General features: G+C 31.9%; 5 protein-coding genes and 3 non-coding genes across 10 annotated transcripts; 6 read left to right on the top strand and 2 right to left on the bottom strand.

The window, feature by feature from the left end:
- Window positions 1-457: 457 nt before the first annotated feature.
- LOC100803867 (U-box domain-containing protein 52) lies at window positions 458-5,063 on the top strand. The gene is made up of 10 exons (XM_041016080.1): window positions 458-733; window positions 1,182-1,281; window positions 1,399-1,520; window positions 1,860-2,062; window positions 2,151-2,220; window positions 2,328-2,625; window positions 3,017-3,118; window positions 3,385-3,813; window positions 4,147-4,902; window positions 4,998-5,063. Exons 1-10 carry the CDS (start codon window positions 528-530, stop codon window positions 5,061-5,063), a joined length of 2,352 nt encoding a protein of 783 aa, XP_040872014.1. The 5' UTR covers window positions 458-527.
- A 3,079-nt stretch (window positions 5,064-8,142) lies between these two features.
- Window positions 8,143-15,539, bottom strand: LOC100777108 (RNA-binding protein 208). The gene is made up of 13 exons (XM_014776231.2): window positions 15,379-15,539; window positions 15,066-15,210; window positions 14,092-14,153; window positions 13,725-13,827; window positions 12,485-12,561; window positions 12,112-12,173; window positions 11,907-11,994; window positions 11,611-11,686; window positions 11,220-11,250; window positions 11,002-11,124; window positions 10,162-10,247; window positions 9,007-9,180; window positions 8,143-8,774 (listed from the first exon to the last, which is right to left on the bottom strand). The coding sequence occupies exons 2-13, from the start codon at window positions 15,174-15,176 to the stop codon at window positions 8,460-8,462; spliced, it is 1,308 nt and encodes a 435-aa protein (XP_014631717.1). The 5' UTR covers window positions 15,177-15,210; window positions 15,379-15,539; the 3' UTR covers window positions 8,143-8,459.
- A 2,602-nt stretch (window positions 15,540-18,141) lies between these two features.
- LOC100777622 (putative UDP-sugar transporter DDB_G0278631-like) lies at window positions 18,142-21,769 on the top strand. Of its 3 annotated transcripts, none has more exons than NM_001254115.3 (8): window positions 18,166-18,392; window positions 18,521-18,619; window positions 18,831-18,936; window positions 19,035-19,280; window positions 19,601-19,711; window positions 19,810-19,968; window positions 20,787-20,930; window positions 21,155-21,769. In NM_001254115.3, exons 2-8 carry the CDS (start codon window positions 18,579-18,581, stop codon window positions 21,317-21,319), a joined length of 972 nt encoding a protein of 323 aa, NP_001241044.1. In that variant the 5' UTR covers window positions 18,166-18,392; window positions 18,521-18,578; the 3' UTR covers window positions 21,320-21,769. The 3 variants fall into 3 exon arrangements, with proteins under 3 accessions (XP_014631632.1, NP_001241044.1, NP_001401398.1); NM_001414469.1 differs by having other exon boundaries at window positions 18,167-18,392; window positions 18,478-18,619; XM_014776146.3 differs by having other exon boundaries at window positions 18,142-18,619; window positions 21,155-21,537.
- An 8,881-nt stretch (window positions 21,770-30,650) lies between these two features.
- Window positions 30,651-34,176, top strand: LOC100776577 (probable xyloglucan glycosyltransferase 5). Its single transcript, XM_003526411.5, has 5 exons — window positions 30,651-31,803; window positions 32,260-32,568; window positions 32,669-32,959; window positions 33,106-33,219; window positions 33,335-34,176. The coding sequence occupies exons 1-5, from the start codon at window positions 31,078-31,080 to the stop codon at window positions 33,974-33,976; spliced, it is 2,082 nt and encodes a 693-aa protein (XP_003526459.1). The 5' UTR covers window positions 30,651-31,077; the 3' UTR covers window positions 33,977-34,176.
- A 783-nt stretch (window positions 34,177-34,959) lies between these two features.
- Window positions 34,960-40,083, bottom strand: LOC100803334 (probable cyclic nucleotide-gated ion channel 14). The gene is made up of 7 exons (XM_006581348.4): window positions 39,477-40,083; window positions 38,826-39,378; window positions 38,304-38,516; window positions 37,913-38,214; window positions 37,547-37,658; window positions 36,507-36,743; window positions 34,960-36,212 (listed from the first exon to the last, which is right to left on the bottom strand). Exons 1-7 carry the CDS (start codon window positions 39,503-39,505, stop codon window positions 35,478-35,480), a joined length of 2,181 nt encoding a protein of 726 aa, XP_006581411.1. The 5' UTR covers window positions 39,506-40,083; the 3' UTR covers window positions 34,960-35,477.
- Window positions 40,084-45,173: 5,090 nt separating this feature from the next.
- Window positions 45,174-45,292, top strand: LOC113001986 (U5 spliceosomal RNA). Its single transcript, XR_003267517.1, has one exon. It is a non-coding gene; the product is annotated as a U5 spliceosomal RNA (small nuclear RNA).
- A 1,064-nt stretch (window positions 45,293-46,356) lies between these two features.
- LOC113002061 (U2 spliceosomal RNA) lies at window positions 46,357-46,552 on the top strand. The gene has a single exon (XR_003267589.1). It is a non-coding gene; the product is annotated as a U2 spliceosomal RNA (small nuclear RNA).
- Window positions 46,553-48,540: 1,988 nt separating this feature from the next.
- On the top strand, window positions 48,541-48,658 carry LOC113001997 (U5 spliceosomal RNA). Its single transcript, XR_003267528.1, has one exon. It is a non-coding gene; the product is annotated as a U5 spliceosomal RNA (small nuclear RNA).
- The last annotated feature ends 8,580 nt before the right edge of the window (window positions 48,659-57,238 follow it).

The following is a 57,238-nucleotide window of genomic DNA, read 5'->3' as shown; positions in this document are numbered from 1 at the left end:
GGACGAAGTCAAAGATGGCGAGCAAATTTTGGTTATTCTCTCATGGAAGTAAACAAGATTATAGAATAGAACAATCTGTGAGGTTGTTACATTCGGGAAAAAAAGAAGCTTAAAATAGTTAAAAATAAATCCAAAATTGGCTGCTACTTACATACAGGAGATGGTTGGTTGTTTACTATTTTTTTTTTCTTCTCGTTTGAGGTTTTGAACATCAAAAGAAACAGGAACAACAAGCTAACAAAGTATACAAATTAAAGACATGTATCAAGTCTTATGTTGAGGGAGGGACAAAGAACATTCAAAAGTATATCCTATATTTTTCTTAACGAAGGTCTTTGATTCATCAAAGCAACTTGAGGGCGCCACTTAACCAACAACAGATTGGGAAACATAAAAAGGCAAAAAAAAAAGGAACTTTTGATGGTTTCTTTCAAAGGAAGAGAAGATAAGACTTTTTGGTCTTCGGGGTCCCTTTAGTTTGGTTTTTGTTCATAAGATTGCATTGGAACAAAAAGGCAAAGAGAGTAATGTGGTTGCCAAAGCATCACTCAGAGAAGAAGGATGGTGTGAATGGATTAGTCGCAGTGGCAATTGATAAAGAAAAAGGGAGTCAAAATGCACTAAAATGGGCAGTTGACAATCTCCTCACAAAAAGTGCAACTGTAATTCTCATCCATGTCAAGCTTCTTGCACCTATTCTATCTCCATCACCTTCTCTTTTTACCCCAAGTAAGTACCATACCTTATACATAAAGTCATACACTCTTTATGCCATATGAAATTGGCATTAATGATAGCATCAAATATCATGCCTCCTCACAACATTTGTGTATGCTTTTTCCCCCTCTATACCTTTTTAAATAATGTTTTATGGACACTAAATGCTAGTTTACACCACGAGAGAAAGAAACAGAAGAGGGAGGAGAGATAATGTGATAGGTGTGATATGATGTGACAAGAAAATAGAGATGGAGAAAAATGAGAGATGTTGTCCATGTATCATTGCTGTATTGTTTAGGCGATTTTGACAAGAAAAAGGAAAAAAAAAAAAAGTGCTCTCCTTGAGTGATGATACTTGATGATTTCTCATTTCATTGGTTGCGTTGGCAGGGATAAGTGCTCTCCTTGAGTGATGATACTTGATGATTTCTCATTTCATTGGTTGCGTTGGCAGGGATAAGTGCTCTCCTTGGTGATGATACTTCACTGGTATCTAAAGAACCCGAAGGCAATAACAAAAACGTTTTCCTCCCATATCGTGTCTTCTGTACACGGAAAGATGTGAGTTGTTTTTTTCCTTTCAAGACGCACGTTTGTGAAAGTGAAAACAAATATTTTGGCAATGGTTTTCATCTTAGAATTCTTATCATCTCTTTGGTTATGTTTCTTGGACCATAGATACAATGCACGGACGTTCTACTAGAAGATTCAGATATATCAAAAGCACTAATTGAATATGCTTCCCAGGCGGGAATTGAGCATCTGGTTCTTGGCTCTTCAACAAAAACTAGCTTGCTCAAGTATGCAACTCTCTTTCTAAGTCGCATTGTCATCTTGCAAATTTTACATCAAGCTTCTACTCCTCTACCTTCCATTCTGATAAAACAAGCAATAGTCAATATGTAGGTTTAAGGTATGCATAATTTGGAAAATGGTCATTATAAACATAAAGCCTTAAAGTACTAATTAGTTTATCATGTTCCACATGATATGTACAACAGCTCAAAGACTTATCCTGTCATAGCTTATGGTCACTTGCCATTATGAATGTATTATTAAACATAAATAGAAGCCTGAATCTCTGGCTTGGATGTGTCAGTATGTATTCCATTTCTTAAAGAATATATTTTTCTCATCAGAAGATTCAAGGTATCAGATACTCCAGGAGCAGTTTCAAAAGGGGCACCAGATTTCTGTACAGTCTATGTTATTGCAAAAGGAAAGATTCAAACAATGCGATCTGCTTCTCGTCCTGCACCGGCCATTGTCCCTAACCTGCTCAGTCAAGCTAGTGTCAGGAAAGATTCAGACCCAAATGTTCTATTAGCTCAAAGCATAAAAGGTTAGATTCATCCCTTAAAGAATCTCACATCTATATGTATATTCATATTATCAATATGCTGCTAACTTAAAAATGTGGTTTTTATTAGAACAAGAAACACGTCATTCCTTTGATGCTGCACTACCGCGTAGATCGCAGGATGAATCAGAAACATTCAGGTCAGTGACATTACATAATACTTAGCAAATGTCTTGTTAGCACCAACTAGTTCTTTGCATGGCTAAATTTGTTTTAACATCTGAAAACTAAATGCTACTGGAAACAGGTCACCATTCACTAGGAAAGGTTACAGTGGAAGACAATATGGGAACACTCCCAAGCCAGATATGGACATATCTTTTCCAAGTACCGGAAGGAAAAGCATAGAAAACTTTTTCCCTTCATTGAACTCAGATACAGGAATGTCCAACCCTCGACTATCATTGGGCTCAGACATAGATGGAAGCTTCAGCTTTGAGTCAATGCATCATGGAAGGAAGTCTATGGAAACTGGCACTCCTCCTGAATTCTCATCCCTCTCATTTGAGAGTGACAGGCATTCATCTTCTACATCACAAGCCGTGGTAAGGAAAGTTGACAGTCCCTATATGGATCTGTTTGGTTTGAGAAAATATATTTTGTTTTCACAAGTAAATAAAAAATCTCATCTTGTTTTCACTTTGTTTTATAGTGAAAACACAATTTTTGTTTTTATTGTACAAAGCGTTGAAAATGGAAACAAAGTAAAAAATAAGGTTACATATTGTAATTTGTAATTATTTATAAAAACAGCTAAGGTTTGCTCATACAAACATATCCTTCATTTGTATTTTTTGCACTGCCTGTGCACGTGTTAGTAGTTCCTGCACTAATAAGGAGTCCAAGAGAATTACATAATTTAGTAACATTTTCTCAAAAAAATGAAGATTTTCTAGAATTTTATTTTTTAAATTCTTGAAGTTGCTGCAATTATAGGATGACATGGAGGCTGAAATGAGGAGATTGAAGTTGGAACTGAAGCAAACCATGGAATTGTATAACACTGCCTGTAAAGAAGCATTCACAGCACAGCAGAAGGTATGAACTAATATATATCTAGTTTGTGTTTAGAGTTTAATTTCGATGTACTGGTAGTTTAAAGATTTTTACAATGTTAACAATTAGAAATCACTTCATATATGACTTCTTCTAACATAATTATTGTTGAAGTCAACACTTACCATACATGACAATTTATAACCATGTAAAAAATCTTTACATTGTGAGTACATTTTAATTGAATTCTTATGCTTATCTCTAGAAAAGTTCAATAATGTGTGAGACATGGTATGCATGCATGACAGGCAGTGGAACTTAAGAAGTGGAAACTAGAGGAAGAGAGGAGACTGGAAGAGGCAAGGCTTGCTGAGGAAACAGCACTGGCAGTTGCCGAAAAGGAGAGAGCAAAGTCTAAAGCAGCCATTGAGGCTGCTGAAGCTCAAAAGAGGATTGCACAACTGGAAGCACAGAAGAGACTCACTGCAGAAATGAAAGCACTTAGAGAATCAGAAGAGAAAAAAAAAGTGCTTGATGCTTTAGTAAATGTAGATATCAGGTATAGAAGGTACACAATCGAGGAGATTGAAGCTGCAACAGATTTTTTTGCAGAATCCCTGAAAATTGGAGAAGGGGGATATGGTCCAGTTTTTAAGTGCCTTTTGGATCACACACCTGTTGCAGTCAAGGTTCTACGCCCTGATGCACAACAAGGAAGATCACAGTTTCAACGAGAGGTAAGCATAGAAACAAAACACTACATTTAAACACCACAAATTCAACTCAATGAATGGAAATTTTGGTTTTCATAAGAGGTTTTATTTGGTTACAGAAAATGTTCTTTATTTTCATTTTTGTAATGCATCACTTGGTTTTCATTTTCAAAGATTTGTATAGAAAATATATTTAATGAGTTTATTTAAAATGCACTATAGTGTAAAAAAAATTGCACCAACAATCAATCAAAAATCATCCTCTACATGACTTTTAAGACAATTTTTATAAAAGTCGATAAACTTATCATATATGACACGATTTGTGATTAGATGATATTGTAATGCACATCACAGGTTGAGGTGTTGAGCTGCATACGGCATCCAAACATGGTTCTCCTCCTAGGAGCGTGTCCAGAATACGGGTGTCTAGTGTATGAGTACATGGCAAATGGAAGCTTGGACGATTGCCTCTTTCGACAAGGCAGCACTCCCCCACTTCCTTGGCAGCTAAGGTTCAAAATAGCAGCTGAGATAGGGACAGGCTTGCTGTTCCTGCACCAGACAAAACCAGAACCTCTGGTGCACAGAGACTTGAAACCAGGCAACATCTTGCTAAACAGAAACTACGTGGCCAAAATCAGCGACGTAGGTTTGGCGAGGCTAGTTCCACCGTCTGTGGCGGACAGTGTCACGCAATATCACATGACATCCACAGCAGGAACCTTCTGCTACATAGATCCTGAGTACCAGCAGACAGGTATGCTAGGGGTGAAGTCAGACATATACTCCCTTGGGATAATTTTTTTGCAAATTTTGACAGCAAAATCACCAATGGGTTTGACACATCATGTTGAAAGGGCCATAGAGAAAGGCACTTTTGCTGAGATGTTGGATCCATCAGTGGTTGATTGGCCAATGGAGGATGCCATGAAGCTTGCTAAGATGGGACTGCAGTGTGCCGAATTAAGGCGCAAAGACAGACCTGATCTTGGCAAGGTTATCCTACCAGAACTCAACAGGCTAAGAGACCTTGCTGAAGATAATAATCTCATTTCAGTTTTGGATAACTCTATGGATGCCCCTCTTGCGAAACAAGTTTCTGTGCATTTGGTAAGTTTCTATCATGTTGAAAAGTTATTTCTTGTGATGAGCTTGTTATATAATATACTGTTATTAACATGAATATTGTGCATGGCTTTTTTCAGGATGGAGGGGGTCCATCATTTACTCAGTCGAGGGAAATTAGAGCAAACAATTCAGTCAGTTTCTGACTAGTCAAGACAAGATCCAATTGAACCAAACAAGAAAGTATGTTCAATGGATTAAGTGTAAATTACTTAGGTGGATTGATGTTATAGCATGCTTGCATAAAAAAAAAGTGTAGCCTTTTTTGAGCTAGAGTTTCACCGTGCAAAAAAATAGGGCCAATGCCTCCTATTAGGCTAATAGATTATCACAATCTTTAACAAAAAGACAATTCGTGTATAGATGTAACTAAATTGTTTTACTAAATTTATTTTATTCCTCAAACAAAATAAGATAAAAAAGTTATCATGTAACTTAAATATTTGTCTTGTTTTGTTCTTTTTGTATTGTACTTAGTGTATTAAAAACATTATATATTTAAAGAAAATGATACGTCACTCATAACATGAGAAACACTCTCTACGTCTATGTCTAAATTAATTTATTTTAAAGAAAGAATAACTTTTTAAAAATCTTTTAAAACATATATTCTTAAAAATAGAGTGTATTTGATAAAACTAACTTATAAACTAATTAAAAGTCAAAGTTAATTGGAAGTTTATAAGCTATAAATTAGGGATTGAAAGCTTATAAAGTAGTCAATTAGCCAATTGAATTGAAAGTAGGAGTGTGAAAAAAAAAAGTAAATTGATCCAAAACAACCGAACCTAATTATAAAATTCAATCTATTTCAAGGAAAAAAATGAATTGAACTGCTTTATAAAAACGACTCAGTTATCCTAAACATTTCTATCAGACAATTTGGTTCAATTCTTTGAAAAACGAAATCATATGAATATTAAATGGATAACAGAATTTAATTCAATCAAAAACCTAAAAAATGAATTGTTTAAAAAAGAATTTCACTTCTTTATAAAAACATTTCGGTAAACTGAACTGTTTTTATAAATTGGTAGGCTTGTTTTATTTTCTTTCAAAAATTCAAATCTTGGACGGTATAAAATGATATATCTTATGCTCAACTCTCTTTCATGTTTCCGCATCAGGTAAAAACAACAGAGTTCCATTTTCAGCCGATTATAAAATAATCTGTTTGGTTTTTTTATTCAATCATTTTTAACTTATGCAGTAGAAACCTTGGGCGTGTCCTAGATTCCATTCCAGGAGGCAAACAGAGTGTATAATTACTACTTACTTCAAACTCGTACATCTTCATCCAAGACAGCTTCATTATTTAAATGTTAAGGCGATTTCTTGATTTAAATATTAAAAATTAACAGCGCGTATTACATTATATTCAATTATTTATATCTTTCACTTTATATCTTTTTATATACACGCATTTAAAAAAACATGTTAAAAAATTAAAGTGACATTTTTTGTTATCTATTTTATTAAGAAAGTACTTTTTTTTATTAAAATAACATAAACAGACAGGCCTTATATGGCTATGATATTAATCAGTCTCTTTGTAATACAATCAGTTTTGTCAATCTAAGAGGAGAAGCTTAACTTTATACCAGGTGAAAATTAATCAAGACTGGTATTCTAAAATCATGTAATAGTTTCTCAAACGGTAAGACAGCAGGATGCTGTGTTGTTACCTCGTCTCCGCTACTCCCCTAGTTAAAAATATAATTATTTATCAGCTGAATTATAATTTTGTTCTCTTTAATTTTTTAAATTTATGATTTTAATCTCTTTAATTTTTAATTGTAACATTTGTTTCTCTTAATTTTATAAATTTTTTATTTTAATCTCCCTAATAGATTATTAACTAATAATTATGACTATTAGAGATATTAAATTAATTATAAATTAAAATAAAATTATTAATTATTAAAAAAAATTTAATAAAAAATTATTAATCATGTTATTGTTGGTGGAGTCGCATGTGACCGTGAAGATAGAAGAGATGTTTGCAGATAAGAGGAGAAACATAGTGTCATGAAAAATTAAGATTAATAATTTTTTATTCAATTTGTCAATAATTAATGATTTTTGATTAATTTATAAATAACTAAATAACTCAATTAATCATAATTATTTGCTAATAATTTATCAAGAAGATAAAAATCACCCATTTATGATACTAGCGAACCAAATATTATAATTAAAATCCAAGTGGACCACAATCATGATTTTGAAAAACTAGACAAAAAGTGTAATTTAGTCTTATTCATATTGTTAAAAAAATTTACTATTTTTTTTAGAAAAAAAAAATAACTTGGCAATTCAACAAAAAAAAAAACATAACTAGCAACACATAAAAACACCTAAAATCTGTCAAAGATTAATTATTCAATTATATATAATAATTATCTCAAATAATTTTGATGCATCATATAAAGTCAAAGTGAAATAGGTCATGCAAGAATGATAAATCAAGAGACATGAAAGTTTAAGCTATGGGGTGTTCACAGAATTAGATCAAGTTTTTCTAAAATTCTTATCCAATATGATCAAGTTTATTGGGTTAAACCAGATTTATGCGAAAAAAATCTACATATCCGAACCAACTCAATCCAACCATAAATGAATTAGGTCAAGTTACACAAATCGGGTCTCAATATTTTTAACATATTTTATTTTTTTCAAATTAAACTTTTTTTTATAAATATATAAGGACTAAATACACAAAAAAGATCAAATTATGATAATATTTTAATAATAGAATTAATAATTTTAATACTATTAGGATATTCTATTTTATATAAAAAAATATTGTATTAACATCAAAAAATATAAACAAAATCAAAATAAAAATAAGAACATCTTTATAAAGAAAAAAATGAGTAATTTAATTTTATAACTTAATAAATCATATAAGCTAAAAATTAATATGTTTTGTATTTAATAATAAATATAATTATATGATATAAATTGGATCAGATTAAAATAATAAAACTCATTATCCAATCCGGACACTTAATTCTACCAAATATAATTCAGTCAGGTCGGATTCAGTTGACCCGAATCCGTTAACACCCAAGCTAAACGTTTGACAGGAGCCAGAATTAAGACGACGTTTATTTTTCCAAAAAACGACCACTGCTACTGATTACTGATATAACGCAGTAGCGCGTCATGGAGCAGATATTCTGCCTTTCACGGCACGAGCGGAAAACAAGAGGCATAGAATTATTAACATGAACTTGAGTCGATACTTATATAAATATAATACACAACAACATTGATGAAAACTACCCGATCATAAAATTCGCTTCTCTTTCTAGCAAAACATAGAACCTTTTTTCGAGCCATAAAATCCTCGTTAGATCAAACAATACAAAATACAACACGACGACGTAAAAACTAAAATAAATATCAAGCCACAACACCTAAAAAAAAAACCCAGTATGAAAAGGACATGCTGTGGGGAAGCAAAGAGAAATGTGATGCACATCAAAGCCCCCCCCAGAAGATAACAATGCAACTGTGAATCTGCACTGGCCAATGTGTTAACGATAGTACATAAGCTGCTGTCTCGATGAATTACCGGTATATCCATCATACATGGCTTGAGATGCCCCAGAGTTTATGCCCATGGAAGCAGGAGCTAGGCCATGTTGTCCAGTCATTTGCAGAAGAGCTTGACCTGAAAGACCAGATACAGCAGCCTGACTCAAGGCCAGTTGGCGCTGATAAGCCAACAACTCAGCAGGAGAATACCCTTGGTTCATCCCTGCAGTGGGAAGTATTTGATATGGTTGAGCAGGAGGAGGTAGTGGGTTTGAAGCTGTTCCAGGTGGAGTTGGTTTACTACCCCACGAACACTGCACAAATCAAGTAAAATAACTTTTATTCATTGAAATCTTATGAGTAAATACCTCTAGCCTTAAAAAAATAAGCAGTAGTAGCAAGAACATGCATTTAATTGTGTTATGATGCTTAAGTTAGAGGTGCATCACATCCATGGAATTGCATTTAAACTTCAAGTTTCAGAAGCACTTTTAACTTCCCAACAAGGTAAGTGCAAGTATACATGCAAAATGAAAGAATTCTCACCTTCATATTCTTCCCACGTACAAGTCTTCCATTAGCCATCTGAATGGCCAGAGCAGCTTCGTCATGAGTGTTGTATCTGATAAATCCAAAACCCTTATCCCTCTGAACTCGAACCTCCTCAATCACCCCAGCCCCCAGTGCGTGGAACTGACAATGAAGTTCAGCTTGTGTTACCTGTGACCCCAAACCACAAGTAGAGAGAAGACAAGTTACTTATCAAGAAGCATGTGAACTAAACAGATCATAATTTGTCAGAAATTCCAAGACTGAGATTCAGATCAGACCAATATGATGCCATACTGTCACAGATTTGGCACACATTCATCAATAAGTAGATGATAGGAAGGAGCCTTAAAATGCTATGGAAGCCACATACATCAAACACACTGCAAAATGCAGTCCAATACAGCTGCAGTTGCCCACAAATCAGCAGGATGATTTATTTTTTCTTCATCGAGGCCAGGTCCAAAACAAGACTTAAGAGTAAAAGAGATTGAAGTTTGGAAATAAACAATGATAACTGCTCATCAGAAGCGAAGACACTTATTCTTTTGGTTACAGGATCCCAATATCAAATGAAGGGAAAGGGAAGGGTAGGTAAGGGAGAAACTGACACTCAGGTGCCTCCAAAGAAATCTAAGTCATTATTGGCAGGCAGATTCAAAAACACTTTTGAACAGTTAAAGAAATATCATATCACATGACAAATGGGTCAACACCAACAACAAAATTTGCTCAAATTTTGAATACACTAATTTAAGTTCAAGTCAAATATAATGCTTGACAGAGCCAAGGCATGACTGTCCCTAACCAAATGTAACTAGGTAGGTATTCATGCAGTTGGAAATATTGAAATAGAAAACTATTTTACACATGTTATGCAAATTTTCTGGCACTTTAGTTTCATTATTGTTAAGTTGAAAGTAATGTAACAAAACCAGAAATACAAGGATGATTCAGATGTTGAAAAATATGCACACCTCAGTAATTTGTCCAAAATTTATGTTTAAAGCCAATTCTACTAAACCAAATCAATCCCCTAATACTTAAATATTTGTTTTCCATATTTGTGAATAAAGAATGAAATTATAGTTTTGTTCTTACTATGTACAAATAAAAAACACAATATTTCATTCTTGAATACACACAACTTACATCATGAGGAAGGTTGCCAACATAAACTGTGGTGTATGAAGGATTGTTTTCAGGAGCATCCTCATTGTTATTATCTTGACCTCCATCTGTAAAAAAAAAAAAGGGAATTAAAATTATCAGTCAATGTCAGCATTCCTAAAATTTCCAGCCTGTTTACAGAAGCGCATAGGAAACCGAAGCAAATGGAGTTACAGAAGTGCTTAGGAAACAGAAGCAAGCAGAGAAGCAAATGAAGTTACAGAAGTGCATAGGAAACAGAAGAGCACACAAAGTCATAGAGCTTAATGAGATCCCAAATACGAAATTACAGTCACTGTAATCATTAAATTACTCTATAAACAAAAATACAGAAAACTATCCCAAAGAAGTAGTGAACAACACACATTGTCAACAAATATTAGAATATGTAAACACAATACTTATCCCATTCAAACTAAAAAAAGCACCTTAGCTATTCTGTTGTACCCATACCCTCTAAACATGTTATGATAGAAGTATAGAAGTAAATAATACAACAACCACAGTATGCATCAGAACCGGTGTCTAACAAATCAAGCAATTAGAAACCCAGCGCCATTTACTAGAAGGTAAGGCTTGTGTCTGGCAAATCAGAACCACCAATATATGCATGTTATCCTAAATAATAAGTGTGGTTGGTTACTCCATTATACATTTTCAATCGGTATGATATCATTCAACATAATGAATGCCAAATACCAGCCAATAAAATAGCCTGGATCTAGAGAAGAAAACAAATTTAAACTAGAACCTTCATCTATATTTTCATGGTTTAGCAAATATTGGCTCAGGCTCTTAGCTATTTAGAAAGGTACATGATACCTGAAGATCCATTTGTAAGCATAACAGCATTTTGGCTGTCATTGTTCTTCTCTTCATTGGAGCTGCCACCAGCACCCTTAGTTGCCCAGTTGCATCGTATTTGCCTATTTCCCAGCCACTTACCTATATGATGCAGGAAATGCCACAAGTTGGTATGAACAAAAAACATGACACAGAAGCAGGGTACAAATGGCACAAAATTACATAACATGTTTTACCTGTCATATCATTTATGGCACTTTGGGCATCCTGCATATCAATTGTATTAAGGCATATTATTTCATCAATTCAGCACATAATTAGCGTAGCTACACCAATGACCAACCTAGCATCTAACAAAAAAGCAGTAAAAACAATTTGTATAGCATTTGATATGAAAGATTTGTATTGTGGGAATCATTGAGTATTCTGATCCCGTTTAATTTGGAAAAGAAGCAATTCAATGGTTCTTTATAACACTAAATGAATATGTAGTTAACTTATTTTGGGGGGAAATTGCTTTCTTTTTTTGCGGCTTACTAAGAAAGCTTGATTCCCCCCCCCCCCCCTTTCAGGATGGTTCATTGATCCATCTCTTCAGTATGTTCCATAGCACAGAATAAGCAATACCTGATGATCACGGAAAGAAACAAAACCATATCCTTTTGACCGACCAGTTTTGTGATCCCACATAACCCTTGCATCACTGCAAATAATGAGAGAAGTTGAAAAGTAAATTCCTGAAACCAAAACATCTTTCAAGGCTGAGTAACTTGTTGAAAAGTTCCCCCCACATCAACTATCTTCAACTTGTCACCGCTAACAAGGACTACAACAGTCACCATCAAAAAAGAATATATCTTGCGCTGGTGACCAAAAAAATCATGACAAAGAAAAAAAAAACAAAAAAGCAATGAGGAACTCACGAACAACTAGGATAGACTGAGAAGCAAGCAAATAAAGTTGCATCAGTAACCTCTGGACTCAAATCACCGACAAATATATTGAAGTGCCCTGATGATTTTAAACTAAAATTAAAGGAATATACAATTGAAAATAAAAAAGAAAAAGAATGCCCCCAAGAAGCAAAATATTGAAACCAACAATAAATGGACTGTGCTTAAAATTAACCTGTCGTATCCTCCCTACTGCTATTGGCATATGCCCAATTCACCTTAAGTGCTTGACCATAACTGCAAACAGAAATAGAAAATAAAAAATAAAAAAAATCAATGCAAAGTAGCTACATGTGAAGGTAAACTCTCAAAAACTTGTCATGACTCACGATTTGCCTAATTAAAACATACATCTGTAGATCCATTACAATAATATGTACAATGCAAAGTATGTGATAAGTCTATCAGTAAAAAAGAATATAGAAGTGAAAATGATAATTATTCTTCTATCTCCAGAAAATCCAGATGGAAAATGCCTTCCCAGTTCACATCCTACATGCAGATTTACTGAAGAACCTGAATAAACATGTATTGAACAAAATGCTTACAGTTGCCGTCCATGCAATGTCATTATTGCAAGGGCTGCAGATGCTCGATCGTGGTAGTCCACAAAACCATACGAGGACTGTAACAGTAATTTTGCAGTAAGAAAAGGGGCAAAAAAATAAGCAGAAATCAAGTTTATAGTAGATAGCACAGACAGTAGGCAACTAGACATAATAAGGACTGGGAAAAGAATATAGTATGCAGATGCTAAACTAAGGTAGCATTTAATTTTTTACTCAAAAGTTACTTTAGAATTAAAGTTATAAATATGAGCTTTAAATTTAAAGTTGAAGTTAAATTGTTTGGTAATTCTATCTTTTAAGCTTAAATTACTTTAGTTCAAATTTGCTCGGTAGTATGTTATTGGATCTTGGGATTTGAAATAAAGAAGGAAAAGTAGAAATAGAAGACAAAAGCTCCTAAAACTAGTGTTTTTAAAATAAATAAAAAAATTGTGTGTTTTCTCTATTAAATAAGATACTTTTGAAAAACTCCTTTAGAAAAAAAAAACTGTTTGGCCTAGCTTCTCCTTTTAAAGAGAAGAGTAACCCAAAATAAGTTGGACCAAAAACTACATAAAAGCCACAATCAGAGAAATTTCACTGTGCACCCCCCACAGCAGAACTGACTGGCATCTATTGACAAAAAAACACACAGGCAGGATCTATAGCAATCTATCTTAGCTGATGCATTTACTCTCTCACACAAAAGCTCTCAGCTTTCACCATAAACAATTACAAGTTAGAGAAGTCATTTACTCTTCCAAGATTGGTAAGAAATTATGATAGGCAAGATGTCAAAATTTAAGGCGTCACCAAGATGGTATTACCACCCCATTCCTCACAGCAAGAGGATTCTAAAGAAGGGAGACGATGAAAACTCTAATTCTCTGTTAGTAAAGGCCGCCATATCATTCAAACAAATTTTGTACTGATATGCACCTTCTCAGAATATGGTGCATATCAACTCAGAACTCCTTGAAAACATATCACTTTTGTAGATTGATCAAAGACTCCTAAAAGAGTTCCCTGAGAAATTCAGAGTAAAGTAGCTCTAAAATCTAAATTCTAATGCAAACCAGATTTTAAAAAAAAAATACTCATCAGTAAGAAAAAATAACAGAATTGTTTTAGTTTTAAGACAAGGCCTGTTAAAAGAGGCCATTTATGAACAAAGTAATAATAATAGTAACAGCATTAATGATCATCAACAAAGAACATATAGTTGAATACTGAATCAAACCTTTTCTTTTCTTATGAGCTTGCAGCCAGCAAGAGGACCAGCACTCTGAAAAACTTCTGCAAGAAGTTTATCGGTGACATTTACATGAATATTTCCTACATAACTGAAAGAACATAGCTTCAGATCAATAAGGTGTCAAAGAGGAAAGCTATACGACTTCTAGTACAGATTTAATACCACATTGAACTTCAGTAGCATCAAACTTATCTCTCAGAAATTCAGATTAGTTAAAAACACCATTGTGCAAAAGAAATTTGTATCAAAAGTTGTTAGGAATTAGGTTAAAATGGAAAGCTTTCATACTTGGGCACAAACATGAAACTAGGGACAAACAACATCTAAAATCCGAAAGAAATCCAACACTCACACACTACGGCATGCAGACGTATCAAAACCAGGAGGCAAATTTCCACTTGGAACAGGCTCCATCTGCACAATTTTAAAAACAACAAAGAATAAACAAAATGGAGAAAAGGAAAGAAGTTCCAAGCAACTATAGAAAGAAACCTTAAATAGAATCAGAGAGAAAAGAATTTATAATATTTAGAGACAGTATAAAACTGAGCTATTTCTCGTAATCAACCAATTGCATAAAACAATTTTAGTGCATATCATCATCAAAAACAATTTTTTAACAGTTCAACCATTAAATGAGACAACCATCCTATGCGTTATGGGTCCACAAGTTAAAAATTCTTGGCATATCTTCGTAGACTTTGACTGATTAAAGACATTTTGGCAATCATTATACTGGCGCACATTAATGACCTAAAAGTTCGGAACCAAAAATAATTGCAAATCACAAATACATACATATAATACACTAGTACATATAATACACTAGTCAGTAACAGAAGCAACAATTATATCAAATTGACAATTCACGAGACCTTAAATGACAACAATAAACCGCAGCAGAAGCAATTTCATTGATGGAAAAAGAAAACTAGATGGATATGCACCAAATAAAGTTGATACAAACAACACGATAATCATAAATTATTCATGTAAGAGAGTAAGGAAACAGTAACACTATAGATATAAAATGTATTGATCTTTCAAAAAAAAGATATCAAATGTATTGTACGAGGATTTGAATTGTGAAATGGCCTCAAATAAACTTATTGAGAAATCGGAAACAAATAAAAAAAAACGACACGGATACCCTAATTACGCGAATTGCATGTTTTGTTTTCATTGAGAAGCCCTATTTTCTTCTTATAAGGAAATGGAACAACGCAACGCAAATGCAATTGGTCGCCGATGCACAAATTCGAAAGGGAAATGCAGCGTCGAAAGCGTTAATTGAAAAAAAAGGGAATGAATTTGAGGTTGATTAACCTGAGACATAGCAGCGGCGAGCATGCCAGGGTGGTACATCTGCTGCTGTTGAAGCAAAGCTTGCTGCATGAGGGCTTGTTGTTGTTGCTGCAACTTAAGCCTCTGTTGCATATTCCTCTCTTAATCCCGCGATTCAGAGAGATTCCTGATATAACAAAAAAAAAAAATAATTATCGCGATTATTTCGTAATTGAAACAAATCGAGCGAGAAAATAATTATAATAATGATGATGATAATGGTGAAATCGGTGATTGAAATCTGGAGCGCATGCGAAATAGATTGAAAAGGGGAATGGATTTGATTTTTGCAGACCGTGTTCGGAGACAGAAGAAGACGAGACAAGGCGGTGAATGACGAATGCTGTGTTGTGTTTGGTTTTGGTTTTGGATTTTGCAGTCTCGAACGATTCTCAATCAATCCTCCCACCTCATTCTGCCAATCTCATGCCCTTCCACTGTGTTTTATTTAACCCGGATCGCGTCACCAAATCGGGTAAACCCGTTTTACTTTTACCGGCTCTTTATCACACCTAACGGTACTGGTATGTATCATGAAACTAAATTAATGATGATGTCATCATACATCATGTATGGCACTGTCATGCACCATCAACAAAAGATGACATCATATGTCATGCAAGTATAATAACATTAACAAAATCACCACTAATGTAACACTAATTTATATGAAATATTTTTCCTATTTAGTTAAATGAAATAACAAGTTTAAGTTAACTAAATATATTTTCTTATTACTTATAAGTCAAACATATCCATCAAGACCGATGTGGATTGCGTCTTATCAAAATCAAAGATTTAATCATGTGCTGAAATATAAATAATAATTTGAGCAAATAACATTGATACTCTCTAAAATTTTGTCCATTTACACAAAATATCTCTATTTTTTTATCTTTACCGTGGCCTTTCTTACATGAATACACTGTAATATTTATAAAACCTTAAGGGAGATGTATAACATAAAAAGGAGTGTCGATGTAATAGTATTTGTAAACAAGTGAGGAAGGTTTGTATAGGGAGAAAAAAAAATTGAGTATACTTATGTGTAATTTGACATAACCTCAGAGAGTATCGATATAATTTGCTCAAATATTTTAAAAACATATGCTCAAAACGTAATCGTCTTTTTACTAAACAAACCATTACATATATTAGTATACTGTGAATTTGACAAATGTTAGTCAAATATATTTTATTATTGTTTTGAAGTGGACACTTAGAAGTTAGAAAGGTCTAGTCCTAAGTAGGGTGACAAAAAAAATGGAACCGAATCCAACCATTCTAAAACCAAACCAAATAAAGTCATAAAAGACCAAATTGTTTGAGAAAAAATTGAACCAAACTATTTTTGTAAAATGTTTTGGTTAATTGGTTCAAACTAAATTATTCTTATGAAGTGGTTTGGTTTAATTTATTGAAAGAAAAAACAAACAAACCATGCTTGGGGTGTAAAAAGAAAATCGAAATGAAACATGCAAAATTAATCATTTAAGAAAAAACAAAACTGGACAATTTTTGTAAAACAATTTGGTTCGAATTAAAAAAACTAAACGTGGATAATTCTACTCCTTATGTTAAGACTACAAATTATAAACATGCTATTTCAACATATATATACTTAACATGACCACAAGATAATCACACCCAAACACCTTAAATATTTTAAGTTTTTAAAAATAGACTAAAGAAACATTGACTCTATCATAACTTATCTGCTTAACAAATCTTTCCATTTAAACATGTAACCAAAACTAGTCTAATCACATTCAGGAGGTAATTAATGTCTTCTTGAGAATGTTTAAACACTCTACTTATCACATTATTTATCACTCCATACCATCTAATAGTAACAACAATAATTTCCAAGGTTATTATTGGTGTTTCACGCTACTTTAGTAGGCTTCTCCATGAATGCCTTAAACCTTTATTCAATAAATTTTTGACCTTTTTTCTTTGTATTATTTGTAAATTTTTAGTATAATAGTAGCAATTAGCATAAATTCAATCTCTTTTACCTTCAACTATCGAGATTCCTCTCATTTCTAGACCTCACAATTTCATTTATCACAACTATGCTTAGTTATAGACTTATCGTTAAAACTTAAAAGTAATAGAGAAACCATAGTAGTTCAAATATTAATTTGTCATTTGAGTCATCTTGTTTAAATTTTCGTGATTAATATGTATAATTTTCTAATATTTTATTCATATTTAATATCTTAACTTTTAAAATTATGAGAATAAAGTTGTTTTAATAATTTTTTATTTTATTTTTAAAATCTTCAAGCTCTCTGATCATCACAATAAACTGTCATAAAAGAATGTATAAATAGACTTACTTTGTTAATTTTTCTATAAATGAATATGTTAAAACATACCTACTTATTTTTTTTTAATTTGAATACATTAACAAATTAGATCCTAAATGCATATTAAAATAATTCTGAGTTACTGTATAATTCATTAATGTATTAAACTAAAAAAACGCATCTTAACAAATATACATATGCGTCTGTTTTAAAATAATTTTTTAAATAGATTTTAAAATAATTTACCTTCAAAAAATAAATTTTAAAATGTTAATTGAAACAAAATATATGTAGTAAGATATTGCATTTTAATCATATTTTATCCAATTCATAAGACATGGATGGAAGATGAAGTTCATTAAATATGTAATCATGAGTTGAGTGACTCATTTAATAATAAAAAAAAGCATTTCTTAAAAGAAGAATTTTAATATAGGGTGTCTTTGACTGTTTTTATTTTTGAAAACTCTTTTCATTTTTTAAAATATTATAATTCTAAAAATATGTTTAGTTTTCAACTGAAAACGAGAATGTATTATTTACTGGTTATTTTCTGTTTTCATTTTCACTGAAAATATTTTTAAAAATCTAACTAAACATATTTTTATCACTATTTTCTATTTTTAATAAAAATGAAAACAAGAAACCAAACAATTCCTAGAAAAATTAGTTCATAATTTCCACTTAGGAATATCCTAATGTGAATATGAAGTTATATTTTGATTGGATGTTATTGGTTGGGGATTGGAGCGAAAAAGGCGGCAAATGGTAATGAGGTTGGTGCGTGCGAAGTGAGTGACGCGAGTCTCCATCGTGCTCGGATTTTAGGGAACTTCCAACTTGGGGAGTGAGATGCCGATACCAAGCCAGCTGTTTCACTCTTTTCTCTCTTTCCCTTTCTATTATCTCTCCAACTTCACTCCTTTTATTCCCTTATCACTTCTTAGTTCTTTCCTTATCCTTTCGCTATCCAGACATGTAATCTCTCCTTTACCAAGTAAATCCATCCTTCTTCCATTCATTTCTCATCCCTTTGTTCTACATTTAATCACCTCATTTACTAATTTTTCTTTCTTTCTTAGACCTTTGCTCGATCTGATTTTGAAAGCTTGACTTTGGGTTTAGGTTTTGTTTTACTATTTGATCGGATCGGATCGGATCTTGCTTTCGCCATTAATTACTCATGGAGATCCGTGCCGATGCAGATACCAGCTCCTTTTCAAGGTTTTTCATATGCTTCTCTCTTTACTTGCTTTTCACTTAATCCGATTTTTTCATTCTCAATATCTCTAGTCGTAGTGAACCGTGAACGTGTCTGTTACAAACAGAAATAATATTTATTGTTCAACATTCAATCGCTAGAAATTACGAATTATTAATTCAAGGCTAGCTAAGCTATGAATATGATGACCGTGATTATTCTGTTTTCGCATAGTTTGTTCGCAGCTGTGTCATATGGATTTACATCAATGGCCATGGTTTTTATCAACAAGGCTGTTCTTATGCAGTATGCATATTCAATGACTCTCCTCACTCTGCAGGTATTGTTGCCAATCAAAGAATACACATAACCTCGCCCCTTTGGTTATTCTGATTATTGTTTATGGATGTTAAGTAACGGCATCTGTCTTTTTTTTAGCAATTGGTTACCACCTTGCTTATTCACTTTGGTAGAAAGACGGGATACACGAAAGCAAGAGAACTGGATATGACAACGGCCAAGCGACTGCTCCCGCTCTCTATTTTCTATAATGCCAATGTTGCTTTTGCTTTGGCAAGTTTGAAAGGAGTCAATATCCCTATGTATATTGCAATCAAGAGGCTTACGCCACTTGCTGTACTCGTTGCTGGGTGTTTCTCTGGAAAAGGAAAACCTACAACTCAGGTACAGGCTGTTATAATTTTCTTATTCAGTTATTTTTATCGTTAATGTCAAGTTTTTGTTTATTCTATCACCTTATCAAGATAGTTTATGTAAGGTGCACAGCGATCAAATGGGGTTCTTAGAAAAGAATTTGTAGCATTTAAAGAGGGAGAAAAGCCACTGGTAACAGAATTTAAATGATAATTGAAATAGTTGTTGCCTTTTGCATAGGAGTCATTTGATTAGCCTGGGGTGCTAATTATAATGATTGGTAGCATTTTATTCTTTTCCTTTCTGGAGCTGAGACATCTTTATATACATAATTTTCTTTCAAATTTCAGGTGGCTCTTTCAGTGATATTGACTGCTGCTGGAGTTCTCATTGCTGCCCTTGGAGATTTTTCCTTTGACCTTTTTGGGTATAGCATGGCCTTTGTTTCTGTTTTTTTCCAGGTGATATGCTGATATATCATAGTTCTTAATCTTATAATGGAGTAATGGACACAGTAATTGTGCATGGTTTGCTCATAGTGCTGCTTACTCATACGCAGACCATGTACCTTGTGCTGGTGGAAAAATCTGGTGCTGAGGATGGGCTTTCATCCTTGGAAATCATGTTCTATAACAGCTTTTTATCTCTTCCATTTTTGATGTTTCTCATCGTAGCCACTGGGGAATTCCCAAATTCTTTATCCGTATTATTTGCAAAGGTCAGAATCTTAACCTGGTTCTTGGTATTGGAATGGATTCATGATTACACTACCATGAATTGGATTTTTGGACATTTTAAATCTTTTGTCCTTTTATATACTCTTATCAAATAAATTCAATTGTCTCAAGGAACTGCTAAAAGCCTCAGTGATAGTGTAGTTAATCCCAAACAGCAAATATGTTAGTTATGTACTCATTCATTTCCTTATGATTGTTATTCTCTTCTTCTAACTGATATTGTCTGCTAAGTAGTTTTGTGCAAATTTTCTATGTATTGGTCCATTGTAAAATATTAATCAGAATCTAGCAGATTCATTTCTTGCAAAACAATCATGACCTGGGGGATTTGTAGATAACTTTGAGATTGTTAGGATTGGGCATGTAACAAAAAATCAAGGAAAAAGAGCGTGGGGGTTGTACTTGTGAGGCTGAGATCACTTGATGTGTGGTAGAAAAGAAGACAAGGCAGCAGCTTTTGATTTTGGCATGATCTGGGTCTGTTTCACATTCATAAAACACTTGTCCTTTCATAATATACCAGATGCAATTATAAATTAAATTAATAGATTACTTGATTCAGTTTCTTTAATTCTCCTAAATTAAAGTGCTGGCAAAGTGTATTTCTTAGCGATCATTTTGTGAGAATAATTCAAGGATCATAAAACTTCCTTGTGATGGTTGACAACTGGAGCCAAAGCTTGCAACATATTTCGGAAAAGCTAAAAATTTGCATGTATTTGATGATATGGCATAGCTGGGTCATATTTTATTTAGTGATAAATTGATGTCGAAGCTAATATTTTGCTTTCCTTTACAGAGTTATTCTTTCTCATTTTTGGTGATCCTGATTCTTTCATTGGTGATGGGCATCATTCTCAACTTCACCATGTTCTTGTGTACAATTGTTAATTCAGCCTTAACTACAACTATTGTTGGCGTTCTCAAAGGGGTTGTTTCCACGGTAAGCTAGGAGTGATCCTGTGTTTGCCATAGAAAATTTGTCAGAGCATAAAAACTTGAATTTGAAATTGTTGTCCTGGCCCGGAATATTCATAGTCATACATATCTATGCATCTTGTCTTAGTACTTACTAGTTAGTAATTTATTTGACTTGCATGCCCTTTATGTTCATTTATATCTAGTTTTAACTGCAAGCATTAAATCTGTTGCTTGTTGTTTCTTCAGACCTTTGGTTTCTTCTTACTGGGTGGTGTTCAAGTCCATGCTTTGAATGTGAGTGGATTGGTTATCAATACAGCTGGTGGTGTGTGGTATTCATATGCTAAATATCACCAGAGAAAAAGTAAGGCGGTGAAGCTAGTACCAGATGTGGAGGCTCATCGTAAATAGAAGTGGCATCGATAAGTTGTGGTGAAAACTAACGGTTTCATGAATGTTTCTTTACTTTGATTTACTACGATTGTAAACACTGGTAGTTTAGTTTTTTTGGTTTTCTTTTCCTTATAATTTTATAGTAATTGCAGGCTCACATAGTCTGAGTCTAAGATGTAGTAATACTGACATGATATTCGGAATTGAGTAAAATAATTGAACTCTTGTGATTCCAATGCGTACCAGAATATTGTAGGGTGTCTTTTTTATTTTATGCACTGTTCTCTCAACACAGAAATTGAGGTCAACTATGCTGGGCCTTGTATTTGTGGTATAATGTACATGCGTGTCCTGGCTTGCTTCTTCGATTCAATTTTGACTATTATCAGTAATTGTTTTGGTCTGTATTCTTTAATGACGTTTAAATGTCTATCTATAAGCACTTCAAACAGGAAACTTTCTTTCATTGAATTATACTGTGCTTTCACTATTTATGTTTAAGGAGAAATTTCTATAATTCGATTATATTTTTAATATTATTTAAAATTTTATATATTTCCTTTAATTATAATAAACATAAAAATTCTGACAACTAAATTTTATATATTGCATAATTACAAAACCACATTCCAACTTTCCTACCATTTTACTTTTTTACTTGATTTTAATTCTAATTTTCTAATTGATGTAATGTATTCTACCAAACTATTGGAGATATTATTTACAATGTGTCTTTCTATTAAAATACTTGAAGCTCCTTTTAATTATAAAAAAAATGTTTAAATAAAATAAATTTTTCGTACAAATTAAGCAAATAAAAAAGTTAAATTTTACAAGTATTAAGAACCCCTTCTGTAAAATAAAAAAAAAAAAAAAACTAATATTAAGAACCATTCTGTATAAAAAAAAAGTATTAAGAACCCAAAACATTTGTAAAATAGAGAAAATGAATACATACCAAATAAAAAACATTTAAAGAGAAGAAATAGTGCCTGATACAGTTAACTGATAAAATTACATCATGAATAGAATACTTTATTAATTACATACAATCTGTCAAAAAAATTAATTACATACAATTTGACTGTGCAAAAAGCATAATTATGACAAAAAAAAAAGGAACTTCGTCCATTACTTTGCTAACTAACATTTGATTTGATAGGAGGTGAAATTGAGAGAGAAAAAATAGAAAAAATATTAATCTAAGTGACTTATTAGTGAAATTTTGTATTGTTTGGATTGGTGGACTTAAGACGAAATGCTATAAAGTGATTTATTTTCATTTGTCTGGTTATATAAAAGTAGAGAGAAAAAAATGAAAAATATTATTAAAGGGCAGTTTGATCAATATAATGAAATTTGATTTTAAACCAAATAAATTTTGAATTTTAAATGTAATTTTAATTTAATAATGTAAGGAACATACAAAATAATTAATAGATATTTAGTTATCTTATATTTAATTAATTTTTTTATATTAAAATATCTTAAAATAACTATTTAAAAAATTAATTATTTCAAACAAATTATTTTCATATATGCCCAGCATTCTCCTTAGCACTTTGTCCATGTCCATCTGATAGAAACAAATTATTTTTTTAGTATAATTATGGGTGTCAAACATTTTCTGCTTATATTTTTTTTTATAATGATTGCATTAAGATTTAAACTTAGGGTCTTATGCATATTATTTTACATCTTCCACCATTAGGCTGACCTTAATGGTTTTCTGTCCATGTTATAGAAGTAAAACGAGTATATGAAAGTAAAAATTTAGTAACAAGCACAACAATTTGGCACGGTAAATAAATTTGAACCCATGAATACCTCTTTAACTTTGATCTAATTTTAACAAGAAAAACCTACTTAGGATTAGGGTTGGATTTTCCTAACTAAAAAAAGTGGGGTCAAAATTGAGTACGTAACTCCCTGCCTTGCCTCTGAACCCCCACCCCGTTGCACTTGTTGATACATTTTTTTATATTTTTATAATTATTAAAAATATTAATTAATTAATTAATTTAAAAAATAAATTTAAAATTTTGTTTGACTTAAAATATAATTTAATTATGAAATTTTATATTTAAATAATAAATTTAAAATTATATATTTGACTAAACAATACGTTGCAATTATGTTAAAATGTCAAATACAATTAAATTTTCCTGTACATCACAATTAAAATTGATGGTGCTGTTTAACTTAAAGTTTCACATAGCTAATCCGAGTAATCCTTTAACGCGTATATTTATTATGTAGTTTATTGAGATAAATCTCTAATTAACACTTGTATGAGTTGTATCCAAAATTTGGATTTTTTTTCTAAAGTCATTGTACACGGTAGTCATGAATTTTTTTCCAAGGCCTTTGACGGTTTATTATTATTATTTCCTAAAAAAATTTAAAAAATAAAATATAGGATTGTATAATCTAAATTTATGATTCTCACACATTTTTATAATAAGAACTATTTTGATTACATATGTTCTCTACACGAACTGTGATGTGACCATTTAGAAAATGTATATTTAATTATTTTTTAATTCTAACTATTTAAATCAGAATTAATAACCCATTTGCATTGTTCTCATTTTTATAACAGTAAGTGTTGTCATATGATTAATTCCTTATAAGTTTAGTATTTATGGACTTACCAAGAGTGTTAATAATACGTTTTTAAGAATTTTTTTATATATTATTTTTTATTGGTTAAAATTTATGTAAATTTCGCTAGTTTAAAAATAAAACTCATTAAATAAAAAATGGGGTTCACCCACATAAATTTCACCTAATAAATATGTCTGAAAAAAGTATAAGAAAATAATATGAGAAAATTAAAAGGATTATATATTGGTAGAATAAAAAATTTATATAATCATTCAATCATAATATATTAATATATTGTGTATAATAAATTTGTTGACTAATAAAATAATTATCTTGAAATAATTTAAATGATAATTTATTATTGAATGACGGTCAGTATATTAAACTCAAATAATATTATCATTTTTTTAATACATTCTCATAAGATTTTTTCTTCTTAAAAAAAAAAAAGCAACCAAACTGATTATTAATTATAGAAATTGGGTCTTGCCAGGTTAAAAGTATTGCAAATTTTCAATGCAGGTTAAAATTAACGTGTAAATTAAGTGGAGATGGGTTAATTAAGGCTAAAATTAAAACATATATCGTCCATCATTACCTTCTTTTTTCATATATTCTCATTTACATGCTCATGGACCATGAGATATAATTAAGGTTGGTACAATGATGAAAGAAGAAAAAAAATAAAAATTTAAATATCTTACTAACAAAAAATAAACAATACTAAAAACGGCGGATAAAAAAAAAAAAAAAAACCTTCTCCTACACCACCACACTCCTAATGTAGATTGCAATAATGTGAGAGACATGTGGCATTAATTGAACCAAACCCAATTAGTGTGCACAGCCTAATAATGTTGTCATTGACACCTTCGTTAATCGTTATTCGTTAACAAACTTGAATTATACATCGTTGGTCATCCTCCATATGATTTTTATTTTGAAAATACAGTTAAGATATTAAGATAAGAATAATAAAATGCAAGGTAAGGTAAGGGAAGTACTGGGACACACATCTGGTGATGTCCATAAGGCCATGAAGCACAAAATGTAGCGAAGAAAGAATACAAGATATTACATACAATTAAGGTTTTGTTGTGCCATCTTTGCCATCTACCTCGTGCACTGTCTGTGGTTCTCTTGAAAACTAAGGCTGCTGGGTACGTGATGTGTTTCTAAAATTTTATAATTTTTATTAATGTTCTACTGATTAAATTATAAATGAACCTTTTCATTCTCCAAATGATCTTTTAGGATATTAGACACAAAAAAGGCAGAATAGTGTAAATTTTAATTCAGCTGCCCCCATCTCTACATGCTAGACTAGAGGCTAGATTTTACATACTAGATTCTTTGCGTCAGTGCCTTTTCGCCCCAAAATATAAACAAGAAAACTGAACAAAAGTATAGAACCTGTTTTTGTTAATCACCAGATGGGGAAAAACAAGTGTATTTTCAAAATTTTAAAAAATAAAATAAGTGTCTATTAGTGTTATAAAAATCAAACTGATTATCGATCCAGTCAAAATAATAAATTAATAGATAACATAATATATATATATATATATATATATATATATATATATATATATATATATATATATATTTGTGTCATAACTTTATTAGTAAAAAGTTGATTTACTAAATAATGTTTAGGTCTTTGATTCAATTCTTGGTATGTTGTTTTGGTTGTATTTTCATTAAAACTTGTCATTTTTTTTTAAAAAAAGAAATAGTTCAACCGAATCGATTCAATCACAAAATGAATGAGTTTAAACTAGGTCAATGTCATATTCAATCTAATGAGCGGCTTGGACTCATTATACTTTTAGTTCCCAGTCCAACTATCAGGTCCAAGCTGATTTTTACAACTACTAGAAGTATTGTTAGTGAATGAGAAGAATTCTATATAAAAAATAATTATCTTACAGATTTTCCTCTTGCCTTAAGATAATTAAGAATTTCATATCTATACGTCTCCTTAAACCCTTTACTAGTTTGAATTGAATCACTGAACTCATTAATGAAGTCTTTTTTTCTTTTCTTTCTTTTTTAACGTATATATAAAACTCGAATCTAGCTTAACTTTAAGGGAAGTTATGCTTCTTAATTACGAATAAGGTCGTAGGATAAGAATTATATATTTTTTATTTGTAGGAATAAAGATAAGTACCAGGGCAGGAAATTTATTTAATTGTTGAGGGTTAAAAGTAAACTATCATTGATTAATATTGCTTAGCAATTATTACTAATTTATCGTTCTTAACTCTGGAGAGTGTTGTTTACCTTTCATTTGTTTTTTTTTTATTATTTACAAAAAAAAACCTGTTCATCTGCTCATTTCTACTTTTGTAAGTTCTTAGAAAATTTATATTTTAATTTTCTTGTAGTCTTCATAATTTTAAAAGTGATCTTTTTAATTTTATAGTTTTACGATTTTTACTTTTTTAGTCTTTATAATTTTTAAATTATAGAAACTAAAAAAAGAATTAAAATGTAAATTATAAAGATTAAAAAAATAATTTTAAACTATAAGGACAACTAAAAGAGAATTAAAATGTAAATTATAAGAACTAAAAATATCACATTTAAATTATAGGGACTAAAAAGGTAACAATGATGAAACTAGACTAATTTAATCTATAATAAATAAAAATTTTCAACTCCACTGAATCAGGAACTGATTAATTTATTAAGATGTCAACAAGTTGATATTTAAATACCTTGCAAATTAGCTTAACTTCAAATCCCAAGAATGTCCTTTAAAGATTTCTACTCCTTAATGTATGATTTTTGGGTTATAGTTTCTTGTGTATAATTAAGTATATATATATATATAAACCCACGCACGCATATAATTGATGCGAGAGAGAAAGGTAGGAAATTAGGCCAGTGCCACACACACATGGGCTATACTGAGATAGAAGGCAGAAACACACAGTGCACGAGTATCAGTTTACAGATAGAAATTAGAATTTGAATGGCCAAACAATAACAGCTTCTACCTCTCTGTTTCTCTCACTCACACTTGAAATTTGAAACCCAGCTAAGATTATAGACTATCAGGGCCAATCTTGTATCACATGTCATGCAAGTAAGCCAGATAGATCTACTAAAGTTTTCATGAGACTCCTGTTACAAATGATATCATACAACTTTTTTTGGTGTCCTAACTTTATTTTGTTCTCTTAAATTGTATTTGTTAAACTAAAATTGATCGTGTCGATGATATTTTACACTAATTATGTATTAATTTTGTCTGACATTACAATCGTCTATTTGATATGGCATTTTTTTTATAATTTGTTATATGTCACGTACACCAAGCTAGTCAAGTTATAGTACGGTAAATTGATGAAAAAATCAATTTAATCTAACAATGATATTTTAAGGAACTGAAATGAAAAATTTAAAACTTATATAAAGAAGTAAATTCAAACTAAAAATAAAAAAGAATAAAAAATATATTTTGGTCAAAATATTTTATTAAAAAGGGATAAAACGACAATTTTTATGCCTTAAAAATTAGTCTCTCTGATTTGATGTCATACCAAAACCCAAAATTTTGATGGTTTTAGATTATATGCAAATCGTATTGCAAAAAATATATTATTGATTAATTTTGTGGTTTGACTAGTATAAAGAATTTTGGATAAGCGTGGACATGCTTTAATTTCTTACTCCTTTTAGTGTTATTGTAATTAGTATTATTTTGGTGAAATATTTTTATTGTATTCATTTCTCACACACGTTTAGTTTCTGTCGAAAATGTTGTTTATATATGCATCTAGTGTTTAGTTTTTTGTTTTTATTTTTTTAATTAGGAGTAAAATGAAGACATTTAAGATGATATATTTTTAAAGTCACTGAAATAATTTATTTAAATTATAATAATTTAATTTAAAATTTATTTTTAAACTTTCTAAAATATAAAATTATTCATTAAATCATCATATTAATTTATATTTAATATTTCTAATCGATGAATTAAAGTCAATCTATTTAACTTTTATTAAGACATTATTAATTTTAGTGACAAAGTTATAATTTTTTTTTATAAATATTTTTTAAAATTTATAATATTATATAATAGACTGTAATTTGGTTAGAAAAGGCTAATTAATGAGAACAATAGATTCACAAAAAGAATGAGAATAATAGAATAATTAATAATTAAGAGACAAAGTCAAGATAATGAGATGAAGGACTTGTTTTGTCAAAAATATTTCCCTTGGTATTATCCAAGAGTTAACTAAAACCTTATTTTTTTAATCATTTTTATTTGTAATAAAAAACATTAATAAACAATAATAGTATAAGGGTCTTAAACAAGGATTTTATTAATAATTTCTGGAAGAGGAGAGGGGGGTTTATTTTTAATTTTACTTTATTTAATTCAAAATGTCGATAAGGATATAAAAGGCGAAATGAAGGGAGGTTTGTTTTGAAACCCCTCTCAAATTTTTCCCTAATATTGGAAACATTTAGAGAAGAAAAAAATATGAATTATAATTTTTAAATTAAATTATTTGAAATATCATTTTAACTTTTATCTTTTTTAAACAATATACAAAAATATAAAACTAATAACCAAGAGAGTGGTCTATAAAATTCATTTTAAGGTAGATAAGTTATATCTATTTTAGGGATCTATATTTTTTTAAAGTATTACATGTTGACATTGTATCATAGACAAGGATGTTTTTTGCCTTCTACTAAATATATAAGCAGTTAACAAGTGTCATATAATAATAAGGACTAAAAATAAATTTGAACTCTTTGAACGATAAAAATCAATTCTTTTATAAGAAATAAAATTAAAATTTATTAATTTACATAAATTTAAAATATATTTAACTCAAATTAAACTCACGTCTGATTGTTAATATAAAATTCATTTTAATCCATGACGTACATCTTCTCAACTAGTAAGTAGTATATAGACTGATCTTCCACGTGAATGCAGTATGCAAAAGAAAAAAAAAATGCCATAAGTATACTCTGTTGGCTAAAATAAACATCAATCTTCCATTTATTCTTTAAATTAAATATCTTAAAAAGTCAGTTACCTACTCTAACCTTCCCAACTTCCAAGCTTGTAATAAACATCACATGATATATATACCCCCATTCTGAGGTTATTTATGCAACAACTAATGGTAGATATAAAAGGATCGGCGTTGACGTACGTCAGTAATATGATCGCAAGATAACTGGAGTATAAGACAAGATCACAAGATGCCACGATAATTCACAAAAACGTGAAGGAATCGAACAAACGAACCATGCACTCGTAGCTGGCTTAATTGGTAATTATATAATCTTTGATTGATCATTATGTAGTTATTTTTGCATCAAATTTTATCCACATAGTATCTCTCTAATTACTAACCTCATTATTTGGTACGCGTAAATGCCCAGTGCAATGAATACCTTCAGTTGTTTACTTATCCAATACTGGTGGCACTTTATTACACTGGTTGGATTTGCATTTATTAATTATGTTCTTCTGGTGGTGACAACTAAATACTTTGTGTGTCATATATGCGCATTGCAATTTGCAACATATCCACTTAGACTTCAGATCCAGCATGAAAAGCTGTACATGTCCTGCTAGTATTTCTCAGTTTATCTGTGTATAATTTTCATTTTCATTTCAGTTTCTCCCAAATAACACAATGCATGTCAGCATCCTTTAAAAAAAAAAACAATGCATGTAAGCAATTTTTGCATGAAACTTGGACAATGCTTATCCAATTGATGACTTGACTCCAGATAATGTAAAAAGAAGAAATTAAAGGAATATTCCTGAAGAAGCTTCCATTAAATAATGTTTTCATTTAACAGAATTCACATTAACCCCTCCTAGTAGCCTCTAATAATCCAAATCGAGGCATCTTTTGCAAGCAATAATTAAAAGTAAAAGTTCTAAACATTGTTGATGGCTTATGTCATTTGCAAAGTTTGCTTTTTGGATCGATGGTCTTCATTTATAGTCACCGTTCCCCTTTTAGCGTCTCATCCCCACCTTTGGTTATTGGCATTATTAATATTATTACCATTATCACTGTTGTTCTTTTATCATTGAAATCATTTTAAGTAAAGATTGTTATACTGATCGTCAAGCTCATAAATCTCGTTGTGTCTGGAATCTTCAATTTTCCTTCTAACAAGTGGATCGATCCATGATAGTCTTTTCGTTATGTACTACCGTGAAAAATTCCTTTAAACTGAAATAAACAAATAAAGTTATTCACTTTTTTTAAATTTTAATGTTAAAATTATAATATAATCTAAATTAATTCTTTTTTTTTACTTTGGCTCAGAAAAAAAAAATGTTATGATCGTTAATCTTATCTTCCATTCCGGCCAATCATTTTTTCAATAGTGTTTCCTTCATGTGTATTTCTTAGTCAAGTGTGGTTAATTTTGATTACCTTGGAGGATTCCAAGGACATTCCGTAATTCTTTGTATCATTAGAGACTACTAGATTAACGGACATATAATTATTTTGGCTTAACCAGTAATCGAGTTAAAATCTTGATTATTCAATTGAGTTAACTATTCCAACTTTTTAGAAATATAATTTTGTTAGTTCACAGTAGTCGCTATTAGTTATTTCGTAGCACTAAAATACTGTAATTCTTTGTTTTTTATTGTTGTTCTTTTTTTCTTGTGAGTGAAAGTGGATGGGAAGGGTAAGTGATTGTGAATTTAGTTACTGAGTTGGAAGTTAGCGTTACAGCTGCAGATACCTTCCCTCATAATGTGGCTTTCCCATGTTAGGTGCCTTCTAGATTTCCTTGAAAGTACAAAAGTGCCTCACTCAATTCACGTTCTTGGCTTTTATGTGCTGCATTTTGTTAAATGCTGTGCCTTCAAGAGGGTTCCATCTAATAAGACCAACCACGAACCCGGGCGTTTTACATGACTCTCCAGATCTGAGTCTTTTTTCTCTTTAGTCTTTACCATGATGTGTGCTACAAAAGATTGATGAAGTTGTTGGTGTCTTGAGTCCATCTTTGCTCAGTGTATACGTATATTATATATATAAACTCTCTCTCTCTCTCTCTCTCTCTCTCACACACACACACAGTAACATACTTGTGTTGTTCTGGTGTGAAGTGTGAAAGTGTGGAATCTGTGTCCAATTCACCATAGTGCGGAAATGGCTCCAAGGTTGGACTTTTCCAATTGGTGGACCAAGGATACACAGAAGGGAACACCAGTGGTGGTGAAAATGGAGAACCCCACTTTCTCTGTTGTGGAGATCAATGGTGCTGATGCTGCATTCAGGCCAGTGGAGAAAAGCCGTGGCAAGAATGCTAAACAAGTCACGTGGGTGTTGCTTCTCAGGGCTCACCGTGCTGTTGGCTGTGTCACATGGCTCGCCGCCGTGCTTTGGGCTTTGCTCGGAGCCATTAAGAAGCGGTTGATTCATGGACAGGGTGTGTCTGTGGAGAGTGAGAGTGACAAGTTGGAAAAGGGAAAGTTGCTGTTTAGAGTCATTAGAGTGTTCCTTGTGACTTCATTGGCGGTTTTGGCCTTTGAGGTTGTTGCTTACCTTCAAGGTTGGCATTTTGGGAACCCCAATTTGCACATTCCTCGTACCTCTGATTTGGAAGGCTTGCTCCACTTGGCTTATGTTGCTTGGTTAACGTTTCGTGCCGAGTACATTGCCCCTCCTATACAGGCACTTTCCAAGTTTTGTGTTGTTTTGTTTCTTATCCAGTCTGCGGATCGCATGCTCCTTTGCTTGGGGTGCTTTTGGATCAAATACAGGAAGGTTAAGCCTAGGATTGAAGGGGGTCCGTTCGAGAGCGACGACGTTGAAGGATCTGAAAGCTATTATCCCATGGTTCTGGTTCAAATTCCAATGTGCAATGAGAGGGAGGTATGAATGACACCAAACTTGTTGATTCCAATTGTGCTAACTCAAGCTGTTTGTATCTAGTATTTAAGCTAGAAGCAAACTTCAATATATTAATTTTAGCTTGTATTTATGTAGCTAAGAATAGATTTTGCAAACGTCATAAGAAGGTAGAACTTAGAATGTTCGGATTATCTATTTTGCAATGCTTAAGAATTAGAAGAATGCACGTAATAAAAGAAAAGGAAAATAGGAGGGAAGTAAACACATAGTTGCATCTAGGTTGATACTTAGCATTGTAATCATTATTTTTGGTTTCTATGATACACAGAACCTTGGTAATTGAGAAGGGAGCAGTCTCCTCATGATGTTGTAGTGTGTTGTGTGGAGTAATTTTTAACTCTTGTAATCAATGGCAACACATAAAGTTCACTTGATAAACATATACTTTTCTCACTTTGCACACACTGGATAATGCAGGTGTATGATCAATCCATTTCTGCAGTCTGCGGCATTGATTGGCCAAGAGATCGTTTACTGATTCAAGTACTTGATGATTCTGATGATGAGAGCATACAGTGGTTAATTAAGGCAGAGGTCTCTAAATGGAGCCAAAAGGGAATCAATATAATCTATAGGCATCGCTTAGTCAGGACTGGATATAAAGCGGGAAATCTTAACTCTGCAATGAGCTGTGACTATGTGAAAGACTATGAGTTTGTTGCAATTTTTGATGCAGACTTTCAACCAAATCCTGATTTTCTTACGCAAACTGTGCCACATTTCAAGGTTGAGTGAAGAGTATCAAACATATTCAGTAAAAATTGTTGGAAAGCATGTTAAACACATTTTAATATCTGCAAATGCTTTTTTTTTTTTTTCATTACAGGACAATCCCGAACTAGGTTTAGTCCAAGCAAGGTGGTCTTTTGTAAACAAGGATGAGAATTTGTTGACTCGTCTCCAAAATATTAACTTATGCTTCCATTTTGAGGTAGAACAGCAGGTCAATGGGATATTTCTCAATTTTTTTGGTTTCAATGGAACTGCTGGTGTTTGGAGAATCAAGGCCCTGGAAGAGTCTGGGGGATGGTTAGAGAGGACAACTGTAGAAGATATGGACATTGCTGTCCGAGCTCATCTCAATGGTTGGAAATTTATCTTCCTAAATGATGTAAAGGTATAAATGAGAATCTATCTTCCTTACTTGTAGAGTAGTAGTATTCTTGTCTATGCTTAATATGACTAGTTATGTCACCTTTTTTGAACTGTGACTTTTATGTTCATCTCATATCCCTTGAATTTGTTAATTTTGTAAATTTTCAGGTACCTTGTGAAGTTCCTGAATCATATGAAGCTTATAGGAAGCAGCAACACCGTTGGCATTCAGGTCCTATGCAACTTTTTAGGTTGTGTCTTCCAGCAATTGTGAGATCTAAGGTATATATGATACTCGGCTTGAAGTAATAATTAGATTAGTGACCGAAGAAAAGCATATTCTGATAAGTTGCAAGTATGACTTATAATAGGCACTTAAAATTCTCTATCACTGCAGGTGTCTCCATGGAAGAAAGCAAACTTAATACTGCTATTTTTTCTACTGAGGAAACTGATCCTTCCCTTTTACTCCTTCACCTTATTTTGCATAATTCTTCCTCTAACCATGTTTGTACCAGAGGCAGAGCTTCCATTGTGGGTGATCTGCTATGTGCCTGTATTTATGTCACTCCTTAATATTCTACCTGCTCCAAAATCTTTTCCTTTCATTGTCCCCTACCTCCTTTTCGAAAACACCATGTCCGTCACAAAATTCAATGCAATGGTATCTGGTCTCTTCCAATTGGGCAGCTCTTATGAATGGGTTGTCACCAAGAAAGCCGGCAGGTCATCAGAGTCTGATTTACTGGCTGCTGCAGAAAGGGAAGCCAAGTCAATAGAACAAAAGATTCATAGAGGAGCTTCTGACAGTGACCTTATTGAGTCACACCAATTGAAGGAACACAAAGAAGCAGCTCCAAAAAAAGTTAAGAAATCTAATAAGATATATACAAAAGAGCTGACTTTGGCGTTCCTCCTTCTCACCGCTTCTGTCAGGAGTCTGTTATCTGCACAAGGAGTTCACTTCTACTTTCTACTTTTCCAAGGGGTGACCTTCCTCCTTGTGGGGCTTGATTTGATTGGAGAGCAGATGAGCTAGTTTTCATTCAAAAAATCATAAGAGATGATGAATGGAAAACAACACCTACTGATTTATCAGCCAAGTTGCATTCCAGCAACAAAGTGAAACAATGAAGTATAGTTAAACCCTTTCTTTCATTCTAAAATTTGCAGTACAGGTCTAGCCAACACATAATTATTGATTGCAAGTACCAAAACAAGGTTTCTCTGTAATCCAACTCTATATCCATTTTGCATTCACACGATTCATCCCAAGTATTCCTTATAGGGCACTGCTCATTGTACTCTTACAGGTATTGAATTCTTGTTTACTGGTATTGGAAGTGTATAAAATCTTCAGTTTTCTTCATTGTGTTCTTGGGATTGGGATTTCTAATTCCAAATGTCTGAGTGGAGTGCATCTTGCTTGATGTGTCTTGAATCATAGGTGCCTTCATGGTAAATAGGGTGTGTAAACCAGGATATCTTTCTGTACATTCATTGTTATCTAATTTAAACAATAAATTTTATTCCCCTTACTCTCTCTTTCTCCCTTTGTTCTTGTTGTTACTTGGGCAATTTATTTGTGTTTTAATTGCATGACTATGGTTAGGTAAATAATAAAATGGTGTCGGTAGGCAAATAGTGGAGACAAGCTTAAGTGGCTTGATCATTTTCCGATGTGGTCCCTCAAATAGTTTCGTGTTCTTAAAACTGATTTCTATTATGTAAGATTAACATCACTGACCCAAAATGCTTGATGGTACTGAGTCTGTTGACGCCACAGCTTATCCCACCTGCTATTAGCAAGCAAGTACGAAATAGGCCCATATCTTTGGATGGATTTGTCGGTCATCATACTGAACACCACCCCATATAAAGTGGGGGGGAAATAATAATATAATTTTTGCCTGCACAATTGTACTAGTGATTTGCCAGCCTCAACTGTGAAATCCTTTTAATCTGAACATAACATGAAAAAGTTATGGATAATGTTTTAAGTCATCAAAGTTGTCTTCAAAGTGCGTCCAAAAGAAATTGTATATTTAAATTACAATAAAAAAAAACTTAATAATAAGCAAGAACCAGAACTATGTGGCAATACAGGAACAAGTAGGAAAATATACAACCAAGGACAATGTTGCAGTGTAATATACAAGTGATGTATGTCAAGTAATTGTAATATACAAGATGAAAATGGATTTTTGTAAAGGAGCTGTACCGAGATGCAAACACACAAAAACAACTTCTTGCTATGCCTTTTACCATCAACTATGTTAACTGCTGTGGTATCAAACTTCATAAAACAAGTAGTAAAGTATAGGCAAAGAGCTGTACCACCTCAAAAAAAGTTCAGGCCAAGAGAAAACCAGAAAGCTTCTCCACAAATAATGCACACATATTATAGGTATGAACCCCTATTATTTGTATGAGGAATACTACTTTTAACTCTTGAAGATAGCAATGGAACTTTAGAAATTGGCCATTGACAGTAGCAGCTGTATCAGATTCAGATACTTCATATTGCAGTGCTGAACTGCTTATCCATCATCAGGCTCTACTGAAAAGTCTGGCTCTTCAGGCTTTTGAAACTTGGGCAACTCTACATCCTTAATCTTCTGAACCCCTCTCCTTGTGTTTGCAGCAAATCTTGAAGCAAGTATAGTGACACCTAGGTTCTGTTTCACTTGTGCAGTGTTTGAAGTCACTGCACTGTGCTCTTCTTCCCCATGTTCCATTTCATCCCCGACTTGTTCGTCGTGATTGAAGGACTGGCATTCCCTCAAGCTAAGGCTCTTTGTCAGCATTCTCTTCTTGAACCGGCGCCACGCAGCCTGAATGAAGCACGCTGCCCATGTCCTCCAATGGTGAGAGTAGAAACGGAAAGTGTGCTGCAACTTCTTGCTGTGGAGACGTCGGAACTGGTTGGCCACAAATTTAAGATCTTCTGCTCTTAGTGCAAAGGCTTCCACTTCCACAAGGGCCTTAACAGTTCTTGTAGAAGAAGGCAAGTTAAGAGTGGATTTTGGAAGCAATGCCCAAGCAAGTAACTCTTCTCCACAGAAATCACCAGGCCTCAAAGTAATGGAGTTGAAGAAACCAGTTCTGCCTCCATTTGTGGTTGAGCTTTCAAGTCTCCCTCTGATGATGAAAAGCATCTCTGTAACCGGGTCTCCTTCTCTAACTATGTTCGTGCCTTGAGTACTCAATGATGATACCAATCTCTCACATATTGCATCAAGTAGCTGATCATCCATTTGTGAGAAAAAGGGAACCTGTAGTTGGTGGAAAAGAAGCCATTACATGATGTATATGAATTGCAGAAAATAGTAGATGCACTGTCACACCGATAGTATTAAGGATTTTTATACTATCATCTAATCAAAAATAGTTATGCATAATAAGTGTATTGATTTAAAAATAAAACTATTAAGAGTGTTAAATGCATCGAAATTAAACTACAAGAAACTATTGTAGTTGATATGCATGGAGGGAATTTAATTATTGAACATTTATTCATGTCAAAAGAGCATAGCTTGATACATAAACATTTGTTATGAGGAACTTACACGTCGAACAAGGTCCAAGCAAAGGTGGCGTTGGATATCTCTACGTAGGTCAGTAGGAAGGCCACGCAGGATTGTTTCTTCATCAACCCCGCGAGTTGCAAGCCACTTGTACTGAACAAATCTTCGGACACGCTCTCTGAGATTTTGTGGGAGCTGGCGATGGCTCATCCACTCTTCAGTGTCACGTCGCTTGAGCCTCCACTCTTCAAGCCTCACAGTAATGGATTGCAAATAGGTCTGCATTGAATTCAACATGCTTAGGTGTTTCACCAAATTATATACTTAGTTCTGACAAGGTTCTAGTCAACAATGCCATAAAACAAAAGTTGAAAAGTTCAACAACATAGTGCTTAAGAAGATAGTTATAGATGATACCCTCCAGAAATATTTTCAGCAGAAAGAAAGTTACACCTAAGGAAGATTATACACACATAACTATTAAAGAGAAAACCTTCAATTAATTCAAGTTATGTGTGTCACCACATCAGAACTTCAAAAACTTTGTCAAATTAATTCCTCTGATATTTAAAATCTAATCTATCATCGAATTAGTTTCTCAGAGATCTAAACTACAGCATATAATTAAGACTAAAGTGATAAAAAACAGAATTTTTGAGAGACTAATTTAGTGAAAAATCAAATAAGTAAATCACACAGTTTGAATTTGACATCAAATTCAACACAAAACCATAAAATATTGAGTATATGGGTCTTTCTCATTTATAAGATGTTCAAATTATTTATTTCATCCAATGTGAGACTTCATCCCTCATATTTGTCATTCCAATAATTTCTCTCTCACTTGTGAGTTTCTTCTATTGTTGGAATGACACGTGTGAGTGAAGCATCCAATCATTGAATAAGAATAGACAAATTGCTCTATAAGTGAAAAATACCCATACACCTTATATCGCTGATGTGGTGTCAAGTTGTGTAATAACTTATGTCCCGGAGGATCTCCCCTAAAAGCAACAGAAATTAATGTTGTAAATAACATTCTTTTGAAATTTGAGTTTCGAGGGTCCGAAAATCCTAATTACCTGCATGTTACCAATTAAGTGGGCAAACAGAACCAGACCCAGAATAGCTATGAGTATTGCAAATGCAGTTTCCCAAACGAATGTGCTTGTAGTCAAACTCTGGCCATAGGAACTGAAAATACAGAATGGAAAAGATTAATCGAATGTGAACAAATAAAGAATCAGTGAAGATAGACATGTGATGTTCAACAGAAGTTCATGTTAGATATTCATCTGTAAGGAAAGATAATTGAGTATTCAGACTGAAGAACCAAAGCTTTTGCTTGTAATAAGAGAAAGAAATCTTGCATGGCCGTATTTATTTTTTGTTAAAAAAAACTCTTTCAGCCAAAGTAGGCATGGTAAAAAATAGTTCTAGAACCAAACCTTAAGTTCTGCAAGCCCCACCACAGACAATAGAGATACTTCTCTACAAATGCAGAGGAGACAACATTATTTTCCACTGCATTTCCAAAAATTCCATAGTTGAAACTGGTGCTACTTTCGGGATTGCAGTTACCAAACACAGAAGTAGTGTTTACCCACTTCATGCGATCATCGTGGTTTAAAGTACTGCAATCTAAGTACTTAAGAGCACATTTCACAGGGAGGCTTTCATTTCTGCATTCGGATTTCCAGCAAGTAGCATGCCTTTCAATTGATAACAAGTACCAGGATGCACCCAAAACCTACAAAAGTAATAAACATTTGAAATGCCGAGAGATAATAACTAATTTTGAATTATGAAAAGCGAATTGTGTGGTTGATGAAAACATACATGACTAGCTAACATGTAAAGTAGAAGATTGTAAGCAGCTCCAGCCCAAGCTGTCTTTGTAACCACACCGGTGGTTTTAATAATCTGAGAGCTTAATGGGAAAATCATATACAATCTGGGGACATATTGAAGCAGAACAATCAGTACAAGTGCATTGTTGGTATGATCAGCATGGGAGCTTCTAATTGCTGGCATAATAAACCAAATCACAATCTGCAAACAAAGAAAAGACAACATGTAATTTAACATCACCATATTCAAACATTGGCAAACTTCCAAGGACAAAAAATAAAGACAAAACAAAATCAGCAGGGAAATCTACATAGGAACATTTGACACCATATTAAACTCAACCTTAAGAACGCAAATTGAGTCTTCATCAATTATAGTATGTTACTCAACATGTTTATATCTATTTAATGTGGGACTTGTTACTTACGCTTGCACTGCAACATTGTTTCTATTTCCTTTGCATTAAACATATACAAAATGAGAGAATTAAGGCCGAAGCATTTGTGATACCTGGGGAAGAGGCAATGTAGCAACAAGATCTAGGAAGAACTCTGATCTCAAATACCGCCTTGCAATCAGCCTAGGATCCATAACAAGCTCTCCCCTGCCAAAAACCCTTGAACTTGGAGACACATAGGCAGTTCTGAACTTGATGGCCATGTTGAGTAGATAGAAAACATCAGCAAATGTCCGGAAACACGTCACAACAATTCCTAAATTCAAATCAGTGGCCATACACAATGACTTGCCATCATTTGCTACTGAGGGGAGGTAGAAAAAGAGTGGATCAACAAAAAGTGCTAGAATGCAAGCAAACAGGAAAGCCCGGTTCCACTCCAAAATGACATCACTGCCAGGATCAAGAATTCTCTTCTTCCATGGCTCGTGTTTCTCTGGGAAAACCTTCAACTTTTCAAGCGAGGGAATTTTGATACTCATTCTGTTCTTTTCACCATTACTAATTTTGAATTCTGGGTAGACATGGAATGCCTTCTCATGGTGTTTGTGAGCATCTATCTTTTCCCAAAGAGGTTCAAGAGTGTGTTTTTCATCATTGGCGAACCTGTGAGTTTTCAACACCATTAACCAAATCTGAGTAAATGAAACTGAATGAAAAAGAAGAAAAAAGTATAAAGGTACCATATATGGTAGCGAGTTTACCTGACTAGCTTCTCATTTTTTAGCTCCATTGTTATGATTTATGATGAACTATTGACAAATGTTAACACATATACTACTTTTACTAAGGAGTGCATTGCATTGCAAGTTGCAACATGGCAATGAAGAAAAGCAAACTCTATTGGCTCTGGTGTTCCCTTTGAGCATTACTTCTTCAATTCTCTGATTAATGAAACGTGTTTTTTACTTCTTCTGCAACCAAAATAAGCTTTTGAAGAAAAGGGAAAAGTTGTGTAGTGTGGAGGAGTGATAAGCTTTGATTGAATTCAACGCTTAAAGATGCGGTTTTGGATTTGGACAAAATGGGTTTGACTTGGTTTCTTCCGTGGACAACGGAAGAGTAACCACCAAAACGGCCTCGCATGAACACAGCTCAGATATGAAGCAGTATACTATAATGCACATCGGACAAGTGTAAACGTGGGAAGTGGGAACCATGACAAAACTATATACACTTATAGCTAAAAAACACCAACTTGCATTTTTTTTTTATTAAGAAAAGTTTCATTTAAGAATGAATATGCTACCAAATCATAATTTTGGTTTTTGATATATTTTTTCTTAAATAAATAAGTGTATTACTTTTTACTTTAGAAAGAGTATGTTGATATATTATACTTTTGATTTTTTTTAAACATTCCCATTAAATAATATTGACAAAAGTTAGAAGAGGTAATCTTAAATTATTAAGATTAAAACACGTAAATCATGATATGGTTTTTTTTTTTTTTTTTTTACGTTTGACTGTCTGTTTGTTCATTTTGCATATATATTCACCACTCGTAGCCAATAATCGTAATGCGATTTGTATATTTTAATTTTGATAATTTATAATAGAATTTAATATAAGTATTTATTTTCTGACTTAAAAAAAAATCTCACTTGATAAACCGCCAATCATGGTAAAAGAAGAATGAGTTAATTATATTTTTGTTCTCTAAATTTTTTGAGTTTTCACTTTATGTCCGAAACTAATGCGTGCACAAAATGGGATCTGAAGTGTGAATCATAGCGGCTTGCAAGCGCGTTTCCCAGACAGCCTTCCCCTTCACCATAAGAGCCCACCTGACTTCACCGTCGACACCGACATGGGCCTTCGCAACCTCCACCTACCCCCGCGTCGGTCCAACTTCGAGTTTATCACCGCCATCACACTCGACATCACCAGCCTTCACGACGCCGATGGGGCCACCGGGCTGCTTAGGTGCAATGAGATTAGGGAGATCAAGATGATAGATTGGTTGGATAAATTAGTAGCAAAGGTTGTTTGCTTTCTTCAATTGATCGGTTGGGAGTTGGGTTTGTTTGCTTGCTTATTTGGGGGAGAATGCATTTGTGATGAGTAGAATTTGAGGTTTTGTAGCTGGATTTGTCTGTAGTAATTTGTGTGTTGGTTTTCCTCAAATTAACTTGTACTTTGTAGCAATTTCTGGCGGTTTAAAACTCCCAGAAAAAGAATATAATAAAAAAATTAAAAAGTAATTCTAGGTGACCGGTTAACGGTAAATTTTTACGGCAATAACTAAAAAGATTAACCGCACAAATGTTCAAGATTAAAACTGGTCAAAATTTAGTTGAATGACTATAAGTGAAAATTCAAAAATATTTAAGAATCAAAAACATTATTAGCCCGAGAAGAATTATTATCAAAATGGTTATACCTAACATATACAGTACACTCTTTAGCTTCAATTTATTTCGCACATTCATCCATAGATAGTTTTATTTGTTTGCTTGTTGGAATATTCCCCATAGATGTAGTAGGCCAAATAACATGTAAGATCTATACTTAGCTAGCTCATTAGGGCATCTATAGATATTTATGGAGAAATTTAAGCGTCTAAAAGACTGTAGATTCAAATTTATATATACTTTTATTGTACCCAAAATATATATTGATAATTTTACCGCTAAGAAAATGCCATTTTCAATTAAAGAAATAAATATGCTTTTTTTGTAAATAAATATGCCATTTTCATGAAGTTTAATGGTTGCTTTCTAAGAAAAGGAACTGAAATGGGAAATTGGTGGAAGCCGTCTAAGATAATGTATAAATCTTGTGGCCTGCACTGCTGCACAAAGAGATAGCGTTGACCCTTCACTCCATATGAAGCAACCATTACATATTTGAGCAAATTGACAAATTAATAATTAACTAATATTATGTTGCTTCATGTGTAACTGAATTCAGATTTTTTAATCAAGAAGGTCTCGTAAGCTTTCCTGTAAATAATAAAAAAAAAAAACAAGAAGTCTTGCAAGATAATTGAACAAATGTATGAGTTATTATAAATATGATATTTGTCTTTGAAGAATAAAAAAATCAAATTTTTAAGTAAAATGTCACATTTGAGTATTATAAATAAAGAAACTAATAAAAAAATCATAATAAATATTATCAGTCAAATTATTTGATATATGATTAATAATAATTTATACTGGAATCTTAAAGATTATCTTCAAAATAATTAAAACTATGAGAACAGATAAATCATGAAAGTAGTGAAATAATCAGATATAGTTGAGTGGGTCCGGAATCTTAAAGATAGTAGTATAAAATCTTTTTTCTTTCCATTCAGCTTTTGCTAAACCTCAATCAACGGCGCACGAATGTGAGTGTGATCAATGTGCTCGCTAGACGTGCAAAAAACTACTGGGCATAGGGGTGCTGAAAATAGTGGAATTCCCTTTTTTCAATAGAACTAGTGCTGTTCCTCCTTCACTTTTTAGATCTTTTATCTTTAGTGCTGTTCCTCCTTCATCTAATGGAAAAAGAAAAGAAAAATCTATTGTTGATAAAGCCTATTTGGATCAGTAATAGTCCATATTATTGGTGAAATGCTTGGTACTTGGTAGTGACAAAAGAATGTAGACGTCAATTCTACATGTTAATGGGAGCTGATGCAGATCCAACCAACCATTCTTTTCCCATTTAGATTGTATTCAAGATTGATTATGTGTTATTAGAGTAAAAGCAATAAATTATTGGTTCTCACAAAGCCAATTCGTGCATTATCTTCCCATGGTGAATACAAACTCACTTATATTTTGTCAACATGAGATAAAGAGACAATAAGAGATGCCAAGAAATTAAAATACGAAATGAAAAAAAAAAGTTTGAAAAAAAAACATTTTTAATTTTTTTCTTTCTAATTTTTCTCTTCAACTAAATAATAACTATTTTTATCTTCAATATTTTTTATTTCTCTTTCCATTAAAATTAAACATAAAATAGAATGTTGATTTGATGAGATTTTATTGAAGTTAATTTGTTTTAGTATTAAAGTAAAAATTATTTTTTTTAATGTTTCATGAATTATAATTATGACATTAAAAATTAAATTAAATAGTACAGTTTAAAAATAATTTTATTTCAATTTAGAGTTATATCAGAAACATTATCAATTTGATTTTTTTTATACTTTTACTATTGTGCATTTTTTTACCAATAAATATCTAGGTTTTCTATTTCACACCCAATATCTTCCTCAATTCCGGACAACTCATTTTTTGGGTATATCTCATAGTCAATTTCATTCCCAACCAAAAATTGAATCTTAATTAAAGGATTTAAGTGTTACACATTTGACTAAGCTACCTAGAATAAATCGCTTTTATCTTTTGCAGAAAAAAAAACAATTTATATAATAACAAACCGCTGCTTTCTAAGCATTTTAAAAAAGTTGAAATTTTGGTTATTAAAAAAAAATAGTTTAGTTGTTGTACGCTACAGTATCATAGTAAATTTTTTTACATTATCAACCCATTGTAATTCGTAATATGTATAACTTTAAAGGTAATTTATTATATATATATATATATATATATAATTTTTAAAAAAATAGTTAATATAAGACTCGAGTTTCTTTATAACTTTTAAGATAGTTAAAAGTGGATTAATCCTGAGCCGAAGCAGGATCAAACTCTCCACTTTCCTTTTAAAAAAAAGTTGATTAAATTCTTATTTTAAACCCATATTAACTAGCCGCTATTAGGTGCATCAAAGAATATGCAGACTTGAAGAGTGATTAGCGGGAAGCCTTTTCCATTATCTTATGGACAAAATTGCCCACTGTCGAATTGCAAAACTACATGGTATATCCTTTCTTTTCTTTCTCCTTCACCCCGTGAGTTTTACAACACTGTTGGAGTGCAAATTTCTAATAGGAACATGTGCAGAACACAGGAGGCACTCACGTGGTCCACATGTTAGTTGCAGTAGCACACAAATACATTATGTCATACATGTGTTGCTTGCCATAACCCTCCAAAGCAACCATTCCTCTGTTCCCATTCTCAATTCTTTGTACATTAAATCAATGCAGAAGTAGTTAAAAAAACAAATAACAACATTTTACTACATTAAAAAAAATGCTTCAAAACATGCCATCAAAGTTAATAAAAGCATAAGTGCACAACCAGGAGGTCTCCTTGCAAACCACATGCTACTAGATACCATTGTTGGAATTTAACTATAGGTTAATCTAAAGAAGTATCAAGTAAAAAAAGGATACAGTGTAGAAGGAAGAATCTACACATATAAATTCAAAATTTCTGAAAACTTGTGAACTGGTAAGGAAAATCGGAAAGCTGACTAGTCTATTTAAGAAATGATACTGCTTGACTGTGTAATCCAGTGTATTGTAGCTAATCTACAGGCCTAGAAAGCATAATCAACATTCTCTCTAGGAATTATAGAGCTTCAGTCAACTAATTTTCGGTTCTGAATCCTGTCAAACACGTATAGTGTTTCTCTCTATAATGAAAGAGACAAATAAATTAAAAATTATCGTACCAAGCAATTCATAATTCTGTTTTATCTTCTTTATTCTCCACTACAATATTAGAAAGAGAGAAAACATATTCTGAATTACGCCCAGGCATAGCCTTCTTCTCATATTTGATGATCCGTAGCTACAGAGGATACCCCCAACCCCAAATCCATCAACAAGAAAGAAAAATTGGCATCTTTAGAGAAAGATGTGCATTCTATGTGAAATATTATCAGCATTCACAGTGTAATATGTTAAATACTTAAAGATTCTCGTTCTTTCTTTCAATTTGTAAATGCAAAATTATCAAGTAATGCTTCTGCTGCCTCCATATCTCTCTGAAAACATGGAATTCATCTTCAAAATCTCTCTTGATAACTTCTAAATTCAAGTTACCAACATGCACACTGTTTCATCCTTTCACAAAAAATCATATTTTAAACGCCTTTGGTTTAGGGAAAATGAAACTGGACGAGAAGAGAAGAGAAATCAGAAGCTGAACAAGGAGTTGAACAACTAAGTAACCATCAGTCTCATTCAGTGTTTCTAGTATGCTACAAAAAATGAAGGAACAAATCTTCTTGCAGAAGCCAAGTTTAATTAAACCAAGGTCCAGTTTCTTCTACCTACTTTGCTTTGAGGTGTTGAGACCTAAAACAACGTAACAGGAAAGACAAGAAAACTAGATGAAAGATGAAGACATGAAAAGTATTCGTAGCAAATGAGGAAGGAAGAAAGACTAACAACAGCATGTTGAGTTGGGGGCACCGCACAGATAAGTGGAGTTGGAGAAGTATTACGCTGATGGGTGTTGGATCCCTCACCAAAGCCCACATCGAGCAATGTACTAAGTTGAAGTATGTTGTGTGCTATAAAAGGAAAGAGCTATTTCGAAAGGAAGTTACGGAGCCGTGTGATAAATACATAGCGAACTATTCTTTCGCCTTTTACTAAAGAATACCGTGTATTTGTCACCTAAAGCGGCATACGCCAATTTTTGGGAAAGGGTCCTCATCCGAAGGCCCTACAATCTTAGTTTAAAGTTTTAAGTTCATTGTTGTCGTAAATATTTTATTGTTGTACTAGTTGTGTATTTGGTGTTGCAATTAATAAAGGCCCATTTGTTATTATTTAAGCCAATGTGCTGCTCAAATATAGATTAAGATTCTACACATTTGCAAGACTAAGTTGAAGGAATCTATCTTGTAGAGTTTTAAAACACTACAAATGCATATTGGCTCTGTCCTATGAAAGCACCAAGTCGAAATGCAGGAAACCCAACCTGTTAATATTATGTTAGATTGAGTTCTCTGTCCTTTGACCTGATCCTTGTGTACTCATTACTCTGATCAATCAGTTGAGGAATAGTTTTAATGTCTAACTTTAGGGAGGAAATGAAATAATGGAAATTTATAACGGTCAGACTAATATAATAGAATGAAATACAATGATGCAACAAATTTTTATCCTGACTGTTATAAATTTCTATTATTCTAAATTAATAATATAAAAATTAAAAAGTTTGCTTTTTTTTTTTTTAATACTGAAGTATTTAAATTTGCTTCATGTCAGTTTCTATAACATCTAATGTTATCAATCTTCTTTTTTCTTTTGACTCTTTTCAGTGTTTCTGAAAATCACTTCCACTAATTTGAAAATTGTTATATTATGAACAACATTGTTATACCTTGTGCAAAGATGCCACAAACACAACAAAAGTGGAAGGAGCTCATTTTTTATCTAGAGAAATCAAATTCAGGTATGGGAGGGTTTATCATAACTCACATCATGTTTAATTAATTGAGCTAAATCTCTTCGGTATGGAGGGAGCTCATTTGTGTATGTGGCATTCCTATTCAAGGAGGTGGCAGCTGTAAATAAACCTGTTGGATGAATGGAACGGCTTGAGTTTCGCTCAACTGCAGGAAAATGTGGATTGCAGACAATCTGAATCCCAAAAAGATAGTTATCCTTGCTTGTTATCAGAACTAGACTTGGACACACTTATTACGATGGCCCATATCGCTTAGATGAGATAACACTCGCTTCAGATTTTATTATAAAAAATGCATTGTATGTTGTGTAAACTCATACCTTTCTCGGCCTTTTGGCTAAGATCAAGTGTAGTATCTGTTCTTATCAGTTTAATATCTGATATGTGGATCATTGGTCCACACGATATTAAATTACTTTTTTGATGGGGAGGGTCCGATACAGTAGCTTGCTACTGGGGTTCTCAAGTGTCGTCCATGCGTTACACTATAGTTTGGGCTTGGCACACCCTACAATTCAGTCTAAATTTGTGTTTTTTGAATACCTTAATATGTGCAGGGTATTAATTTGCAAAATTAACAATATGATGCATTGATTGGACGTTATAAGAAAATTAGAAGGTTAAGCGTACTCTTAAGAATGTTTAGATTATCTTGTGAGTCTCACGATATTTAATAAGATGCTAGAATTTTGTCAAGATTTTTTTAACTCAATTTAGATTTATGGATTTTTGAATTGTACTTTCCAAAGAAAAATTATAATTTTGTTCTCAAATAATAAATATGGTGGATAGGATTCTTAAAAATGCTCGTGATAAAAACACAAATTTCCATAAACATTACGGCAACCCCAAGAATCCTGTAAAAAGGGGAACAAAGGAGGGCAGGGGGAAGTTATGTAGAGTATTATGCTCCTTTTGTAACTTGACTAGTGTGTTTACTTCAACATAAATTAAACTAGAGGAATATAACTTTAAGGAGTAAAGGTCAAGCAAACTATCTTTACTATGATGACCGTCTTCTAGAAACAATAACTACAGGACCAAAACTTTATGCCAGAACATATTCATTAATATTCGAAAGAAAACAAAGGTTTAAAAACTGGCAACCATGAATTGACAGCAATATATATGGTGTGAAACAACATACTAATTACTTACAGAGAGTGATACAAGAGTAACAGCATTTTATTATATTCCAAGAATGATTCTAAACATAGCATTACATGAATAGCATCTTGTGGATCTCTGCGGTCACCAAAGTCAATAAAAGCATAACCAGGAGGTTTCGTTGCAACACACTATATAAATAACATCAATGATATAATCTGAGTATAAAGGATACAGAGTAACAGGAATAATCTACAATTATAGATTTAAAATTTCCAAAAAAAAAATTGAACTGGTGAGGAAAACTGAATAGTTGACAAGTCTATTGGAGAAATGATACTGCTTGATGACCTAATTCACTAGAATGCAACAATGCTAACTTAAGTCATTCAACTGAATTTTCCATTCTGAACTCGGTTAAACATGTATAGTTTTCTCTCTATATAATAGAGCAGAGCCATCCACAAAGTTAATATAATGAAGGAGACAAAGAAAATATAAATTCTCATGGGATGGGACACTACAATATTAGGAGAGAAAACACGTTCAGGTCAGACATAGCCTTTTCATATTTGATGACTCCATAACTTCAGAGAATACTCCCAATTCATCAACAATAATCGACTTACTCCAATCATAGACATGAAACAAAAGAGTTGGACTCTAAAGACATGCATATTCTATGTGAAGATTATAAGCGAACAAATTGTAAAATATGTTCAAGATTCTCGTTCTTTCTTAAAATTTGTAAATATTGTTTTTAAAAGAATGAATGCAACATCATCAAGTAATGCTTCACCTTCACCTACTTTCTTATAACTCCGAAAACATGGAATTCATCTTCAACATCTTTCTCGGTAACACGTGAATCCAGGTTACCGATACACAGAGTCATTAGCCTTTCACAATCAATCAAGAACCTGCCTGTCACATAGAAGTTAGAATACAAGTTAAATAGCTTGCTTGACTTTATTAAATTCATATAAAATGGCACGTACTCAGTTTTTTTTGAAAAAAAAAATAATTTTCCATCCACAAAGATCATGAAGGAACGAAGAAAATCGGAAAGACAAGAAAAAATACCCAAGAATTCCAAAAGAATTTAAGGAAATAAAAAATGCATGCGGCTTTGAAATTGAATTGAGAACCAAATCGAAGTGAAGAAATCCAAACCATGGAATGAATGAACAGCAAAAAGGCTGGCTGAACAAAAAGAAAATCATATTTTATACGAGTTTGGTTTGGAGAAAAGAAAACAGAACAATGAGAAACTAGAAATGAACAATGAGACGAAGAAGTAACGAAGAAGAAAAGCCCACATTGAGCAATACACCAAGAGAAGTAAAGTGTTTATGCTATAAAATGATGGAGCTTTGGCTTTCTTAAGGCACGGAGCCGTGTGATAAATGCAAAGCGAACTATTCTTTCGCCTTTTACTAAAGAATACCGTGTATTTGTCACTCAGAGCGGCATACGCCAATTTTTTTACTAGGGTCTTCGAAAGAGGACCCTTCTTTCTCAGTTAATATTTTTACTTATCTGATGTATATGGGTAAAATAGCTGGTGTTTTAGTTAGATCTTCTGTCTTAGTGTTATCGTGCTTTTCTTTCAACATAATGTGTCAATGGTCTTACATTCTTCTGTAGTTTATAGTTTCCTTCTTGCGACTTTACTCGGGGCCGTTCCCCGCATTCTGAGATGCATATCGTTCATTATCCTGTTGTTACGGTTTCTTTCTTCTTTGGATAAGAAACATGACAAAAGAATGTGACTTAAAAAATTTTATCTTTAAAAAACCTAAATTTTTATTATTCTTTTTTAAACTTTGCTAAATTTCAATTGAGGGTCTAATTATTACCAAAACTTTAATTCTAGAATAATCTAATTGTTTAACATTAAAGTGTGGATTTAAATATTATTCTAAATTGAATTTGAAAATGACTTTCCAGTTTTGAAATTAAGATTTTAATCCTTGTGTTTTTTTCATGAGTCATGGTACAAATATTGATTTTCAATTAGGCTGGACCTTATGTTATGTACAGGTGGTCCAAATCCAACTAACCTACTACCCATGACTATTTTCATCCTAGACCTATGATATGACCCACATGTGCTCCCAATTGAGCCATGCACCCAGCCACCTTAAGCTCCAAATTCAGCTGCCAATTGAACCTATAAGAATGAAACCCAAGTTATCATGTATGATTGCACTTGGCACTTTGTTTCTGCTCTGTTCACTGAGTCCAAGACCTTGTAATACTGAGATTACCTACCAGCTTCATTCAAAGTTGGTCATTATCTGCATGAAGCCTTATAAAATCCGTTTCAGTCCAAGCCCAATCCAATACAGCTTAATGTCCTTCATTTGGACCGTTGATGAAGCATGTTGAGCTCCGAAATTTCGGTGGTCCTAAGAGACATTGATGACCAGGGCACCAATTCAACGTTCAAATGTGATAAATTGGCCTTCTGAGTGCAACTAGTTGTGAGGCTCTAGCTATAGTTGAGTGCTTTATTACATGGTACTCACTATCAACCTTGTTTTTCTTAAGATAGCTAATTAAGCCTAGACAATCCTACAGTAATGTATAAGTATTATTAATAGATTTTGGATGCTCCATCCTCATTTATCTATTTATTCTCATTGCTTAAAATTGTATTTCAAAATCTTACGATCGAATGATGTTGAAAAAAGGGAGTTTATATCAACTCCTTAAAAAAAGCAACAGATATTTGTTTGATAGTATTTTTTTTTTAGAGATCACTAATATTTCTTATCAGACAATTTTTCTTAAGTTGAATAAGACTACAATTAATTAAGCTAAAATAATCCCACAATAATTAATTCAGCAAAAAAAAAAAGTTATTGAATATTGATGATTTAATTTTTGTATATGTAACATATATGGTGGTGTAATTTAATTCCTCCTTCCTTCCTAATTCCTATATATACGTTAGATATGTCAGATCTATTTTATCCAATTGTTTGATAATCTCACTCCTTCCTTCGTTCTTATTAATTTTAATACTAATTTTACGTAATAAAATAAGTAATAAGATAGAACAATCACATTTTATTAATACATCAAATAGCTGGTTAAACTAAAATATAATAATTTATCATAAGATATATGTTTTTAAATATCTTGAAATTCAAATTTATTCTATATATAAATTTAATATATTTTAACAAAAATAATTAGTCTTAGTTCTTCATACAATATTAAAACTGTTAGTTTTGGTAAATATGAACATTAAGAATATATTAGTTTTTATAAAAAATAAAATCAAATTTCAAAATATTTTAATTAAAGAATAAAAATATATTTCACTCAGTAATTTATCTCTTACCAAACCCAAGAGTTCCAAAAAAATTAAAAAGAGTACAAAAGGTTAAATCAGTACGCATGTGTTTAAATTCATCTTCGTGTATAACGCATCTATCGCAGCTGTCATTAATGATTTGTGGTCTTTTCCTTCTATATTGTTTTTTTGACGGGTTCCTTTGTGTATTGTTCCTATCTATTTTTTCAGTACATTGGCTCAATCTGAGTTTGGTTAAAGAAAAAATTTAGAAACATATTTGTTGTACTAAATAATATTTATTAGAATTTATAAATTTATATGAATTTTATTTCTTATTTTCTCATTTTTATCTTCAGTTTTATATTTTTAATAAATTTTAATTCATTATTAAAAATAATATATTAAAAAATTGTTAAATACTCAATAAAAGATTATTTGAGAAAATTGTGCTGCTTTATTCGAACGAGACCTAAGGTTATTATGATTTAAAGTTTAAACAAACTTTTGATTTGACTTATGATAACCTAACAAATTGTCACTGGAAATTAAGGGTATTCAAATCAAACCATTTTAAATCATAAGGAAAAAAAAAACTAAACAGATATCAAAACACTAAAAAAAAAAATATGCATTTTATTTTAATTTAGTTTTAAAAAAATTATTCCTAATGTTGGAATCGAATGAAACCAAAATGAATTTTAATATTCTTGTATTGATTTAGTATTATGTGGTAATATTTTACTTTTTTTTATAACAATCTATATTATTTTTTTTTGTTAGATGCTTTAATTATGTTGATAAATCTCGCAAAATACACAATGTAGCACGCTCTCGATCAATATAACATTTAATCAATGAAAAGTTTAGAATATGCATACTAAAAGTAATGCATGCTTGTTCTCAATAGTATAGCATGTTATCAATATAACATTTAATCAAAATGCATAATATAACACGGAAATATTTGAAATAATGCTATATTCTCTTGTCATTTTTCAATAATATTCCTAATAGAATAAAGTAATAAATTTTAAATAAAATATATGTAATGCTTAAGAAAATTTAAAGTATCTTTCATAAAATACTATAAACTTATATAAACTCTCATCTATCTAGTAATTAATTTAACGTATCGTTCATTAAATTATTAATGTATTTAATTTACTATCATTAAGTTTATAATAATTTATTGAATGTATCATATATTACCTTTTTTCCCTTCCTATCCTGCCTTCTTTCCACCTAATTTTATTTAGTCTTAATAAAACAAAAGCATTATAACGTGAAAAAATGATACCCTGGGCAAAGGAATCCACTCCCTATTATGAATTTTAAGGTAACAATAGAAGCGCCACCACACTGTGCTTTTCAGTTTCAGAGTCCGACGTCATTATCATCGGAGCTGGCCTACAACGCCGCCAAACGCGGCCTCAAAACCCTTCTCCTGGAACAGTTCGATAGACATAAGTGCGTGCACTGCAACAATTCAATCATGTCAGTCAAATTAATGTCTTCTTAGGATGAACAGAAATGCTCCTTCCTCCCAATCATTTAAATCTTCACATCTAAATTCTGTCAATTCATCCTACTGTAAATATCTATTTAACTTTTCAACATTTTTCTCTTTCCAAATTTACCTCCTGTCCCGTTCTCCAACGCTACTAAATATATTAAAAAATATATTTGTTTGTCCCTTAAATTTGAAATATGTCTTTTTTTAATCTTTTGAATTAATTTTTTTTAGTTGTGAAATGTTTTTTTAATCCTTTTTAATTGATTTTTTTTTTCTGGTTTCAATGCATAATTTGTGATATTTTTTTACGACATAAATTTGAGGTACTAAAAAATTGCTTCCATGGTTCAGGCAGATAAAGCGGGAGTTGACGGTGTAGGTGATGCAGGAAAGATGCGCCAGTTTCATCTTGGATATATTTTTATTTTATTTTTTTGAAAGAGGTTTCATCTTGGATTAAGAATAATACAATTGTCCATAAGTTGGATTTTATACTTGATTGAATTAATAATAATAAAATCTGAATAAGAGAGAAATTCAGCAATATTAACCACTTGGATTTTAACCTCTTAATACAAATTGATAGTTGAGTACCAATACAACCTATTAGATTTACACAGTCGTGTGGGGTCTAGCTGTGGACTAATGACCATTAAATTTTATATATAAAAAACATTTCAGTTAATTTTCAAAAATTAATTTTCAGAGACTAACGTTGTGTTTGGTTCATCGGCATAAACAAAATGACAAAAATAGAAATGCACATTGTGAGTTTGGTACGAGAGAGTTTGAAGAGAGTTACATTACAATGTTTATCTCTCTTTTTTGAAAATTATATTTCTTCTATTTTCATCTATCATATTTATCTTCTCTAAACTAAACAAAGCATAAGAAGACAAAGATGTGAGAATATAAAAATCGGGGTGCAGCAAGCAAAGGCCTGTTCTCTGTCAAAAACAAAAGAACGGACAACATATAATATAATGGGTGTATGTCTTTGTTGTTCAAGGCCTAATTGTAAATAATATTTGAACCAATTGGATTTAACCTTTCTATACTTGTATACACTTATTTTTAGTTGTTTGATGTTGGACTTTATACTTTCCCAACACCCCCTTCAAATCCAACTGGATTGGTGCAATTTTGACTTGTAGAACATAGGTCTCTTTTTTTATTGTTTGGGTTGCATCTATTTCCTTTGGATCCATATGGGTTTTTACTTCATTTACACCATGTATGAGTGGCACAAAAAGAAAGAACTCTTTGTGGTAGTGAGGAACCTCCTTAAAGGGTTGTTGACACTTTTCAAAACATGGCAAGTAAAGCTTTATGAGTTTCCTTTCATGTTTGTCCGATCTATGCCATTGAAAAAGTCTTAAGGTGATTTATGTGAAAAACGGATGAAGGAATTGCCAAAGAACAAAACTGTGAGAGTATAAACTTTTGCTATATATGTAACAAGTATAGTAAGTATCATATAAAAGATTCAGACAAAATGAGTTTCATTCTTCAATGCTTTTTTTATACTATAAATTCTTCTATACGTTAACTTGACTTTATTTATTCGATGTGAGACTTTATAATTTTCCATTAATGTTGGTTGTACTATAATCCTTTCCCCCTCATGTATACCATCAAATGCCAAGATCCTTCAATTCATTTTCTAGCAACAATTGGTGTCCATGATATTTGAATAGTGTTATAAACGTGCAACTCATAAAAGATAAATCTCAAAGCCCTAATATAGATTTGTAGAAATCATAAGAAACTGTGATATGACTATATGAGTGATATGATACAAATGTATATTGAATAAAGTCGTTATATGAACATAATAGTTCTTTACTATATGCGCCGCGCCCACTGTTAGAATTTCTCAAGTTCAATAATTGTGTTAGAACTTTTCTGGTATGCTTTTTTATTTTATAAAAAAAAAATATATCATTTAGACCGCGAAAACAAATTCTATTTTATGACTACAAAGTTGTCTTTACTCAATTTTTTGCATAAACAATAAAGAAAAAACGACATAGCCAAAATGATTGATTCCCACCAGCCAAACATATGCAAGGCGAGGAGATCGAATTCTAACCCGAAGCTTAAAACAAAGGAACACTCAAGGCATCTTCTGAGAAATGGCCTATCACAATCAATTAGGCCCTAATATATAACTAAAATTGTTAAAAAGCCTAAACATGTCTCAAAAAAAATAATTTATTAATTTTGTAGCCCAAACCAAATTGACATCTGACTTACATAGCCCCTTGAAAGGCGATTCAAGTCATTAGTAACCATAAACAAATAAATTAACTACTATTATTAACCATCTTCCATTTATTTATCTTAAAAGCTGTATTCACGCAAGAGTTCACCAAATTGATTTTAAAATAATGGATGTGGGAATCTTTATTATGGAGTTGCAACTTGCAAATTGCAGAAAGTCCGATAACTATCTCCTTAGTGCACAACAGACCGTGTTCCTCGTTATTTAATTAAGAATAATTTAGGTCAAGCTCTGAGAATAATCTCAAATGCAATAAGATATACTTTTATGTTGACGGTGGACATTACACAATGGGATGCCCTGTTGATTAGTAAAATGAATAAATAACAACTACAAGTTAGACTTTGTGATTGAGATTCTGATGAGGCTTTTAATAATATTGAAAACGTCATAGGATAACTAAGAAATGGCATTAAAATATAAGGGGTCCTATCGAACACCAGAGAGAATGTGATAATTGTTTTATTAGCAAGATTATACGTAACTAGGAATCAAATCCTCATACATATCCTTCTAGAATGTTGTTTAGCGTCGTGAAATAACTAAATAACCTATCAAACCCTGCTTCATTTTCCTTTTTTTTATTATTTTTATTTTGTGTAGTGGAATTAAAAAGAACGGAAATCAATAAGTTAGATTACTTTATTAGGGTTCAAAAGAAATACTCCAGTAAAACAGTTTTTTTTGTTTGTTTGACAAATCTCCAAATAACGCGTGGCGTATTCCATAACAATTAATGAAAGTGGACTTGAGCGGAGAGATAAATCGTGTCGATTAATAAATATAGATTTGAAATAAGTGGCACCAATAAAATACAATGTACTTTATGGCATACAGATCATAAGGGCTTAATGGAGAGATTTGCAAGATTTCTACATGGTTCACAGGTTTAAAGTCAAACATGATCGGGCAAAGATAATATATGTCACTTCTTTTTTGCAAGATAATATGTCACTTCTACTATAGTATGGTTCTTACGGCCAGGCTCAAACCAAGATTTCGACAAAAATTATAAGAGAGGTTTTTGTCAAAACTTGGAGCTTTTAAATAATAAAGTGTTGTTAATTATAATTATAATTAATAAATAATAGCTGGTATTAAGTTCGAACTTGAAAGATGTACTAGATATTTAGATTGTGTAAATAAAAAATTTAGTATGCTTGAATTATGTACACGCACTATAATTTAAAGTCATATATATATATATATATACACACACGTTTTTTCTTTTGCTGGCTATTCTTTATTCGTTTTGGCATAAGCATTTATTAAGAAAATATTTACCTAATTGTTTTTTTTATATGATGACATTGTTTTATAAACAAATATATCAATTATTCAGTATTTATTTACGATTTGTAGAACTCTTTAGAGCCGTTTTGAAATTGAACGGCGTAGATATCCATGTTTTATAATTTGAGACTATTCTTATTCTGATTTTCAAGATGAGAACAAAAGATCAGTCTTTCAGCCTAATTTTTAATTCTTTTTTTGGTACTGTGCCTAATTGTAAATTGGAAACATTCTTATCCTGTCGTCTAACAATTTTGTATATATGGTACTTTTTATATTTTTCAACCATATAAAAGCACGTGGACGAGAGAATAAAGCGTGTGACGAGATTTGCACCTCTTTCATTTTTTTTTTCTGATGTGTTAAATTAATATTACAGTGGTTGTGTACAAGTGCTATTGAACATCTATCACATATAGATTATACATTTATACTGATTGAGTGAGAATAATTTATATAGTTTATTTTAAAATATTCATTTAACATATATATATATATATATATATATATATATATATATATAAAAGGTGTTATTGCTGTTTGATTCCATGGAAAAGTCAAATTTAAGTGATTTTGGTATTCCTAATCATTGAACCGTAAATTAATTTTTCTTCTAGACGAAACTCATAAAGAAGACGAGGGAAAGAGTCAAGAAAACGAAAAATAAATAAATCATATATTAAAGATCAAACTTAAACATTTAGAATTCATATAATTGATCAAACCTAAACGTTCGGAAACATAAATAGATTGAAAATCATTTACATTTAATGATCAAACTTAAGTTTTTATGTATCTTTTTTAACTTTCACGATTAGACCGACCCTAATGCTCTAAAGAGAAATATTGGATTTTTATAGCATCTTTGTGATGTTAAGATATCTATATATAATTACTCAAAATTATTTTATTAGTTTAACTTATTTTTTACATATTATTTTATACTTTATATGTATTTTGTTTATTAAAAATTATATATATATATATATATATATATATATATATATATATATATGTGTGTGTGTGTGTGTGCGCCTTTTGTTCATATTAAATGTGTAAAAAAAAATTAAATCATAATTATATTATACGGGACCCACAAATAATTGTTATTATAAGACAAGGGATAACAAAATAAAATATAAGTTACATTCATCTCGCCAGATACTTTATCCCTCGTCGAAAACAAAACTCTGAATAAAAATTCGATAAAAATAATACATAAATTTTTTGTTGTTGATGTTCCTCAAGCTGAATTTCTGATTTCGTCCATATTTGCTGATTAAAAAAAAAAAGGTATTTTATTGCTTAGCCTGACTTTCATGAAAGCTTTAACAATTTACAGACTGAATATACCATTAGCACTTTTATTTGTTAATCTTTTTGTTTAATCCTAAAAAAATAGAAATACATATCTTTTTTTCGAAGTATATAAATGTCTAACAATACAGAATCAATATTAAAGTTGATACTTTATGACTATAAGAGTAAGTATGAGTGTTTTTTTTTTCAAACTCAGATATAAGATTGGATACCTTTTTGATATTTCATCCTCACCTTATCCATTTTCATCCGATTGGCAACTCATGATTTTTTATTCCATCTCTAAAAAGAATGGGAATTTCAAAAGGTTTACGTGATATATGGATATTTTGTGAAACTTAATTTTTAAAAATTTTGAACAACAATAACTAAAC

Source organism: Glycine max, chromosome 6, assembly GCF_000004515.6.
Source record: "Glycine max cultivar Williams 82 chromosome 6, Glycine_max_v4.0, whole genome shotgun sequence".
Taxonomy (NCBI): Eukaryota; Viridiplantae; Streptophyta; class Magnoliopsida; order Fabales; family Fabaceae; genus Glycine; species Glycine max.
The sequence above is the reverse complement of the archived record's forward strand: the minus strand, read 5'-3'. Positions and strand labels throughout refer to the sequence as shown.

Bases quoted from the DNA above. Each gene is read 5' to 3' on its own strand.
- LOC100803867 (XM_041016080.1), top strand. From the start codon at position 528: ATGTGGTTGCCAAAGCATCACTCAGAGAAGAAGGATGGTGTGAATGGA. The intron at 3,814-4,146 runs GTAAGCATAGAA...TGCACATCACAG, and splicing joins GATCACAGTTTCAACGAGAG to GTTGAGGTGTTGAGCTGCAT. The intron at 4,903-4,997 runs GTAAGTTTCTAT...GGCTTTTTTCAG, and splicing joins AACAAGTTTCTGTGCATTTG to GATGGAGGGGGTCCATCATT.
- LOC100777108 (XM_014776231.2), bottom strand. From the start codon at position 15,176: ATGCAACAGAGGCTTAAGTTGCAGCAACAACAACAAGCCCTCATGCAG. The intron at 12,562-13,724 runs GTTTGATTCAGT...TTACTGTTACAG, and splicing joins AGCTCATAAGAAAAGAAAAG to TCCTCGTATGGTTTTGTGGA. The intron at 11,687-11,906 runs GTGAGTTCCTCA...CATTATTTGCAG, and splicing joins TCAGTCTATCCTAGTTGTTC to TGATGCAAGGGTTATGTGGG.
- LOC100777622 (NM_001254115.3), top strand. From the start codon at position 18,579: ATGGAGATCCGTGCCGATGCAGATACCAGCTCCTTTTCAAG. The intron at 18,620-18,830 runs GTTTTTCATATG...GTTTTCGCATAG, and splicing joins GATACCAGCTCCTTTTCAAG to TTTGTTCGCAGCTGTGTCAT. The intron at 19,281-19,600 runs GTACAGGCTGTT...TTCAAATTTCAG, and splicing joins AAGGAAAACCTACAACTCAG to GTGGCTCTTTCAGTGATATT.
- LOC100776577 (XM_003526411.5), top strand. From the start codon at position 31,078: ATGGCTCCAAGGTTGGACTTTTCCAATTGGTGGACCAAGGATACACAG. The intron at 32,569-32,668 runs GTTGAGTGAAGA...TTTTCATTACAG, and splicing joins AAACTGTGCCACATTTCAAG to GACAATCCCGAACTAGGTTT. The intron at 33,220-33,334 runs GTATATATGATA...CTATCACTGCAG, and splicing joins CAGCAATTGTGAGATCTAAG to GTGTCTCCATGGAAGAAAGC.
- LOC100803334 (XM_006581348.4), bottom strand. From the start codon at position 39,505: ATGGAGCTAAAAAATGAGAAGCTAGTCAG. The intron at 37,659-37,912 runs GTTTGGTTCTAG...CTGTATTTTCAG, and splicing joins TGGGGCTTGCAGAACTTAAG to TTCCTATGGCCAGAGTTTGA. The intron at 36,213-36,506 runs GTAAGTTCCTCA...CACCAACTACAG, and splicing joins GCTTGGACCTTGTTCGACGT to GTTCCCTTTTTCTCACAAAT.